The sequence below is a fragment of the Periophthalmus magnuspinnatus genome, chromosome 19 (assembly GCF_009829125.3).
Source record: "Periophthalmus magnuspinnatus isolate fPerMag1 chromosome 19, fPerMag1.2.pri, whole genome shotgun sequence".
In the NCBI taxonomy this organism is placed as follows: domain Eukaryota; kingdom Metazoa; phylum Chordata; class Actinopteri; order Gobiiformes; family Gobiidae; genus Periophthalmus; species Periophthalmus magnuspinnatus.
Genome location: NC_047144.1, coordinates 3,309,589 through 3,379,365, shown reverse-complemented (window position 1 = coordinate 3,379,365; position 69,777 = coordinate 3,309,589). Strand labels below are relative to the sequence as shown.

The 69,777-nt window shown below is 43.6% G+C and overlaps 5 protein-coding genes across 15 annotated transcripts in view; 3 read left to right on the top strand and 2 right to left on the bottom strand.

Moving 5' to 3' along the window:
* syt15 (synaptotagmin XV) overlaps positions 1 to 7,799 on the bottom strand; it is an 8,059-nt gene extending 260 nt beyond the window's left edge. Inside the window, exons 1-8 of the mRNA XM_055229815.1 lie at positions 7,751 to 7,799; positions 5,692 to 5,884; positions 4,757 to 4,839; positions 4,640 to 4,705; positions 3,801 to 4,120; positions 2,724 to 2,891; positions 2,477 to 2,588; positions 1,431 to 1,607 (exon numbers count right to left, since the gene is read on the bottom strand). Coding sequence (XP_055085790.1) covers positions 1,431 to 1,607; positions 2,477 to 2,588; positions 2,724 to 2,891; positions 3,801 to 4,120; positions 4,640 to 4,705; positions 4,757 to 4,839; positions 5,692 to 5,884; positions 7,751 to 7,757 — 1,126 coding nt within the window. The 5' untranslated portion in view covers positions 7,758 to 7,799. The remainder of the gene's footprint in view (positions 1 to 1,430; positions 1,608 to 2,476; positions 2,589 to 2,723; positions 2,892 to 3,800; positions 4,121 to 4,639; positions 4,706 to 4,756; positions 4,840 to 5,691; positions 5,885 to 7,750) is intronic.
* A 9,303-nt stretch (positions 7,800 to 17,102) lies between these two features.
* Positions 17,103 to 24,187, top strand: lrrc71 (leucine rich repeat containing 71). Its single transcript, XM_055229814.1, has 17 exons — positions 17,103 to 17,184; positions 17,441 to 17,479; positions 17,937 to 18,059; positions 18,365 to 18,463; positions 18,554 to 18,629; positions 18,695 to 18,781; positions 19,086 to 19,154; positions 19,239 to 19,398; positions 19,963 to 20,046; positions 20,168 to 20,242; positions 21,088 to 21,180; positions 21,715 to 21,799; positions 22,656 to 22,723; positions 22,806 to 22,832; positions 22,913 to 23,018; positions 23,404 to 23,492; positions 24,071 to 24,187. Exons 1-17 carry the CDS (start codon positions 17,118 to 17,120, stop codon positions 24,185 to 24,187), a joined length of 1,464 nt encoding a protein of 487 aa, XP_055085789.1. The 5' UTR covers positions 17,103 to 17,117.
* A 4,101-nt stretch (positions 24,188 to 28,288) lies between these two features.
* zgc:112285 (uncharacterized protein LOC561476 homolog) lies at positions 28,289 to 37,536 on the top strand. The gene is made up of 6 exons (XM_033984381.2): positions 28,289 to 28,424; positions 31,390 to 31,499; positions 32,535 to 32,629; positions 33,936 to 34,216; positions 36,215 to 36,378; positions 37,324 to 37,536. The coding sequence occupies exons 1-6, from the start codon at positions 28,292 to 28,294 to the stop codon at positions 37,501 to 37,503; spliced, it is 963 nt and encodes a 320-aa protein (XP_033840272.1). The 5' UTR covers positions 28,289 to 28,291; the 3' UTR covers positions 37,504 to 37,536.
* A 683-nt stretch (positions 37,537 to 38,219) lies between these two features.
* On the bottom strand, positions 38,220 to 42,853 carry timm23a (translocase of inner mitochondrial membrane 23 homolog a (yeast)). The gene is made up of 7 exons (XM_033984393.2): positions 42,412 to 42,853; positions 41,572 to 41,630; positions 41,263 to 41,356; positions 40,579 to 40,663; positions 40,439 to 40,497; positions 40,250 to 40,360; positions 38,220 to 39,356 (listed from the first exon to the last, which is right to left on the bottom strand). Exons 1-7 carry the CDS (start codon positions 42,515 to 42,517, stop codon positions 39,238 to 39,240), a joined length of 633 nt encoding a protein of 210 aa, XP_033840284.1. The 5' UTR covers positions 42,518 to 42,853; the 3' UTR covers positions 38,220 to 39,237.
* A 15,010-nt stretch (positions 42,854 to 57,863) lies between these two features.
* Positions 57,864 to 69,777, top strand: part of qki2 (QKI, KH domain containing, RNA binding 2) — a 43,821-nt gene continuing 31,907 nt past the window's right edge. For 10 of the 11 annotated variants that reach the window (XM_055229748.1, XM_055229752.1, XM_055229749.1 and 7 more), the window contains exons 1-2: positions 57,870 to 58,284; positions 66,002 to 66,147. In XM_055229748.1, coding sequence (XP_055085723.1) covers positions 58,143 to 58,284; positions 66,002 to 66,147 — 288 coding nt within the window. In that variant the 5' untranslated portion in view covers positions 57,870 to 58,142. Of the gene's footprint in view, positions 58,285 to 66,001; positions 66,148 to 69,777 lie in introns of all 11 variants that reach the window. The other variant, XM_055229751.1, reaches the window with a different exon arrangement.

Below are 69,777 nucleotides of genomic sequence, written 5' to 3'. Positions count from 1 at the left end.
GAGAAGAAGAAGAGACCGGCGTGTAAAGGAGGAGAAGAAGAAGAGACCGGCGTGTAAAGGAGGAGGAGAAGAAGAAGAGACCGGCGTGTAAAGGAGGAGAAGAAGAAGAGACCGGCGTGTAAAGGAGGAGAAGAAGAAGAGACCGGCGTGTAAAGGAGGAGAAGAAGAAGAGACCGGCGTGTAAAGGAGGAGGAGAAGAAGAAGAGACCGGCGTGTAAAGGAGGAGAAGAAGAAGAGACCGGCGTGTAAAGGAGGAGAAGAAGAAGAGACCGGCGTGTAAAGGAGGAGAAGAAGAAGAGACCGGCGTGTAAAGGAGGAGGAGAAGAAGAAGAGACCGGCGTGTAAAGGAGGAGAAGAAGAAGAGACCGGCGTGTAAAGGAGGAGGAGAAGAAGAAGAGACCGGCGTGTAAAGGAGGAGAAGAAGAAGAGACCGGCGTGTAAAGGAGGAGAAGAAGAAGAGACCGGCGTGTAAAGGAGGAGAAGAAGAAGAGACCGGCGTGTAAAGGAGGAGGAGAAGAAGAAGAGACCGGCGTGTAAAGGAGGAGAAGAAGAAGAGACCGGCGTGTAAAGGAGGAGGAGAAGAAGAAGAGACCGGCGTGTAAAGGAGGAGAAGAAGAAGAGACCGGCGTGTAAAGGAGGAGGAGAAGAAGAAGAGACCGGCGTGTAAAGGAGGAGGAGAAGAAGAAGAGACCGGCGTGTAAAGGAGGAGGAGAAGAAGAAGAGACCGGCGTGTAAAGGAGGAGAAGAAGAAGAGACCAGCGTGTAAAGGAGGAGGAGAAGAAGAAGAGACCGGCGTGTAAAGGAGGAGGAGAAGAAGAAGAGACTGGCGTGTAAAGTAGCAGCAGCAGTAGCAGTTTTAGCAGTAGTAGTAGCAGTAGTAGTAGTAGTAGTAGCAGTAGCAGTAGCAGTAGTAGTAGTAGTAGCAGTAGCAGCAGTAGTAGCAGTAGCAGCAGTAGTAGCAGTAGCAGTAGCAGTAGTAGCAGTAGTAGTAGCAGCAGTAGCAGTAGCAGTAGTAGCAGTAGCAGTAGCAGTAGCAGTAGCAGTAGCAGTAGTAGTAGCAGTAGTAGCAGTAGCAGCAGTAGTAGCAGTAGCAGTAGCAGTAGTAGTAGTAGCAGCAGTAGCAGTAGCAGTAGTAGCAGTAGTAGTAGCAGCAGTAGCAGTAGCAGTAGTAGCAGTAGCAGTAGCAGTAGCAGTAGCAGTAGCAGTAGTAGTAGCAGTAGTAGCAGTAGTAGTAGTAGCAGTAGTAGTAGCAGTAGTAGTAGCAGTAGTAGCAGTAGTAGTAGTTGCAGTAGTAGTAGCAGCAGTAGTAGCAGTAGTAGTAGCAGTAGTAGTAGCAGTAGCAGTAGCAGTAGTAGTAGTAGCAGCAGTAGTAATAGTAGCAGTAGTAGCAGTAGCAGTAGTAGTAGCAGTAGTAGTAGCAGTAGTAGTACCTGTGGCCTTGTCTTTATGCAGTACTTGTACTCTCACACAGCTCTGCTCCAGTTGACTCTGCTTCAGTTTAAACGAGTGTTTCAGGTTCAGACTCAGATCGTCCTCGGACTCAAGGACTGGACCCAGTTTAGACCGAACCTGAGACTGGACCTGGACCGAGACCTGGACCACAAACCCTAAAGACCACAGAGGTTTAACGTCCTCAACCAGAGACACGAGGACGAGGAGTAAAAGTACAGGGTCTGAAAACTATTGAGCATGAAAATGTACTTAAAAAAACATGTACTCTGATGAACACGCAGTACTGAGGTTTATGAGAGAGATAGAGGGAGGAGGAGAGAGAGAGAGAGAGAGGGAAGAGAGAGAGGGGGGGAGGAAGGGGGGGACAGAGGGAGAGGGACAGAGAACAAGGAAAGGGGAGAGGAAGAGAGATGGAGTGAGAACAGGGAAGGGGGAGAGGGAAGGGGAGTGAAAGAGAGAGAGAGAGAGAGAGAGGGTGAATGGAGAGAGAACAGGGAAGGAGAGAGAGAAAGGGAGAGGAAGAGAGATGGAGAGAGAACAGGGAAGGGGGAGAGAGGGAAGGGGAGTGAAAGAGAGAGAGAGAGGGTGAATGGAGAGAGAACAGGGGAGGAGAGAAAGAGAGAGGGAGAGGAAGAGAGATGGAGAGAGAACAGGGAAGGGGGAGAGGGAGAGAGGGAAGGGGAGCGAAAGAGAGAGAGAGGGCAAAGGGAGAGAGAACAGGGAAGGGGGAGAGATAGGGAGAGAGAAAGAAAGAGAGAGAGAGGGGGAGAGACCAAGGAAGGGAGAGAGAGGAGAGCGAGTAGAGAAGGAGAGAGTGGGCAGGGGAGAGAAAGGGAGAGAGAGCGAGGAAGGAAGGAGGGAGGGACATTCACTACCGCACTTTATACTGAGGAGAGAGGAGAGGAGGCAGAGAAGAGAGAGGGAGAGGGAAAGGAAGGGGATGGGATGGAGCAGAGAGAGGGAGATAAGTGAAAGCAGGGCGGAGAGAGAGAAAAGAGAGGGGGGAGAGAGAGGGAGGAATCACCTGAGTTTTTGCTGCTGTCCCGGTGCAGTCCTCTGACTCTGGCCACGCCCACTGTGAGTCTGTGAGGAGAGTAACCGAGAGAGACGAGCACCTCCCCCAGAGGAGGACCCTGCTGTGGTTTAAACAAATGTACGTCATTATTACAAACTTTATTTTATTTATTTTTAAGTTATTTTAGATGAACATTGTGATTTAAAACGTCCAAACACATAACACACTTAAGTGGGGTAAAGGTCAAGGGTCAAACCTGTTGGTGCTGTTGTGTCTGTAGCGCCCTCCACAGGACTCTCCCGGTGTGACACAGGTCTCCTCTTAAAGGGACCTCCACCTGCCCCACCCTCCTGTGTCTGGAGTCTGCCCCCACACTCTGCACCACCAGACTCAGGACGGACCAGGACACGGTCTGAGGAGAGACCTGGAGAGACCAGAGCCGGGACTAGAACAGGACTAGAACAGGACTAGGACTAGAACAGGACTAGAACAGGACAAGAACAGGACCAAGACCAGGACTAGAACAGGACTAGACCAGAACCAGGACCAGGACACGGTCTGAGGAGAGACCTGGAGAGACCAGAGCCGGGACTAGAACAGGACTAGAACAGGACTAGAACAGGACTAGGACTAGAACAGGACTAGACCAGAACCAGGACCAGGACACGGTCTGAGGAGAGACCTGGAGAGACCAGAGCCGGGACTAGAACAGGACTAGGACTAGAACAGGACTAGAACAGGACCAAGACCAGGACCAGGACTAGAACAGGACCAAGACCAGGACTAGAACAGGACTAGAACAGGACTAGGACTAGAACAGGACCAGGACTAGAACAGGACCAAGACCAGGACTAGAACAGGACTAGAACAGGACTAGGACTAGAACAGGACTAGAACAGGACTAGGACTAGAACAGGACTAGAACAGGACCAAGACCAGGACCAGGACTAGAACAGGACTAGAACAGGACCAAGACCAGGACCAGGACTAGAACAGGACTAGAACAGGACCAGGACTAGAACAGGACTAGGACTAGAACAGGACCAAGACCAGGACTAGAACAGGACCAGGACCAAGATCAGGACTAGAACAGGACTAGGACTAGACCAGAACCAGGACCAGGACACGGTCTGAGGAGAGACCTGGAGAGACCAGAGCCGGGACTAGAACAGGACCAAGACCAGGACCAGGACCAGGACCAGGACCAGGACTAGGACTAGGACTGAACCAGGACTACACCAGGACCAGAACCAGAACCAGGACTAGACCAGGACTGAAACAGGACTAAACCAGGACTAAACTAGGTCTAAACCTGGTCTAAACCTCTTCATACCTGGAAGACAGTGCAGTGGTTGAACTCGGGGTGGGGGCCTGTGTTTCGGGCTTTGGCCTGTTGGGGGCGGCGGTCGTCGGGGAGTAGGCGGAGCTCGATGAGAGTCGAGTTTGAGTGAAAACAGAGAGGAAGATTTGACAAGCGCAAAAGAGAAACGACGAGCTGCTCTGAGTGATGTCTGTATTCTACTGAGAAGCACAGGAGAGGAGCGAGAGAGGGAGGAGAGGAGGAGAGAGGAGAGGAGGAGAGAGGAGAGGATGGAGGGAGTGAGGGGGAGGAGGAGTACAGGGAGGAACGGAGGGAGCCAACAGGATACCAGCCTAAAAGAGAGAAAAAGAGAGAGGGAATAATAATAATTTTCTTCATTCATCATTTCAACATTAAATGGAGGTAAGTTACTATTGCAGCCACAGCCGCCCTGGGACAGACTGGCAGACGTGAGGCTGCCAATCTGCGCCATCGGCCTCACTCATAAGAAAACTGTCTCGTCTCAACTACAGATGTTAGGCAGGATCCAGATCAGGAGGACATGAAAACTCTGAAACAAAAAGGTGCCTGACTGACGAGAGATTGGACCAGGGACCCTCTTGGTGTGAGGTGAGAGAGCTAACCACTCTGCCACTACACTCCAGCGTGTACAGAACATGGCCGCCAGTTTGAGTGAATGGGCCGAGCTCAGTGGTGCGGGTTTGGCCTTTAGCGGCGAGGTACGTCCTGTGTCTGTACCGTGAGTTTAGATTTTTAATTTTTTTTTTGGCTGTAGTACCACTGGACGGCCACTAGTCCAACTCACAGGTTTAACACAGAAATAACAAGACATTTGAATAGAACAGACTCACTGCTGACGCACAAGGACCCGCGGTGGTTCTGGGTCTCCTTCTTTTGGTTCACAGCCGGTCCTGGTCCTGGATCTGGTCCTGGTCCTGGTCCTGGTTCCAGTCCTGGTCCTGGTTCTGGTCCTGGTTCTTCTTTGGGCTGGAGATCTTCAGGTTTGTGGGAAAGGAACCGAGGAGGAATCTCAAATGGAATTTCATCAGGACTGAAGCAGAAACAGAGTCAGAAAAACATCATTCAAACAACAACATTTAATATTTAAATTTGAGAGTGTAAATTTATCTCTAAAATTAAAATACCTTTAAAAAATATGTGAAAATCTATTGTTCTTTGTTTGTTATTCCAATAAAAGACAACTGACATCAATTGTTTCTATATAAGTTTTTACTATATTAAACCACATGTGTCAAACTCGAGGCCTGCGGACCAAATGCGGCCCTCCACATCATTTTATGTGGCCCTTGACAGAGTAAATTAAAAGGTATGATGGTCTTAAAATGTCATTTTTTTGTCAGTTACACACCCATATTTTTACGTCAAGGAAAATGCATATGCAATATTTGTAACTTGAATGAGTAATAAAAACAGAAACAGTTAATTAACAAGTTTAAAAAGTAGTTACATTTATTTTACCCTGGCCCTTTGACGGCAGCCATTTTACTGATGTGACCCTCGGTGAAAATGTGTTTGACGCCCGTGTATTAAACCCATAGACTGTATATATAAATGGACATGGCTAACCCGCTAGCCGCCGTGTTCCAAACAGGAAGTGATCATGGATGCGCTTCCGGCTCCTTCGACTCACCATCCAATTCACTTTCTATTGAAAAACTCTCTGTAACTGCTGCAGTGGGACTCGTCATTTTGGTCTTAAAATGTTTGTATTAAAACCTTTACATGATCTTGGTGTTTTTATTTCACTATTGTCGCCGTAAATCAAGATATGAACATTAAGATCTGACAAATTATTCTCTCCCTGAACTTGATTGACGGTCAGAAATCCTAATATTATATCCCATTAAACAAGCTAGCATTAAATAAATAAAACCTCACTGACATGGTGACTGCTCCCTGTGACACCAGCACCAGGGGAGCGGTGCATGCTGGGACAGGGGGCGTGGTACTGATCAGCTCCTGGTATCGGCTCCGGTCTCGGCTCCTCTTCCTCAGGCAGTAAAAGGTTAAACCAAAGAGGAGCGAGAGGAGGAGGAAGGAGAGGGAGAGCAAGACGGGCAGCAGCCAATCAGGAGCTGAGAAAGGACAGGTTTAGATTTGAATACAGTCACATTATATTTAAATGATGATGTAATGTACGACGGCTCATGGACACACGGAGTCGACGCGTCCAGAGTTACGTCAAATCGAACGTCTCCTCACATACGATTTAATTAAAGTACATGTTTATTTCAACACTTTTATCTTGCCCGCTCAAAGTCACAGGTAAAAGACGAGGTTTAGCGTCGCTAGATGTTCACCAGGACCACACAAGCTCAGAAATCAGACTGAAAGTGCGTTAGCCGTTAGCTCAAACGTCCCCTTTTTATGCTAATTATGATCTAAAATAAGATATCAAGGTTTACGGTTTACACGATCAACAACGGCTTTAAACGAGGCTCTGATCTGAATGCGGTCGACGGGTTGGTAAAGGCCGACACTCTCTGGATTACTCATAATTTCAGTTTTGTTTTTGTTTTGTTTTTTGAGCTAATGCTAACAGCTATAGGAAAAGTAAAAGTACATGGGACTAGCTCCGGTGTTCCAAAATCTTCCCGGACTGGCTGAGTTGCTAAGTGGATGATAACGTTAGCATCAAACGCTGCGTCTACTCATTATATGTTTAAGGCAGGCCTGTCTAAACTATGGCCCGGGGACCAAATGTGGCCCTCAGACCAATTTTCCTTGGCCCATGTTACCTTAAACAGTACTTTTTACAGTACATTTCTGAAAATCTACTTTAACAAGCCCGTATCAGATATTTAATGTGTCCCACTGAGGATGTGAGCGTGAGAAAAGGTCGAACGGTTCAGTCTAACATGGAATAATAACAGATTTTCACTGTTCTATGGGGTTACTCAATAGAAAAGTTACACAGTGCACCTTTAACTCCCGTCTTCATTCAGTTTTTAGTCTTGGTTTAAAAACACTGTGCACTGCAATGTAACTTTCCTGATGGACGTCGGCCACAGGCTTGTCTCCGTGGAGATGCTATTCCTCTTTTTAGAACGTCCCCCAGCATGGCATTAAACTTATCTAGCAAAATGACAGTTTTTTATTTTATTTTATTTATTTTTTTTATGACAAACAGACAAACAAACTTAATTTTCAGTCTCGCCTCTGACCTGTAACTGCCTGGCGATGTCACCTTAACCTCCTGAGACCCGAGCTTTAATCAAATAAAATAATAAAAAAAATAAGTAAATAAAATAAAAATAAAAATACAACAAAAAATAATAAAAACAAATAAAAATAAAATAATTAAATAAAAATAAAATAATTAAATAAAAATAATTAAATAAAAAAATAAAATAAAAAATAAACAAAATAAATAAATCTTCTAAACTCTTAGAAATAGTCAAAATTGAACATGTTCTTGTTGCTGTTCTTCTAAAACTTTGCACTGTGGCCTAAACAATCCAAAATGTGTTGTCCACAGATGAGGACACCAGGTCTCAGGAGGTTAATGCCGTACCGTGGAACATTCAAGAGAAAGAAATAACATCTCCATGGAGACAAGAGCTGTGAGACGTTCAGAGGGAGAGTAAACCCAGACAGGCACGTTCTTGAGGAGGAAAACTACATTAGAAAGTCTTCAAAACCTCGGACTTTAGTCTAGTTTCAGACGCTCTGAGCTCGATTAGGGATGTATCGAAAGTATCGAAAATCAAATACTAATCGATACTAAAACTATACTGTAAAAAGTCCTAAAACGTCACATTCACAGGACAGAAATGAGAAAGTATAACACATATAAGACACGTGTGAATAGAAAACTAAGTACTACCATTTAATGTGGAAAATCACGGCCTATTTTTAAGTTTCTGCACGTATATTATTTGAAAACGAAACGATCTTGAAGTTTTGTCGTCTAAAATATAAAAGATGTCATGATTTCGTACCTGTCATTGTGCAGCTCTGGCCCTGGTCTGAACTGCAGTACTGCGTCCTGTGGTACTTCACTGAGGCAGGTGTGATTTTCTCATGACGTCACGTTTTTATCACTGACCCCAAACTCAAGGTGAACCTGACCTTTTGACCCATTTAAAAAGGGCCCACGTTACGCTGTTTTCTAATGTTCTAATGTTGTTTCCTCATCACAAACAGACCTGGAGTTGTGTTTTGTTTCATTTTTGGCTGAGTTCTTCTCTCGAGCTGAAAACACACTGTTCCACCTTGTGATGTCATCATTTCAGGAAGTGTTTTTTTCTAAACTCCACACACCTTCACTTGAATCATTTGGATCATTTCAGCCCTGGAGTTGCCAATCTACTACTGAACAAAAGGTAAAACGTAGCTGCAAACTTGAAAACTACCAGTTCATGACATCACGAGGTGGAACGGAGCATTTTGAGCTTTGGAGATGTTACAGACTAATAATAAAGTGGAACTCAAACGTGTGTGAATGAAACAAAACACAACTCCAGGTCTGTTTTTGATCAGGTAACAAGATTATAACATGGCTTAAGCTCATAAGAGTCAGTTTTTTGTAATAAAGGACCTTTAAATGTGTTTTTTGGACTCGAAACAACACATATCTGGTTAACCTCGTGCCCTTAAACGCTTAATATCTGATTTTTTGAAAAGTCTGTCAGAGAAATGTATTGACAATTTACTTCTAGGCTTCAGAGTGGGAGTGACTGTTGTGCACCAGATGGCGGCTTGCGCGTATAAAAGCGACAGAGAAGCAGCAAACCTCGCCAACATCAACAATAGAAACGCCAGACACTTATTTATCTCAGGTAAAAGGCGTTGTGTCTGTGTAATCCCTCGGTCGTGCAGGTCTGATCCAGAGCGAAAGACGAAGTTTAAATCTGTCAAATGGACAAATCGTTGCAGGGGTGAAGACGTTTGGCTGCTCATCTGAGACGCTTCTTCAGCTCTGGTCAGATTCACTGCTGGACACTGTCTTATATCTGTGTGAAGGGAGGAGCTAACGACACTGAAACTATAAACGGCTGTTGTCTCCAGTTTCATCTTAAACGACCCTATTCAACCTTTAATTGCCCTCCTATCGTTCTCTTTTGTTTCTTTTTGTTTGCTTTGGGAATCATAGATCTCATTTCCTCTGGCTCAGATCTGAACTTCACTCTCTTCACAGGAGGATTGTGTCTTTGAGATGCAGATGAACAGCAGACTGGGGTCAAACTCAAGGCCCGTGGGCCAAATGCGGCCCGCCACGTCATTTTATGTGGCCCGCGACAAAGGAAATTAAAAGGTATGACTGTCTTAAAATGTCAGTTTATCCTTAAATACACAGTGAAACAGCCATTTTTTCATGTCTATGCAAATCCATATGCAATATTTGTAACTTGAATAAGCGATAAATATAGAAACGGTTAATTAACAAGATTAAAAAAGTAGTTGCATTTATTTTACATTAAATTTGGTTACATTTAGTGACATTTATCTTACAGTTGGTTACATCTGGCCCTTTGAGAACAACCATTTTGTTGATTTGGCCCTTGAGTTTGACGTCCCTGTCTTACGGAGGATCTGTTCAGTTTATCCAGTGTACCATTTGTTGATCTAAGGATTTAAACTTTGTCTTTTGCTATAAAAAAAAACAAAAAACGTTATATATTTAGTTCTGAATGATGCAGAGTTTTGGAGATTTTTTTCTGCATTCGAGAGTCACGTGATACACAAGAGCGGCCGTGCTTGGACCGTCCCAAGTTACAGCAGGACGTGTAGATGAGGAAGGGACTGGACACAGCAGAGGGCGCTAGGACTGTGTCGGCTGGAGCGCAGAGTTTTGAATCGAGCTAAAAACAATAGCTAAAACAACAAATCTTCCTATAACGAGGGGTAGTTCAGCACTTAAATGATGAGTCCTGTTGTCTGTGGACTTTAGAAACCCGGAGGAGCGCTTCCGGATTACCACCTGATGATGTCATGAGGTGGAACAGAGTGTCCAGGGGGAGGCACCGTTACTACATTAGCACAGTTTGAGACTCGTCCTATATATATATGTGCGTGTGTGTGTACAGACCTGTAAAAATAACCAGCTTTCTCAGCTCTACTCTCAAAAGTTAAGTCTGAGTCACAGATTGGACAAAGGCTAATGGGATGAAGCTAATCCTCTGAGCTAATGCTAACAGCTAATGCTAAATCTCCACGACAACAACATCCTGCTACCGGTACCTGATTTGGCAGATTTTTTTCACCTTTTTACGCCAGATATTTTTACAAGAAATCTGCACAAATATGAGGCTGGAGTTGTAAACTTTGGAACGGAAGAATTTGATGGTTTAATAGTTTGAAAAATGTGAAAAATTTGTAGCTCAATTTCCAATCCAAGGTCAAAACAGGACTCGGCAACGCGACCAAACGGGGTAAGTACAGTTTGTATCCTGAAAATTCCACTTGCTGTCACTTAATCACATTGTTTGCTAAAGTTATAAGTTAAAATCGTTAAGCAGTCGTCTGATTTAGTAGCATTATTCTTATTATCATCGCTACAGGGTCATTTTGGGACTTTTACACATGAATGAACTGGTAATCCAATTTACAGCCACATTAACTAAGTGACGACTTAAAATTAAGGAATTAGGTGTTTTGATTTAACACTTGGCGGCAATGTTTTTGTGTAAAAGAAAGATGGAAATTGAAGATTAAAGTTAAAAAGCAGTGTTTTGGTGAATTAATCTTGTGTAATCTGATAAAGTTAATCTGGAGGGAAAGGAAAATGGAAGGAAAATGTCACGTCAGGTTCATGGCATTTAGTAACTTGTCGATTTCATATAATATCTTTGTATAGGAAGTTCAACCCTATTTTTAATTAGCCAGAATGTTACTGTTTATGGTTAGATGTTGATAAGGATTTGAAATTTAGTTTAAACTATAGATTCTTTTCATGGAGTCACCAGGCGAGTTCTGGTTCTCCAAAAAAAGTCAAAAGCAAAATCTAAAATGACTAGACTGTATATATAAATGGACATAGCTAACCTGCTAGCCACCATTTTCCAAATAAGAAGTGAGCATGGGCGCAGTTCTGGCTCCATCAACTCTGGCTCCAATTCACTTTCTATTGAAAAATTGTCTCTCTGCAACTGCTGCAATGAGCCTCGTCATTTTGGTCTTAAAACGTTCGTATTAACCGGCTCTACATGAAGATATGAACATTAAAAACAGACAAGTCCAAGCGCCTTCTTTGCCCGAGGTTGCTCCCATTAGCGTTAGCAACAGGTTTGATTGACAGCGTTGCTAAGCACTCGCTCCCTGCTAAAACAAGCGGTGCTGGTGAGAAGGGGTTATTATACTCGCAGTCGAAACTCTGCTCCAGATTGGCCCCTATAACCGCTCTGGCCTCGATGAGCTTCATTTGACTGGGACCGTACGCTCTGGGTGACGTCACACTCACTTAGTCCACTTCTTTATACAGTCTATGGTCAGACAGATGGAGGATCACAAAAATCGTGCCTATGAGCCCTTCCACTTTGAACGCACCAGCTAGCTTGTTAACAATGTCCATTTATATTTACAGTCTATGGTTTAACACATTCCTAGCATCCCAGATACACAGCGGCCTCGTTTTGACTCTGAGCTGCTTTTACAACGTCTCTGTGCTGGATCAAAACTCATTTTACTTAATTGGATGAAAACAATTAGCTACAGCCCTTTAAATGTAATTTTCTCTTCTTTTTTTCTACCAGATTCTGAACATGTCCCATCCTCTCCGTCCTTCCTCCGAGCATTACGCCGTCTGCTGCTCGGTCCCTGACTCCGGATCCTTCTGCAGCCAAGATGGCCGACACCTCTCTTCTTCTTCTTCCTCCTCCTCCGACGACAACAATCCGGTATTTTCCATCTCGAAAAACTCTGCGGACGTCCTCACCTCCTCTCCGCATCAGCGTGAGTCCACCGTCGCCAAACTGGAACTACGACACAGTTCAAGCACTTCAGAGCAAAACTGTGAACTCAACGCGTCGCAGAATAATTTGCTATTGACGAAACAGAATCTGGACTTGCACAATCCGTCTTCCCAAGCCTTGAGCGAGCGTTGGATTAGCAATATGCAGCGGTGGAGCAGTTGTAGCCCGCAGAGTCGCAGCAGCACGCCGGACACGGTCATTTTCAAAGGATCGCAGCCTTCAAACCTAACGCAAGAGAAGCTACCTGATTCGTCAAAGCTAGCATCCCCTCCCGCCAGAACGCCGTCACCGCTAACACCTGCACAGCTAACACCTGCACAAAATGCTAATGAACAATTTGCGTCATCGGAAAATCAAGAGGATTCATCGTCAAATCCGTATTCGCCACAGTTTTCGGCGCTACGAGCTAAACACATTTCACCGCTTCCTCCAAAAGAGCTGCTTTGTTTCACTTTCCCATCTCCGGTTTCCAGTTCAGTCAGTTTAGAAAAATTCGCAGCGGAGGACCCTCTTTACGCCATTAAAAAATACGAAATGGACGCCAGCTTAGACGAACTACTGACGGACATTTCAGCGCAAAATTTTGAGCTGCAATTTGAAAACCGGGACGTTATTTTGCCCGATTTCGCAAATTCTACACCAACTTGGGAACGGTCTCTTGCCACATCTTTTAGCGATCCTTATTTAGGCATTTGCTGTCGTTGCAATAAACATTTTTGCAAAAATAACATTGATTTCCGTAGTTTGGGAACTAGTCAAATTTATGAAGCAGGTACGATGACTTCCAACGTTGAGCTTGTCGAAATCGGCGTCCAAACTTTTTCGCCGATCGCTTCGTGGTGGAATTTGAAACGAAATTATTCAAATGTTGGTTCTCAATCCATTTTGGGATCGCCCCCCGGGTCAAGGTTAAATTTGCGATCCCCGGTTGGTTCGCATTCTAATTTAGTATCTCCGTCTTCTAGTATGTTTGTGATCCATAGCGACGAAGACGAAAGCAAGATCGAGAAGGAGGATTTATCTTTGGAAAGTTCGTCAAATGATGGAATTGTCCGCCGTAGATCCTGTTTGAAAATTTACGATGAAAATAGAGAACTGGGGAGAAGGAGCAGCATGAAACAGGTCCAGTGGGATGAAGACGGTATGACTTGGGATGTCCACGGAGCTGCGATCGATCCGGAGGAGCTAAACATGGCGATCCAAAAACATCTGGAGCTAAAATGCAACATCGAGGAAGAGGAGAAAGACGCCCAAACGCCAAAACGTAAATCTTCAAAGAAAAAAAGAGCGCCCAAACCTCCGGTCACCTTAAAACCGCCGGTGATTTTAATAGAAGGGAGGAGGAAAGAGGAGTGGAGGGAGGAAGAGAGTAGCGAGAGAAGAGGGGAGCAGATAGAGGAGACAGAGGAGGAGGAGATGAGGAGAGGGTCTCGATCTCCGGCGATAGTCCAGAGGAAGAAAAGCATGATACGGCCCTTTAAGAAGCCAGCGTGCTGCGGAGGATCCGGCAAACACAACAACTGATGCTAAAGGCTAACGCATGCTAACGACACGCTAACGAGACGCTAGGGGTGCGCGATAAAGTGGATTTTAACGAAGATTCGGCCATGTCTAAAGGTCAGAGAGGTCTACAGCCAATCCTCTGTCAGTGGAAAAGACTTTGGAGGAAGAAATGTGACTTTTAAAAGGGAATTATTAAAATGTTTGAGAATTCCTACTGAAGCCATTTTTATTTCTTTTTTCATAATTATTTTTTTGTCATAACCAACACACTATGAACTATGGACGTTTGGACTATTGTAAAGTTTGTAAATGCAAATATTTGGTTTTGTAATGATAAAAAAAAAGTACATTGCTGAAGAAATATGCTAATTGATACTTCGCAGATGGCATTATCAACGTTCCCTGGGGGTGTGATGCTAACTGTAGGCACTGCTCTGTCTGAAGGTTTGTTACTCAAGTTAGATATTAACAAAAAACACAAAGAACTGACTTAGCTGGAACAACAATAAGCTGATTTGTGCTGTTAAACGAGTCGCTCACACGTGAAATTACAGTCACGAGCTAGCTAGCGTTAGCCAACAGTTTTTTTTTTCAGTTAGCCGCTCTCACCTTTTTGTTGAAAATCAAACTCCTGAACAGGACCATTGATCACACGCTATTGAAAATGTGCCGTTTAAATCCATTTTGTATTTTTTTTTGTCTTTAAACTTTTTTGACAGTGTTTGCTAACGTGTGCATCGTGTCACCGTGGTAACCGCTGAACGTTACGACTTAGGCGTTCATATAGAACACCCCCAGCATGATGTCACTGCAAAGTATCAATAATATGGTTATAACTGATGGACAACAATTGTTGGTTTTCAGACGGTTGAATGTGATGACGTCAAACTCACAGGGACGTTTTTTTTCCTTTTGATTGTATTGGACTTTGCCATGAAATATCCAAAAGAGAAATTCATAAATGTTGAAAACCTGATCATTTCTATTTTGTAACACTGAATTACAACTGAAATCTGCACGATATTTGAACAATACTCATTTTACCTTCCCCCATCTGTATTAAATATGATTGACCTTTGACCTGAAACCCAGCAGTCACATGTAGCCTGGATTTATGCTGAATTTGTCTAGTGTATTTACAGTAATCCTTCAGCTAGGTACTCCTCACTAGGCTCAGATCTTAAGAGAGAGAGACGTTTTTTGTCCTCCTTCAGGTTAATCACTATCACGCTTGGTTCAGTCTCATTTTAGACCTGGTTTTAGTCCTAATGTCGGCCTGATAAAGTCCGGGTTTAGATCTGAACAGGGAAACACGACTTTGTACTTGGACTGAATGGTTTTGGAAGCACTGGCCTAAACTGAAAGAGTTTAACAAGTCAGCAATGTCCTGGAAGTGTCACTGTTGTTTTATTTTTAAGTGATATTCAGTGTGTTCTTGACTGTTTTATATCGTCCATGTGTGTTTTCTGCGGTTAAACTCCTGAGCCTTAAGCAGTGTACACGACTTTACTCTGCAGCTTTACTTACCACTTTTGACTGAAGCCTCAGACCCGTTTGATGTCCTCTCAAATATTGCATTAAATGAGAGTATTTTACTTTCAAACAAGCACTCCTCCTTTCACGTTAGAAGCGACTAGTCCGAGAGTGCGCGCCGAGGGGGAGGGGCCCCGGTGCAGCTGAGGTTGTCACACGGACTGTATATAGAAACGCGGCGCCATTCTGGTATTTTTATTTCGCTACCGTGTCCGTAAATCAACATATGAACATTAATAACTGAACAATCCGGCGCCTTCTTTCCCTGAGGTCGGTCGCTCCAGCTAGCGTTAGCAACAGGTTTGACTGACAGCGTTGCTAAGGGAAGAGGCCCTCGCTCCAGATTGGCTCTTTGGTTGCTATGATACAGTGTCGGAATTGCAAATATGGAACTTGGCTCTAAATTTGGCCCCTGTAACTGCTAGCCTCGATGAGCTTCTTTTCTTTGGAGTCGAACGCTCAGTCCACGTCTTTATACAGTCTGTGGTAGTTTCAAAGATGTTTACAGAGAGGACAGACATCGAACTATTGAACTATCCCGAATGGATTTTGTTGCATCGTGGCTGAAATAAAGAAGAACAACATGTCAAGTTTTAATCTGCATTTTTAACTTGAATTTAAGGCAGGTACATGATGCACTTAACTGTTAGCATCGTTTTAACAGCCTGTACAACCAGACAAGTTCGCCCTCTACTGGTGAACTCCATAATAACTGTATTACAACAGAATAAAAAGATAAGCACATTCACTGTATCACTTATTAATAACAGGAAATAAATTATACACATATTAGACTCAAATAATATATAATCCCAGTATACCACAGACTTATTTTTGCTCTTTGGAGAGGCGTGAGGACGTCTGTGTGCTGAGGGAGGCTAAAGATCTCCCTTGACTGTACTTTTCGAGCTTTATTTTCACTTAAGACACAGCTACTCATCCAAAAGTGAATCACACTAGCCATTGAGTTTTATCTCATATAAGAGGAGAGTCCGCAAATATAGCTCAAGTGTTTCTAGTTTTTTCTCAGAGTTAGTTCAAAGTCCACATTTTTTATTAAGTATAAATTATCTGCATCAAAATCTGGGTTTTACATCATAATTTAGAGCTCTCTCACCCAGTATATGTGTGACCAGTGGACTTCTGTGTTGTGTTGTTTTGTGCAGTTTGTGATGTAATTAACACAGCAGGAACTTTTGAAGGCACTCTCCTTTAATCTGATTCACAAAAGTAAAAAAAAAACAAAAAACATGTGCCACTATTTATCAGTCAGATAATGGACAGAATGTAATTAGAATCTCACCGCAATTGTTCACATGGAAAAATGAAAACAATGGAGCAAAATCAGAGCTCACTATTAACTTTAACACAAGTAAAATATAATTACAGACTGACCTCTTCCCAAAACTGGATTTACAAAGGGAAAAGGCAGCGGTCAAACCCTGAATTTATACCAGGGGCAAAGGTCACACGAAGAAGAAACAAAAATACAGAAGAAGTGGCTGGAGGACCAAGGCTGCGCAGTAAATCAAACGTATGAGCACAACTGTAATAAGCAAAAGCACAATTTTGTGTAATTATACATTTTATTATGTATATATATATATATATATATATATATATATATATATATATATATATATATATATATATATATATATATATATATATAATGGTTGTATAAAGACTGGGTTTAAAACATGATTCAAACATACATGACTGATTTGAACATGCCTGATGTATGTGATAAAATTATTTGGCTATTAATTTACCAAAATCATATTCAAATACAATTTTAGTGAGTAGACCTGCTGCTGTAAGCTGTCACGGACGAAAACAAAAATCTAAATTTACCAGTAAAAAAACAAATATATATAATAAAACAAATAATTAATTATAATAATAATAATAATAATAATAATAATAATAATAATAATAATAATAATAATAATAATATAAATAATAATAATAATAAAAAAAATAATCTAGTAACTAACTCTTAAAATATCCTAATTAATGTGTAGTGTAGTGTGTGTGTGGGGGTGTATGTGTGTGTGGGGGGGGGGGGGGTGAACAATGGGGAAAAACAGACAATAAATATTTTAAAGATACAAAAATAAATAAATAAATAAATAAATAAATAAAAAGAGAGAGAGTACATAATAGTTAGGGCCCTAAACTGAAGTCGCTCACTCTGCCACTGCTCGACTCCCGTTACTCATCACAACAAACACTTCCGGGTTCGGCGCGTGCCGTTGCCATGGGGATACGCACAGACGCAGCGGTCTCAGATCTAGCGTCACGTGCGCTAAACTGTGGGACAAATAATGTAAAAGTTGTCTCAAATCTAAAGATAAGTATGATGAAGAAAAAAGGGAAAGAGAATAAAGCGCATGCTGCAGAAGAGGACGTCTCAAAACAAACAGGTACAAAAAGAAACACGTATTTGAACGTCAAACTTTAGAAGTAACATTAGGCTAGCACTTTATTAGCTAATCGTGCTATATTTACAGAGGAAGATGGAAACAGAATAGAGGATTTTTCAGATATTGTTGACTTTTATGTGTTTTATTCTTAGCTTTAGGCTATTTTTGTCACTTGTCAGGTCATTATATTGTCCTTTTTTCCCTAGTGTTTGTGCTTTTAATATAATCTACAATGCTTTTCTTTCTTTTCTGCCAGGACAATTACCCCCTGAACCAGTAACCTGCCTGACCTTTGGTAAGTCAGAGGATCCTACTGTTTCCTGTTTTGTCTGTGGAGCAGGTGCAGTTTTATGTGTTCAGTTCAAACTAAACCTGTCATGATAACACATTTTGAAGATATACTGCGATAAACGAAAAAACTGACACCACTTCATGCCACTGACACAATAACAATAATGCAAGATAATCCAGTAAACAATTTTTAAACAGACAGTCATTAAAAGGCCTGAGCTGCAACAAATAGATAACAGATATATGTACCAATAATTAGCCATAAAAGTTATTTATTCACCCCTCTACAGCTCAAATCTTACATTATTGCATAAAAATGGCAAAAAATCTAAAAGAAAACTGTACACATGATAAATATTGAGCCCTAAAATATATTGTTCCATCTGTCATATATTGAATGATAAGTAGATATTGTAATTATCGTGACAGGCCTAGTTAAAACTCAAGCTTGTATGTTACAGATGACTATCAGTGCACAGGCAACGTCCAGGAGGACTTCCCCAAACTCTGCGCTCTCCTGGATATAAAGAACATCCCACCTGTCCATTGTAAAAGCACAGAAACTGAAGAGGAAGAGCTGCCAGGTGAGACCCCAAACCTGCTTAAACTTGGTCAGACATTACACATAATTGTCGACGATGGAGAGTTGTGAGAGAGCCGTGTGCTACTGTCTGAGGTCTACAGTAATTTGTGATTTTCTGAGTATACCTAGAAGCTTTAAAGCAATTCTGGAGGTAAATATTGACTCAGATCTTAAGGCTCTGTCTGTCACTGCATGGTACATTTAATGAAGTTCAGGCTGTTCAATCAGAACTGGTCAAAATAACATCCATAGACTTTTTATTCAGTCTGTGGTCTGGTCTAACAGAAAACAATTGTCCGCTCACAGAGGAAAATGAGACTCGAATAACCCAATGGTGGAAGCTGTATCTCTGTGTTGATTTGGAGGACAAAACAACGCTCAGCTGCAAGGGACTTAGGATAACTGGTAAGAAACGTAAAAGGAATGTTACAGATTCATTTATTTTACAACAAAAACAGCTAATGTTTGTGTGTATTATGTTTGTGATACACACAGGATGGAAAATAGATGAGCACATTTGGAAAGTTCTGACCAAGATGCTTCAACATTTGAGCCGACTTCAGAGCGTCTAGTGAGTGAGAGGCGGTTTATTATTGAACTCTACATTAACTTTGTGTTTTGATCTTTTTTGTGAATCTTGTTTTGTAGTTTTTGGAAAGCCGGACTGACCGATGAAATGATAACGTCACTTTCAAATACACTCTCAGTGGGGAGCAGTCTGAGGTAAGACGTCTTATACTTTTCACACAAAATAACTACTTTTTCATGAAGAAAACTCGGGTCAAAGGCAAAAAAACAATATTGTAAACTTAGATTATTCTACAGTATGGGGTTCTGAAACTCATGATAATATTTTGTATGTTTACTTTTGTTGTTAAAGTGTATTCCTGCCTTCATAAACATTACCAATAGTTACTGTGTATAGTCAGTTAAATCAGAACGAATTTCATTTATCCATCCGTTCTTCTGCTTCCTACAATAAAAGCATCACATTACTCACCCATCTTTACTCTTACTCTTGTGCTAGAGTTGTTTATTTGGACGGAAACCCTCTCCCAAATCACAGCTACCACCTGCTCCTCTCTGAAGACAGTCTGTAAGTGACTGTTCAAATGTTTTTACTCACTTTAAACACTTTAAAATACAACACATTTCTCTAATTAATGCGTATTGTTTTCAGCATCAATCGCCTGTTCCTGAGAAATAACCAGATCGGGGATGAAGGCGCTCGTCTGATTGGCTCCGCGTTATCCACAACCAAAACTGCAAACAAAAACCTCCTTTTTCTAAACCTCGCCTTCAACTGTATTGGGAATGCAGGTGCTGCGTATCTGGCTCAGGTAAAGTCTTAAATGCAAGAATAAAGAAAGAGTTGTCAAAATTATTACCACAAAACAGTCGGGTGCTTTTAGTTTGTTTGTTTGTTTGAACTTCAGAAATCAAGTCACAAATCTACAGAGTAATTCTTCTGCTCTAAAAACACGGAGCTAAGCCATCGCGATATATTTTCTGTACCTGTATGACAGTTCTAATTTGTAACACAACATTGAAAAAAGGACAAACGGTTCAGTGAGATTGGATAAATAATTATAGATTTTTTTTTCAATGGGCAATGTCAAAACAGTTGGATTGCTGTAAATGTACATAAACATATTTTTATACAAGTAAACAGGGAATTTAACAAAGCTAAAAGTGATTAAAGCGTTAACAAAAAAACAAAAAAAAACTCACTTAACGTCATCACATTTATTGAGTTTTGGAGAAAAATCAAATCAATATTTTTAGATGTGTCAAACGTTCAGACATCGTGTTCTTATTAGTTTTCCCCTAATGTAAATGCTACTGCTAATGCTTTACATGTGCCATTATACAGTATGTTGTAATGTGACGTCGTTTCTGTCCAGGGCCTGCGTCTGAACCGAGCCCTGATCTACCTCTCACTGGCCAACAATCAGATCGGAGACTCAGGGGCCGCTCGTATTTCCAAGGTACTGTTTACATCAGAGCTTTTCACTTGTACAAATGCTTTGATAGTTATACTGTTTTAGACCACATTCATTATAACAGTGTAAGTTTATAAGGTGAAAGGAGGTGAACACTTTTTTTCAGATTCTGGGGGAGTTTCCTCTGACTCATGAAGAGGTCGTGGAGAGAAGGAAGCTGCTCATAGAAAAGCAGGGGCTGGTAAGTGTGCTAATGTCTGTATTTGTGTTTTACATACATTATAAGACGGGTGATTCGGGCTTAAAGTGACATTGTAATCATTATAATATATATCAGAAATGGGTGACGTGTTCTTAATTCTAAGGCCCTCCTGACACAAGATAAATCACTAGAAATATAATGAGTGTATTCTTCTTCTGGGTTCACTTTTGACCAGTAGGCTCTGTCCACAGCGGCACGCTAGCTAGCTCACTGTGTCTCAACCAGCTAACTGTCACTTTTGTTAAGATCAGAAAATATAAAATACAAAAAAAATAAATAAATAAACATAAAATACAAAATAAAAATATACAAAAACAACCTTTTAAAATTCATATTTTAAACGTTTGTGGCGTTATTATAATATTTATTATGTCTCAAAATTAGCATCAGCGTTAGCATTGAGTGTCTGGTGAAGTATTCACAAACAGCTCTCTTTCTAAACACAGAAGTGTCTGGTGAAGTTTTCATTTCATTTGCATATTTTTAACATGTTGTGACATTGATCCACAGCTTCCTGTCCACTGCCTGATCTTTAAATATTTACTAATTTTAGTGTGACTCAGCAAAAACGTAGTAGTAGTAGCGCTAACAGTGAGGTTGACGGGTGCTGTTGTGCACAGAGCCTAGTGCTTAAAATACTCATGACCCATACATAGAATCACTGTTTCCAAAAAACCTTTACCAGGACAGTCTTTTAATCATGAAAAATAGTTATTTGATATAACTCCTCAGCCTTTTCAGCAGGTCTCAAACAGTAGTAAAAATACCTGTACATACATTTATACAAATGATACCAGCGTGTTATTGGTGTTGAACTGTGGCAGAATTTTTGGTCAGATGTCGATGGAGAAGGACCGACACTTTCAGAGGCCAACACACCGGTCAAACCAGACCCTAAAGGCAACGCCAAGAAGAAGGTAACTGTCATAGTAACGGCCATAGTAACCACCATAGTAACAGCCATAGTAACAGTCATAGTAACAGTAACAGTCATAGTAACAGTAACGGTCATAGTAACAGCCATAGTAACAGTAACGGTCATAGTAACAGTCATAGTAACAGTAACAGTCATAGTAACAGTAACAGTCATAGTAACGGTAATAGTAACGGTAACGGTCATAGTAACAGCCATAGTAACAGTCATAGTAACAGTAACAGTCATAGTAACAGTAACGGTCATAGTAACAGTCATAGTAACAGTAACGGTCATAGTAATAGTCATAGTAACAGTAACGGTCATAGTAATAGTCATAGTAACAGTAACGGTCATAGTAACAGCCATAGTAACAGTAACGGTCATAGTAACAGTCATAGTAACAGTAACGGTCATAGTAACGGTAACGGTCATAGTAACAGCCATAGTAACAGCCATAGTAACAGTCATAGTAACAGTCACAGGAAACACAAACTTCACCTTTATTTCTTATCAAGTTGACATTTTTCTTTTACAGGAAGTTGCTAAAAAAGAGGAGAAACCAGAAAAAGCACCTGCCAGCAAAGAAACCCTGAAGAAAGGAGCACAAAAGCCACCAAAAAGTAACTGAATTTAAAGGTACACTATGTAACATTTCTGGTGGAGGGTCCACCAACAGCTTGTCTCCATGGCGTTGTGATTTTTTGGCGTAAAATGTTCCACAGTAGGGCATTTAACTTCTCTTCTATCCATTGAGACAAGCAGATGACGCCACTAGGGCAAGTTACACGTGAGGTCTGTGGAGTGGCGACCTTGTTCACAGTATGAATAAAGGCGTTTTAAGTAATATTTGCCTGGGATCCAGAAAACTGTACACACATCTTCAATACTTTACAAAGACGTGAGTCTGGCTCTGCGTTTTCAGATGTACATGATTGACAGGTGTATTAGCCAATCAGGGACAAGCATGGTCCATACATATCGGGGGAAAAAAAGGAAAAAACTACCACTGAGGACTGAAAAACATGACGGATTTCTGCAGAGTTAATGAGTGAAGCACTAAACTGTGTTCATCTGAGGTGAGAGAAATTAGATTTGATTTGTAAATCACAGGTGACCAATGAGCGTTTTTGTTTCACGTGTGTCACTGATCTGATTGGACGATCACGTTTTCCCGGGTTTGAGGCGTAACCGGGGGCGTGGGGACCAGACTGATATCAGTCTGTTTAAATAATAAAGAGATCTCATTGTGGAATTGCCAGACAAGAGTAATATATCACCTCTATTTGAATAAATGCAAGAAACATCACTTTAATTCCACACTGCTGAACACTCCAGACAAAGCATGAACATCTCCATAGCAACATAGGTGCTGGGCCCCCACCAGAAAAGTTACATAGTGCACCGTTAAAGTAAAATGTGCACAAAAACACAATTGTAGATTCTAGTATTTTTTAAATCTTGCTTAAATCTCTGTAGCTCCCGATAAGGCACCGCCAGCCAAAGGAGGAAAAGCAGCGGGCAAGAAGAAACCTGCTCCTGTCGAGGTTTGATCAGCTCTGCCTCTGTCCATCTGAATACGTCATTATAACTGGACATATTGTGTTGATTGCATCTTCATTTCTACAGGAGAAGTCGACTAATGCCTTGGTCGAGGTTTGTGTGTTACAAAAATCAACCTTTGAACACATTTTTCAAGTCTAATATAAAGTGACACAGCTGTTCTTATTTGAAAGCCTGAAGTGGAGATAGTGAACCCCCTGCTGGACCCTTTGGCACATCGCAAGGACGGACACGTGTTTCTGCCCGGAAACTCCACTCTGGTCTACCTCAGTTTAGCAGGTCAGAAATAAAGACGCACTATGTAACTTTTCTGGTGTAGAGCCTGCTAAGTGCTCGTCTCCATGGAGATGTTATTGTTTTACCTGGTATGTTTTCACTGTATTTTTGAGCAAAACAAACAAACAAACAAACAAAAAACATCTGCTGAATAAATGCAAGATATCTAAATTTAACGATATTCCGTGGAACCTTCCAGGCAACGCAGTAACATCTCCATGGAGACGAGATGGAAAAACTACAGAGTGCACTTTAAAATAACAGATAAGTTGTTACTGAGATTTGAGGTTGAATGATCCTTTATGTTGTTAATATAAAGCAAATGGAGTTTATGATTTTGTTTGCAGTGATTTACAAGCCATTATAAACTGTTTTTGTTTGTTTCTAGGCAACGCAATAACGGAGGAATCGCTGCCTCTGTTCCTGACGTCTCTGGAGCAGCAGACGGAGGGAGGACTGCTGCGTTTGTGTTTAAATGTACGTTCTGTTATTATTACCTTTTGCATCCATAGACTGTATAAAGTAGCTGCAGTCAAATGAAGCTCATCGAGGCTAGCAGTTATAGCGGCTAATCTGGAGCCAAGTCCCATGTTAAAAATTCCAATCGGGAATATCATGGCAACCAAAGAGCCGATCCAGAGCGAGGCTGTTGAAAGTAACGCCCCTTTCCGCCTGAACCGCCCGTTTAGCAGGGGATGGGCGCTTAGCAACACTGTCAATCAACCCTGATGCTAACGCTAGTGGGAGCGACCTCGGGGAAAGAAGGCGCCTGATTTGTCTGTTCATGTCTTGATTTACGGACGCAATAGCCAAATAAAAATTCACGGATCATTTAGAGCAGGTTAATACGAACAGAGAGGGGCGACAGTTTTTCGACAGAAAGTGAATTGGAGCCAGAGCCGATGGAGAAACGTGTCCATGATCACTTCCTGTTTGTAACGTGACGGCTAGCAGGTTAGCTATGTCCATTTATATATACAGTCTATGGTTACATCTTTAAAAAAATACACTTAATATCACAAACCAAAGTGAAAATAATCGTCCTGCTTCTTTAGAGAAACAACTTTTCTCCCGACTGTGAACTTTTCAACAAAATAAACCACCTCCTGCAGCTCAGAGACCCAAAAAACAGACCTGCAACTGAACCAGGCCAAGACGAGGGGCACAAATAATGAAACGACGTAAGCAGGCGCGTATTAAATGTTATTTATTTACACTTGTTCTGATGCTGTATTATGATTTTTAATGCTCTGATAATGTGTTTTACCATCTAATATCTGTTAAGTATCACCCATAGACTCTATATACGATCAATGGTATCACCAGGCTCTTTCAAAAATAAAAACAAATTCACTGCACAATCAGACGGCCGATGTCCAAAACGTTTCACTTTGAGATTACGTTTTGTCAGATCGTCTCTTTCTTTTTAGAAGTTTGTGAGATGTGATGGTTGTGGTACCGGCCCCGCTCTGGGACAACCGGCCCCCATCAGCTCCCCAGAATCTCAGAGTCTCACGTTTGGTTGGAGCTTATTTTTGCAGCTAAAGGCCTTAAGTGATTAATTGTAAAACTGCAAATTTGATCATAAAATCTGTTATTTAAAGGTCCCGTGTTGCGCACAATTGACTCCTGTGAACTTTTAGTCATGTTATAATGTTATTACTTTCTCAAAAACAGACATTGTTTTTTGTTTCATTCACACATGTTTGAGTTACACTTTATTTTTAGTCTGTTACATCTCCAAAGCTCAAAATGCTCTGTTCCACCTTGTGATGTCATGAAGTGGTAGTTTTCACGTTAACAACTACCTTTATCTTTTGTTTAGTAGAGATTTCAGGGTTAAAAATCATCCAAATGATTCCAGTGAACGTGTGAAGGAGTTTAAAAACACAGTGCAGTACTTCCTGTATCACCACATGACATCACAAGGTGGAACAGAGCGTTTTTTTTCTGTTTGAGAGAAGAACTTAGCCTCAATATGCAGGATTTATGTGTTATGAAACAAAACATAACTCAAATAGGCATGTTTTTGATGAGGAAACAATAGTAGAAAATAGTGTAATATGGGTCTTTAAAGTGTAAATATTAAATGCTAAAGATCCATAAGCGTGTGCTGCCATCTGCTGGTGAAAATTCTCAGGCATTTACTCTAAATTTGCCTGTAGGCGCTTGGTTCCAGCATCTATAATGGAACACAGTAATTCTCAGTTCTGGATGATGCAATCTGAAAGTCCATTATGTTTTTCTTTTTTACTGTGACTCACTGGGGAACTGAAACTGGGGTGGGTTCGTTTAGTAACTCTTTGTTTAGCCTCTGTGACTTTTATAATAATGATAATATTATTGCTTCTGTTTGTATTTTCTCATAAAAAACACTTAAGACTTTTTTTTAAACATCCTTAAGTCTCTTACTGTTGTTAAGGCACGAACTGAAGCTTTTGTAAATGACTTTTGTCTGTGTAACGGGACTGAACAAACACACCTTTAGCACTGAATAATGTTTATAATAAAACTTGACTCCTTGTTTTTGCTGCGAAGTGTTGAAAACTGAAAACAAACAACTTTTTTTTTAGCCTGTTATTTTCAGCTTCTTTTAATCTAATGTAAATATTGAGATGATACATTTTGAAAAGCCTTTTGTCGTTACATAAACTGTCTGCTCGTCACAGTGGTTTCTGATGTTTTCGTAGATTTAACCCCGTGCTGGTCTCCGCTCTCGTCACAGTGAGACTCGACTCAATGAACTGTGGCCCATTCAACCTGCTCAGACTCTGGGGCCTTCCACTGAAACTCAAACAGCACAATATACAATAAACAACAGTAAATCAGGGGGGGCTTCACGTACATCTATGGTGGAATGTTCAGCAGTTACACAACGCACACATTTGTAAACACGACCAAAAAAGGTTTTAAGATCGTCTGAAAACTCAAGAACAAACACAAAATGGACTTAAACGGCACATTTTCAGGAGCGTTTCACAGCGTTTAAAGAGTTTTTCAACAAAAAACGTGAGAGTGACCAACTGGAAAACTGTTGGCTAATGCTAGCTAGCGGGACTTGTTTAACAGCACAAACCAGCTCACCTGTCGTAGTTCAGGTAAGTCAGTTCTTTCTGGTCAGATTGTGTTAAAACAAACCTCAGATTAAAGTCTAACACAGCTTCAGACAGAGCAGTGCCTCCAGTTAGCTTCACCCCACCGGAAATGCTGATGACACCTGCTGCAAAATGTCATTAACTTTGCCTGGAATGTTCCGCAGTATGAACTTAAGTGTATGGGTATGCAAGGGGCAGGGTGCAAATCATAATGTCATGGAGACGGGCGGCAAGTTCACAGCAAAACCCTCCACCAGAAAAGCAACGCAGTGCGGCTTTAACATGAGAAGCATTTGATAAACCCTTTAGATTGCACTGGTATTTATGTATTAAATAATTTAAGTTAACATAGACTAGTGTTTAACTGCAAAGACATGTCATTATCGTGGCATAAAGCAGTTGAAATGAGGCTCAAAACAGTATTTTACTTCTACGGGGTATTAAAGAGGAGGTATTTTACTTCTATGTGGTATTAAAGAGGAGGTATTTACTTCTGTGGGGTATTAAAGAGGAGGTATTTACTTCTACAGGGTATTAAAGAGGAGGTATTTACTTCTACAGGGTATTAAAGAGGAGGTATTTACTTCTACGGGGTATTAAAGAGGAGGTATTTACTTCTGTGGGGTATTAAAGAGGAGGTATTTACTTCTGTGGGGTATTAAAGAGGAGGTATTTACTTCTGTGGGGTATTAAAGAGGAGGTATTTTACTTCTGTGGGGTATTAAAGAGGAGGTATTTTACTTCTGTGGGGTATTAAAGAGGAGGTATTTTACTTCTGTGGGGTATTAAAGAGGAGGTATTTACTTCTGTGGGGTATTAAAGAGGAGGTATTTACTTCTACGGGGTATTAAAGAGGAGGTATTTACTTCTACGGGGTATTAAAGAGGAGGTATTTACTTCTATGGGGTATTAAAGAGGAGGTATTTACTTCTACGGGGTATTAAAGAGGAGGTATTTACTTCTATGGGGTATTAAAGAGGAGGTATTTACTTCTATGGGGTATTAAAGAGGAGGTATTTACTTCTATGGGGTATTAAAGAGGAGGTATTTACTTCTATGGGGTATTAAGAGGAGGTATTTACTTCCATGGGGTATTAAAGAGGAGGTATTTACTTCTATGGGGTATTAAAGAGGAGGTATTTACTTCTATGGGTATTAAAGAGGAGGTATTTACTTCTATGGGGTATTACAGAGGAGGTATTTACTTCTACGGGGTATTAAAGAGGGGGTATTTACTTCTACGGGGTATTAAAGAGGAGGTATTTACTTCTATGTGGTATTAAAGAGGAGGTATTTACTTCTATGGGGTATTACAGAGGAGGTATTTACTTCTACGGGGTATTAAAGAGGGGGTATTTACTTCTACGGGGTATTAAAGAGGAGGTATTTACTTCTATGGGTATTAAAGAGGAGGTATTTTACTTCTATGGGTAGTGCCTGCTAACACAACATATTTAGATCACCATGTTTCCTTTTATTGTTTATGCTATATTCTCTAAAAACAAAATATTAATCTATCTCTGTGCTAAGCCCCTCCCCCTTCAGAGCTCGATCACAACACAATCAGCTGCATCACACTAATGAAACTCCTGCACATCACATCAGGTTTGTGAAGTCGTAGTGCACAGTTTTGTATCATGTTTTTGTATATTTATAAAAAAAAAAAAAAAAAACGGCCATGTGGGAGCCTTAGACCCATAAATAAAATTGTATTATTTTAGCAAATTTTAAAAACATGTCACACTGAAGACCTACTGGATAGTGTCTTGCCCAAGGACACAACAATCCTATGTATTAAAAATTGCTGGTTAGTGGGCGAACGCTGTACCACTAAGCCACTGCTATCTCACTTTAAACAACGCGCTGATTAAATTTCTGTCCAACCAAAATCCTTTATCTAAAAGTAGGCGGGCCCAGTGTCGCGCTCGAGTCACTCTGATTGGCTGTTGTGTTTCCCTGACATCCCCGGGGTCACTTAAAGGTCAAAAGTTCAGGTTTAAATGTTGTTTTTGTTTACCTGCCCCTGCCCCTTTGTCTCTTCTGTGTGCTAAAACTGCTGATACTCTACCCACAATGCACCTCTGCCCCTCCGAACCCTCCAGCGCTGCCTTTGTGCTTCGGAGCCTCAGTATTTAAACCCGCGGCTTCAGAGCGAACAGTTGATTCCATGACGATACGACCATGGCGATAGAACCTCCGCCTCCGCTGCTCCGTCTGCTGCCGCTTCTGCTGCCGCTGCTCTTGAGCAAGGCACCTGCGCAGGCCTACACGCTCACGCCGGGCAGGCAACCGCAGCACAAAATCTTACACCTGGGTAAGACAGAATACAGATTTATTAGCGGCACTATGGTACTTTTCTGGTGGAAGGTCAGTCGAATTCTTGTCTCTGTTGTTTTGCCTGGAATGTTTTACAGTATGGCATTAAATTTATCTATCTCCATGGAGACGAGCAGGTGAGGCAAAGTAAAAATAAAGTTAATATTGATAACTGCTCAGAAAATCCATCCCACGTTTTGCTAAAGTGAAGCTAAATATGAAGATAAATACGTGAAATATTTCAGTCTTAGGAAAAAATTAACTTTAAAAAATTAGGGCTTTTTAAAATGTAAAAATGTAATGAACTAAAGTTTAAATGTTAAGTTAAAGTAAAAAAATGGTAAATTATAAACACTAAAGAGATGTTCCTTATTATAGCCTCATTTTGAACATTATGTGGTTTCTATTTGAACATTAAAGGCGGATAACAGGAGTTTGTTCTATAAGAAAAGAGGTAAATGTCACAGAATCTGTAGGTTTAATGTAGACGACAGAACTCTACACACACACACACACACACACACACACACACACAGCTCCACACACACACAGGTCCACACACACACAGCTCCTCACACACACGGCTCCACACACACACAGCTCCGCGCACACAGCTCCACACACACACAGCTCCGCACACACACAGGTCCACACACACACAGCTCCTCACACACACAGGTCCACACACACACAGCTCCTCACACACACGGCTCCACACACACACAGCTCCGCGCACACAGCTCCACACACACACAGCTCCGCACACACAGCTCCACACACACACAGCTCCGTACACACAGCTCCACACACACACAGTTCCACACACACACAGCTCCACACACACACAGTTCCACACACACACAGCTCCACACACACACAGTTCCGCACACACAGCTCTGACTCTGATGTCCGGGAATCAATCTCACGACCCTGAGACTGACCCTGAGTCTGACTTCTGCTGTTGTTTATCTTCACTCATCAAGCGGCTCTCAAACTCTTGTATCAGACTGTTTCTCCTCTTGTATCAGACTGTTTCTCCTCTTGTTTTAGACTGTTTCTCCTCTTGTATTAGACTGTTTCTCCTCTTGTATTAGACTGTTTCTCCTCTTGTATTAGACTGTTTCTCCTCTTGTATTAGACTGTTTCTCCTCTTGTTTTAGACTGTTTCTCCTCTTGTATTAGACTGTTTCTCCTCTTGTATTAGACTGTTTCTCCTCTTGTTTTAGACTGTTTCTCCTCTTGTATTAGACTGTTTCTCCTCTTGTATCAGACTGTTTCTCCTCTTGTTTTAGACTGTTTCTCCTCTTGTATTAGACTGTTTCTCCTCTTGTATTAGACTGTTTCTCCTCTTGTTTTAGACTGTTTCTCCTCTTGTATTAGACTGTTTCTCCTCTTGTATCAGACTGTTTCTCCTCTTGTATCAGACTGTTTCTCCTCTTGTATCAGACTGTTTCTCCTCTTGTTTTAGACTGTTTCTCCTCTTGTATTAGACTGTTTCTCCTCTTGTATCAGACTGTTTCTCCTCTTGTATCAGACTGTTTCTCCTCTTGTATCAGACTGTTTCTCCTCTTGTTTTAGACTGTTTCTCCTCTTGTATTAGACTGTTTCTCCTCTTGTTTTAGACTGTTTCTCCTCTTGTATTAGACTGTTTCTCCTCTTGTATCAGACTGTTTCTCCTCTTGTATCAGACTGTTTCTCCTCTTGTATCAGACTGTTTCTCCTCTTGTTTTAGACTGTTTCTCCTCTTGTATTAGACTGTTTCTCCTCTTGTATCAGACTGTTTCTCCTCTTGTATCAGACTGTTTCTCCTCTTGTATCAGACTGTTTCTCCTCTTGTTTTAGACTGTTTCTCCTCTTGTATTAGACTGTTTCTCCTCTTGTATTAGACTGTTTCTCCTCTTGTTTTAGACTGTTTCTCCTCTTGTATTAGACTGTTTCTCCTCTTGTATCAGACTGTTTCTCCTCTTGTATCAGACTGTTTCTCCTCTTGTATCAGACTGTTTCTCCTCTTGTTTTAGACTGTTTCTCCTCTTGTATTAGACTGTTTCTCCTCTTGTATCAGACTGTTTCTCCTCTTGTATCAGACTGTTTCTCCTCTTGTATCAGACTGTTTCTCCTCTTGTATCAGACTGTTTCTCCTCTTGTATCAGACTGTTTCTCCTCTTGTTTTAGACTGTTTCTCCTCTTGTACTAGACTGTTTCTCCTCTTGTTTTAGACTGTTTCTCCTCTTGTATCAGACTGTTTCTCTTCTTGTATCAGACTGTTTCTCCTCTTGTTTTAGACTGTTTCTCCTCTTGTATCAGACTGTTTCTCCTCTTGTTTTAGACTGTTTCTCCTCTTGTTTTAGACTGTTTCTCCTCTTGTTTTAGACTGTTTCTCCTCTTGTATTAGACTGTTTCTCCTCTTGTTTTAGACTGTTTCTCCTCTTGTATTAGACTGTTTCTCCTCTTGTATCAGACTGTTTCTCCTCTTGTTTTAGACTGTTTCTCCTCTTGTATTAGACTGTTTCTCCTCTTGTATTAGACTGTTTCTCCTCTTGTTTTAGACTGTTTCTCCTCCTCTTGTATTAGACTGTTTCTCCTCTTGTATCAGACTGTTTCTCCTCTTGTATCAGACTGTTTCTCCTCTTGTTTTAGACTGTTTCTCCTCTTGTATTAGACTGTTTCTCCTCTTGTATCAGACTGTTTCTCCTCTTGTATCAGACTGTTTCTCCTCTTGTATCAGACTGTTTCTCCTCTTGTATCAGACTGTTTCTCCTCTTGTATCAGACTGTTTCTCCTCTTGTATTAGACTGTTTCTCCTCTTGTTTTAGACTGTTTCTCCTCTTGTTTTAGACTTTTTCTCCTCTTGTACTAGACTGTTTCTCCTCTTGTTTTAGACTGTTTCTCCTCTTGTATCAGACTGTTTCTCCTCTTGTTTTAGACTGTTTCTCCTCTTGTATTAGACTGTTTTTCCTCCTCAGACTGGCCGACAGACTGTGGGATGCCTCACTTCAAACCAAACATGGTTGAAAGAATCGTGTCCGGAAACGAAGCCCGACCGCACTCCTGGCCCTGGCAAGTATCTCTGCAGGTAAATATACTACAAAAAACTACTACTACTGCATTATAAGTACACAAAGCGCAGAGGTAAAAGTACTCTGATGTACGTCCACACTCCTGGTCCTGGCAATTGTCTCTGCAGGTAAACATACTACAAAGTACACACACTGGCCCTGGCATACTACTACTACTACTACTACTACTACTACTACTACTACTACTACTACTACTACTACTACTACTACTACTACTACTACTACTACTACTACTACTACTACTACTACTACTACTACTACTACTACTACACAAAGTACACACATTGGCCCTGGCATACTACATCTACTACTACTACAACTACAAATACACAAAGTACACACATTGGCCCTTGCATACTACATCTACTACTACTACAACTACAAATACACAAAGTAAAAAAAATATACTACAAAAACTACTACTACTGCATTATAAGTACACAAAGCGCAGAGGTAAAAGTACTCTGAGGTACGTCCACACTCCTGGTCCTGGCAATTGTCTCTGCAGGTAAACATACTACAAAGTACACACACTGGCCCTGGCATACTACTACTACTACTACTACTACTACTACTACTACTACTACTACTACTACTACTACTACTACTACTACTACTACTACTACTACTACTACTACTACTACTACTACTACTACTACTACTACACAAAGTACACACATTGGCCCTGGCATACTACATCTACTACTACTACAACTACAAATACACAAAGTACACACATTGGCCCTTGCATACTACATCTACTACTACTACAACTACAAATACACAAAGTAAAAAAAATATACTACAAAAACTACTACTACTGCATTATAAGTACACAAAGCGCAGAGGTAAAAGTACTCTGAGGTACGTCCACACTCCTGGTCCTGGCAAGCGTCTCTACAGGTAATTCTACACCTACTATTACACACAGTTGTAAGTACTCTGAGGGACATCACCACTGCAATACTACATTCACAAATACTACACAGTACACACATAAGTACTGCAGAGTTAAAGTGTTTGTGTTCCAGGTGCGTCCTCGTGGTTCTAAACACTACATTCATGTCTGCGGAGGAACTTTGATCCATAAGAACTGGGTCCTGACGGCGGCGCACTGTTTCCAGAAGTACGTACCATCGATCTACTGCTACTGTAAATGAATCTGTACTAGGTTATCGATACTTTTTAGCTGATGGCACCAACATTCCCCAAGAGTGTAATGCTAACTGAATGCACTGCTCTGTCTGAAATGCTGTTACTCCAGTTAGACTTTAATCTGAACAATCTAACCAGAAAGAACTCGACTAAACTGGAGCTAGAACAGATGATCTGATTTGTGCTGTAAAAAAAAGTCCCTCTAAAATAACATTACAGTCACATGCTAGCTAGCGTTAGCCAACAGGTTTTCAGTTAGTCGCTCTCACCTTTTTGTTGAAAATCAAACTCCTAAACAGGACCATGAACGCTCGGATTGATCACAGGTTCCTGAAAATGAATTTAAATCATGTTTGTGGAGCCGATCCCAAACAAATAATGAGACAGTTCAACATTTATGGATCAGATGTTTGGGGGATTTCTTCTATATCAATCAATCAATCAACATTTATTTATAGAGCACTTTACAACACTCAAGGTGACCAAAGTGCTTTCCAGTAAAATCAAATTAAAACAAGTTAAAATCATACTAAAACAGTAAAAATAGGAGAATAAAATAGAATAAAATACATTAATACAACAAAATATAAATAATGATAATGTGTCACAACATTACTAAGTGTTGAAGGCCAGTTTGAATAAATATGTTTTAAGCCTGGATTTGAAAAGACCGAAGTCAGTGATGGTGCATATCAGGAGGCAGTTTGTTCCAGAGTTTGGGCCCAACAACAGAGAAGATCACCCCAGTGTTTGGATTTAGTTTTTGGAACTTCCAGAAGGAGTTGATTTGATGACCTCAAGGCCCGGTTTGGATTTCGGACCATCAACAGTTCAGCCAAGTAGGGCGGGGCGAGGCCATTAAGAACTTTAAAAACAAAAAGTTAAACTTTAAAATCAACTCTAAAAGTAACAGGAAGCCAGTGGAGTGAATAAAGGACTGGGGTGATGTGTTGGCGTCTGGATGTGTTGGTTAAAAATCGTGCTGCAGCATTTTGCACAAGTTGGAGGCGACTCAGGGACGACTGAGAGACACCAACATAAAGTGAATTACAATAATATATTCTAGAGCTGATTAAAGCATGAATCGTTTTCTCAAGGTCATTGCGGTTTAAAAATGGCTTTTTTAGGCAAAGCAATAACTTCTAATCTTCGTGGGTGCATATAGTGTACCTTGTAATGTCAGTTTAGTTTCTTTTTGGCGTGTATTATGTAAGTCCAGTGCATTAATATTAGACTTTAATCGTATAAATGTCCTTGTCCCTCGTGTGTCTCTGCAGGGGTAAGGCCGAGGAGGCGGGCAGCTGGAGGATCGTTCTGGGCAAACACAAACTGAAGCGTTCTGAAACGGCCGAGAGGATTTTCCCGGTCAAACGGATTTACCGCCACGAAAACTTCCGGTACCCGACGCACAGCGAACTGGACTACGACATCGCCCTGGTCAAAGCCGGAACAGACATCCACCCCTCACACTTCATCCGCTACGCCTGCCTGCCGCGCAAACAGATCAGCCTGCAGCCAGGGCACTACTGCTGGGTCACCGGGTGGGGCGACACCAGGGGTAAGGGCCGGAGAACCAGGGGGGAGACAGGGGAGACACCAGGGGTAAGGGCCGGAGAACCAGGGGGGAGACAGGGGAGACACCAGGGGGGAGACAGGGGAGACACAAGGGGTAAGGACCAGAGAACCAGGGGGGAGATAGGGGAGACACCAGGGGTAAGGGCCGGAGAACCAGGGGGGAGACAGGGGAGACACCAGGGGTAAGGACCGGAGAACCAGCAGGGGAGACAGGGGAGACATCAGGGGTAAGGGCCGGAGAACCAGGGGGGAAACAGGGGAGACACCAGGGGTAAGGGCCGGAGAACCTGGGGGAAGACAGGGGAGACACCAGGGGTAAGGACCGGAGAACCAGGGGGGAGACAGGGGAGACACCAGGGGTAAGGACCAGAGAACCAGGGGGGAGACAGGGGAGACACCAGGGGTAAGGGCCGGAGAACCAGGGGGAGACAGGGGGAGAAGAGGGGTAAGGACCGGAGAACCAGCAGGGGAGACAGGGGAGACACCAGGGGTAAGGACCAGAGAACCAGCAGGGGAGACAGGGGAGACACCAGGGGTAAGGACCAGAGAACCAGGGGGGAGACAGGGGAGACACCAGGGGTAAGGACCGGAGAACCAGGGGGAGACAGGGGAGACACCAGGGGTAAGGACCGGCAAACCAGGGGGGAGACAGGGGGAGAAGAGGGATAAGGACCGGAGAACCAGGGGGGAGACAGGGGAGACACCAGGGGTAAGGGCCGGAGAACCAGGGGGGAGACACCAGGGGTAAGGACCGGAGAACCAGGGGGGAGACAGGGGAGACACCAGGGGTAAGGACCAGAGAACCAGGGGGGAGACAGGGGAGACACCAGGGGTAAGGACCAGAGAACCAGGGGGGAGACAGGGGAGACACCAGGGGTAAGGACGGGAGAACCAGGGGGGAGACAGGGGAGACACCAGGGGTAAGGACCAGAGAACCAGGGGGGAGACAGGGGAGACACCAGGGTTAAGGGCCGGAGAACCAGGGGGGAGACAGGGGAGACACCAGGGGTAAGGGCCGCAGAACCAGGGGGAGACAGGGGAGAAGAGGGGTAAGGACCGGAGAACCAGGGGGGAGACAGGGGAGACACCAGGGGTAAGGACCAGAGAACCAGGGGGGAGACAGGGGAGACACCAGGGGTAAGGACCAGAGAACCAGGGGGGAGACAGGGGAGACACCAGGGGTAAGGACGGGAGAACCAGGGGGGAGACAGGGGAGACACCAGGGGTAAGGACCAGAGAACCAGGGGGGAGACACCAGGGGTAAGGACCAGAGAACCAGGGGGGAGACAGGGGAGGAACCAGGGGGGAGACAGGGGAGACACCAGGGGTAAGGACCGGAGAACCAGGGGGGAGACAGGGGAGACACCAGGGGTAAGGGCCGGAGAACCAGGGGGAGACAGGGGGAGAAGAGGGGTAAGGACCAGAGAACCAGGGGGGAGACAGGGGAGGAACCAGGGGGGAGACAGGGGAGACACCAGGGGTAAGGACCAGAGAACCAGGGGGGAGACAGGGGAGACACCAGGGGTAAGGACCGGAGAACCAGTAGGGGAGACAGGGGAGACACCAGGGGTAAGGGCCGGAGAACCAGGGGGGAGACAGGGGAGACACCAGGGGTAAGGACCAGAGAACCAGGGGGGAGACAAGGGAGACACCAGGGGTAAGGGCCGGAGAACCAGGGGGGAGACAGGGGCGATACCAGGGGTAAGGACCGGAGAACCAGGGGGGAGACAGGGGAGACACCAGGGGTAAGGACCGGAGAACCAGGGGGGAGACGAAGGGGTAGAGAAGGGGGAGAGGAGGGGTAAGGACCAGAAACCAAGGGGCAGAAGAGGTAAGGAGGGGGGAGAGAGGGAGAGATATAAACCTGTAGCCAGGTTACGAGGGGTAAGGACCAGGGGGTACGTGTGGGCAAGAAGTAGGGGTCATAACCCAGGACTAATCCAGCTCTAAACCCGGTCTGACCCGTGTCCTCTCTCCTCAGGGGGTAAGGAGAACGTGTCTCTGGCGGAGGCGTTGAATCAGGCTCGTCTGCCCATCATCGACTTTAAAACCTGTCGACAGAAGAAGTTTTGGGGCGACCGGGTCAGAGACTCTATGATCTGTGCAGGGTTCAGAGACACAGAGGATCCTCCTGCTGCCTGTCAGGTATAATACTCCCTCTGTCCTCCTCCCTCTTCCTCTCCTCCTTCTCCCTCCTCCTCCTCTCCTCCCTGAGACTCTGTTACCCCTTTTTCACCAGGCTAATGCTAATGCTTATGTCTTTAGTCTATGGGTTAGTGCCCCTGCCCTCATCTCTGTCCCCTCTTCAGGGTGACTCTGGTGGATCCCTCCTTTCTCTCCTCACCCTCATCTCTCTCCTCTTCTCCCCTCTTCAGGGTGACTCTGGTGGATCCCTCCTTTCTCTCCTCACCCTCATCTCTCTCCTCTTCTCCCCCTCTTCAGGGTGACTCTGGTGGGCCTCTCCTCTCTCTCCTCTCCTCCCCCTCTTCAGGGTGACTCTGGTGGACCTCTCCTCACCCTCACCTCTCTCCTCTTCTCCCCCTCTTCAGGGTGACTCTGGTGGGCCTCTCCTCTCTCTCTCTCTCCTCACCCTCACCTCTCTCCTCTTCTCCCCTCTTCAGGGTGACTCTGGTGGGCCCCTCCTCTCTCTCCTCTTCTCCCCCTCTTCAGGGTGACTCTGGTGGGCCTCTCCTCTCTCTCCTCACCCTCATCTCTCTCCTCTTCTCCCCCTCTTCAGGGTGACTCTGGTGGGCCTCTCCTCTCTCTCCTCTCCTCCCCCTCTTCAGGGTGACTCTGGTGGACCTCTCCTCACCCTCACCTCTCTCCTCTTCTCCCCCTCTTCAGGGTGACTCTGGTGGGCCTCTCCTCTCTCTCTCCTCACCCTCACCTCTCTCCTCTTCTCCCCTCTTCAGGGTGACTCTGGTGGGCCCCTCCTCTCTCTCCTCTTCTCCCCCTCTTCAAGGTGACTCTGGTGGGCCTCTCCTCTCTCTCCTCACCCTCATCTCTCTCCTCTCCCTCTTCAGGGTGACTCTGGTGGGCCTCTCCTCTCTCTCCTCACCCTCATCTCTCTCCTCTCCTCCCCCTCTTCAGGGTGACTCTGGTGGGCCTCTCCTCTGTCAGTTGGACCGGGACCGTTGGGAGGTCCATGGTGTGGTGAGCTTTGGTCCCATCGGCTGCACCGTCGAGAACAAACCCAGTGTCTTCACCAGAACCGCCGCCTACATCCCCTGGATCGAAGCGACACGCATCAGGGACTTTTTCCTCCACTGAAGCAGGACTGGACCTGGACTGGACCTGGACTGGACCAGGACTGCACTAGGACTAAAGTAGGTCTAAAGGAGGACTGAATAGAGTCTAAAGCAGGACTAAACCAGGACTACATCAGGACTGCACTAGGAGTGAACCGGGACTAAACCAGGACTAAATCAGGTTTAGTACAGGACTAAACAAGGTCCAAACCAGGACCAAACCAAACCAGGATTTAAAGAAGACTTAACTAGAAATTAAACTGGTATAAACCCAGAACAGGTCTCAACTGCGACTGAACCAGAACTCAACCAGGACTGAACAAGGTCTAAACAAGGACTGATTCGGGTTTATAACAATCTAAACTAGGTTAATTCAACCAGAAAGAAGTCAAAGGTGAACCACAGACCATTTCCTCAGGTTCTACAAATGGTCTAAAACCAGACTAATCCAGGACTCGGTCTAAACCAGTTTCTGGAAAATACTGTAGTCTCTGGATAGGGTTTTGTTCTGTTTTAGTTACTTTTCCATCAATGAAAAACATTACACCTGGATTTAAATCCATGTCCAACTTTTGTCATTACAAGAAAAATAAACATTTATAAAAAGTAAATGTCTAATGTTGTCACGATGCAAAAATTTAAACTCGATAACAATTATTATAGACAATAGAATGTGATTTTCAACATTAAATTGAAGCACTTTTTCTATTCCCATGGTTTAAATATCAATTAGTGTCTGATTTCTGATACTTTTATTAACCTTCATTTCTCATTTTCATTATTAACACACTGTAACTCCAGTTTTGAATAATTATTTAATCTTATATATACCAAAGTCCATATAACATGACTTCACATTCACAGATCCTCTTTATCGTTCCTCTGTTTTGAGACCACTGCACGAGCGGCCATCTTTTTTTCAGTCCAGTTCGTTTGGCCCTCGGTAAAGAAGGGGTGGGCGTCATGGCAACGAAATTCACAATTATTTTAGATTCTAGGTCACGATTTAAATTTCCCAAGTAGCTTCATATTGGCCTCTGAGGGTTCACGCTTCACTGGTTAAACCCGTGACTTTAAGTGAGCTAAAGGACGAGGGGGAACCATTAGAACATGGTTTAAAGCTCTTAAAGGGGAGTATTTTACATCTGTGGGGTTTTAACTGCCAACACAAAACATTTAGATCACCGTGTTTCCTTTTATTGTTTTGAAAATGCTATATTCTTATCGTATTTTTGTGCATTTATGGAGAATTGTCGTGTGGGAGCATGGGTGACGTAGGCTTTTGGGGGCGGAGCTTTGTACTGAATCTTGCAGCTAACCATACGGAGGGTTTGAATAGGGCCCGGGAGAGATCGCCAGATTACTCAAACATGCGTGGATGACGTCTAAAACCTCTTCAGGCATGTTTTTGATGAGGGAACCACTTTTAACATGGTAGAAAGCTCCAAAAAGCCCATTTGGCATAAATACACCCTCTTTAAACAATAATATTAGGACAGACAGCCTCACTTCTGTCAGTCTGTCCCTGGGCAACTGTGGCTACAATAGTATGTTACCAGCTCGGAATGTGTAGAGAGTGAATAATGCGCAAACTACACCAGACTAATGCATTGCTATTATTATTATTTTGCAATGTTGGTTTCCTTTAAACTGAAAATAACTAAAAATAAGCATCGAATCTTCTGTTTTGTTTTCGTTGTTGGGCCCGCCCCTTTAAGCAGGTGTAAATCTCCATGTTTTAAACGTCAGTGCTTGTTCAGTAGAGCCGTGACGGGGAGGAGGAGCCGGTGATGTGGTCCCAGTTGTTATAAAGAGCGTAGGCCCCAGACAGAGCCAAGCCCACCAGACCGCCGCGCGCCGCCCCTTTAAGACCACCTGAGGAGAGGGACATGAACAGGAGGTGAGAGGTCAGAGGAGGAGGCAGCTGACCAAACAGGACACAAACAAAATACAGGAGAAATACAGGGAAAAAATATGACAATGTGGCAGGAACATGCTACGGATGGCTGTCTGTAAGCAGGAATCTGGAGGAGGCAACACGCAAACTCCCAAAAACGAGCTGAGACTTGAGAAAACTTTTTTTTCCCCCCAGTTAACATTTAAATCCCTACCATTTTATTTATTTGTTCCACCACAAATAGTTTGAAAACGTCTTACAATTTGTATAATTTGTAATCACAACCTTACAACATTCAATCTCTCTGGGCTGTACTAGTTTAAAGATGCATCATGTAACTTTGTGCTTCCCTGAAATGTTCCAAAATATGGCATTAAACTTATCCACCTCTATGGAGACAAGCTACCGGGTCAAGTAACAGGTCAGATCTGTGGAGAGATGATCCCTGCGCTCAGTAAGAATTGCATTTTTGAGCAATAAAAACACCTGTCGTTTTATAAACTCTGGACATAATGCTAAACTGTGGAACTTTCCAGGCAAAGCAATAGCATCTAAAGGGTGAGAGAGCAGGTGGTTCATCGGAAATGTTACGTGGTGTGACTTTAAAATTTAACTCAGATATACAATTTAGTTTTTACCTCACAAACTAGAGCTTATATTGATACTCATGATCTCATTAACATTCTCTGAGGGTGTGATGCTAACTGTAGGCTCTGCTCCGTCTGAAGCTCTGTCACTCAAGTTAGGCTTTAATCTGAGCTTTATTTTAACACAAACTGCCCAAACAAAAAGAACTGACTTAGTTGGAACATTCCACATTACATTCCACTGTCCTTCTAAAGCATAAAAGCCCAAACGTGGCGAGACTCACTGGCCGATTTGAACAGGACTCCGGTCATCGTTCCAGCTGCTATCGTGTTGATGTCGTCTTCTGCTCCTCTGGCTTTTTCTATGGCCACTCCGAACACACTGTACAACAGCGCTGTCAACACAATCAGGCGTTACTCTGGGGGACTCGTTTAGATTGAATCACATTCACATTCACTCTCATGACACAGACCTACGGAGCCTAAAGAGTTAGCCCACGACGCGCCCTGCCTCGTCACCATGTTCAGGATCCTACAGACACACAGTCAACTTCAGTGCTGATCATTGTAATGGAATAAGTCTGATTTTAAACAGAATACACCTGAGACTTACTGCACGTTTCTGGGTTTGGACCAGGCCATGTCTCTGGTCTCCGTTAGGCCGAGTCTGAGGCCGTTTAACGCCCCAAGAGCAGCTCCTGTTTAAAAGAAAGGAGAAAAATGATTTAGTCAAACACTGTTCCAGTCACTTTTGAACTTTAAGCTCCATCTGTTCCTCTTCATTTTGACACAATGAGACACTGACATGTACAATGTTATTGTGAGGTTAAAGCTCAAAATGTTTAGACTGATTTACCAAATTAGTTACAAAAACATTGGACATGATTCCCAAAATATTTAGGTGATAATTTGGTGTTATTGGTTCAAGACAATTATCCAGTCAAAAACTAAAATGTACCTCACTCATTTCCTAAACCTCAGCACCTGCAGTCAATCATTAATCAGCGCTAATGCAGCCTCTGCAGCTCAGTGAGTGAATTCTGGAGGTTCTGAGCATCACATGAGGCCTGTCCATATATTGAGAATGAGACACACTTTGTTTCCTGCAGGTTAAGGCTCTGGCCGCCCAGGTTCAGTTGTGCTCTCTGACAGCGCAGGCTACATACAGTTCCTTTCAAATTCTGTCACGCACATGTTTGTGATATACATTTTTCATAAATGACTGATCAGTTACAGATTTAGAGAGAATTTAAGAATTGTCATTAATCTTTTGCCACATCACGCTGCTCTCACTCACCCGTCATACAAGAGCCTCCAATGGTGAAGAAGGCCAGTTCAAACCTTCCTCTGGTTTTATTTGCTCCGGTCGGTAAAATGAACTCATCTGTGTCCTGAAAAAAAACACAATAAATCTTTATTAAAACACAAAACACTATAATTCTGTTATTTATAAAGGCTCAGATTGTTATTGCTCCTGTTTATGTTTACACAACTTAGCTCAGTGGGTTTATAAAGAACCATGTTTACAAAATTCTTTAACTATTTACTTTGCAAATACATTTTAAATCTCTGACAATATTTACACTTAAACAAAGTCAGTTCTCACCTGGACCAGGTACCGAGGGTCGATATTGAGGTAAGGAGACAGAGGACTCATCCCCGTCACTGGGAATAAAAATTAGTATCAGTACAACAAAAGGTTCTGTGGGCTTCATATTTTAATTATTCACAAAAAATAAGATCTATCCTTCATTCTTGCATTAGATAAGACTTTGTAGAGAAATTTAACTGAGAAAGTACTTCCTAATTACGGATGGGTGATACAGAAATGAATCACAATATTTTTTACTATCTCCAAAAAAACATTTATTATCTATACTTCAAACTTCCTTGTTGTGAATATACCACAAAATTAACCAGAAATAACACGTTATACTTTTGTCTGGGAGATTACACAAGTCATTTCTCATACTTTTTCAAGTCATTTTCTTAAATATAGACAGTAAACTCCATATTTTAATTTTGCAACAATTGATGATCCACTTTTCAGTAAATCTCCCACTGAACCCTGGGTCTAAGTCATTTAAGTTTGATCAGTTGAATTTTAATCGTGGTTTTACTTAATGTTTGTCATGTTATTGGCTTTTTATGAAACTAAAATAAATATAAACAAATGTACAGACACGTTTATCGCAGTGGGAGATTTAAAGTCCTTGTTTGGGGGTTGTTTACTTCAGTTTAGTAATGATTTAGTTCAAGTTCTGGCCATTTTATTTAGTACTTTTTTTTTCTTGGTTGCCCCTCGTGATACTAAAGGAGATTACTCGACTATTAAACATCAATTTAGCCAAAAAATATATAAAATAAATAAAATAGTCACAGCTTACATGACGTTAGAGTGTCATTAGCATCGAGGCTAATGTGATGTAACATGAGTGACACTTACACGGGACTCCAGACATCTCCGTGTTTGAATACTCCGGGGATCCTCCACTGAACAACCCCCCCAGGCCGCCCTTAAAGCCCCCAGAGCCCGCAGAGCTGTTATCCATCACCGGGAGACGCCAAAACACCAAAAAAATTACAAAAAAATCAGGCCAAATGCGAGCGAGGCGCCGGTGTGGAGCTAATGCTAATGTTAGCCGCTAGCTCCTGATGTCGAAATGTTGAGAATTCAGTCGGATTTTCACAAAGACACTACTTCAAACGTGCTGTAGATTGACGTTTGGGTTTGTCAAAGGCGGTAAGGTTAAAATCCAAGTAAAATCCCGGGTGTAAAGTGTGTAAATGTTCCGTTATAGAGCTTTAGGGCTCATGTTTGTGGTGACCTCTGCAGCAGCACGCGTGCCCGTTCCCTCTGCTGTGACGTCAGACGCACGCCTCTGCGCGGCCCAGAAGCGCAGAGCAATGACTTTTAAATTAAGAAAATGTTATTATTTATTTTTATACTAATCGAATATACTATGCACCTAACGTGCTTATAAAACAATAAAATAAATAAATTAATAGACACAAAAATATTTAAGTGTTTACAAAAAGATTCAATACAAAATAAATTAATTTTAAAAAATGGACACCTGGCCGTAGTATTTGAAGGAGTGTGACTTAGACAGGAGAGCTAAATGTATGTGTATAGAAAAAAATAATAGCTCACTGAAAAATTAATCTCTATTCTAATTACCTCTATTCTGTAATTTCTCCATGGTGGGACAAAAAATGAATAAATAAAATGCCTCGGTCTAATAAGGAAGTAGGCTTCTTAAGGTGAGACACAGCCAACATGATTTATTCAACAGTTTGGTGTATTAAATTATAAATATTGGAAATGTGGAAATCAAAAATCTGAAAGTATTTTTACTGAACGATAAACTCCTTTTCCCTGTAGTGTCCACTAGAGGTCAGCAAATCACATCAATCACACCGAAGGGCCAGACACGAGGCCTGTTTCAGACCTGGTTTAGACCTGGTTTAGACCTGGTTTAGACCTCATTTAGACCTCATTTAGACCTCATTTAGACCTGGTTGAGACCTGCTTCACTCCTCTTTCAGACCTCATTTAGACCTGGTTGAGACCTGTTTTAGACCTGGTTTAGACCTGGTTTAAACCTGGTTTAGACCTGGTTTAGACCTCATTTAGACCTGGTTCAGACCTCATTTAGACCTGGTTGAGACCTGGTTCACTCCTCTTTTAGACCTCGTTTAGACCTCAGTTGTGATTTCTCCCCTCAGAATGATTTAACCTGTTTAACATTTCTAATATAAGACCTTATTTAAGAACTTATTTTATTTGTTTATTTTATGTTTCGGTGACAATTTTACTGAAAAATATCAGAAATACCTATTTTACTTTTGAAGATACATATATATATATATATATATATATATATATATATATATATATATATATATATATATATATATATACCCCCCTCTCCCTCTCCTCCCCTCTCCCTCTCTCCCTATCCTCTCTCTTCCCTCCCTTTGCTCTCCCTCCTCCCCTCTCTCTCTCTATCTTTCACTTTCCCTCCCTCGTCCCCCTCTGCCTCCCCTCTCTTTATCTCACTCCCCCTCTCCCTTTGTCTCCCCCTCTCTGTCCCTCACACACCCGTTCTCTTTCTCTCTCTCTCCTTCCCCTCTCTCTCTCCCCCTTCTCTTTATCCCTTCTCCCCCTCTGTCCCTCCCCCTCTCTGTCCCTCCCTCTCTTTCCCTTCTGTCCCTCCACCCCTTTGTCCCTCCTCTCTCCCCCTCTCTTCTCCCCCTCTGTCCTTCTCACCCTCTCTCTCTCCCTCCTCCCCTCTGCCCCTCTCTCTCTCTCTCCCTCCTCCCCTCTGTCCCTCCCTCTCACTCTCTCTCTCTCTCTCTCTCCCCTCCCCTCTGTTCCTCCCTCTCTCTCCCTCCTCCCCTCTGTTCCTCTCTCTCTCCCTCCTCCCCTCTGTCCCTCTCTCTCCCTCTCTCTCCCTCCTCCCCTCTGCCCCCCCTCTCTCTCTCTCCCTCTCTCTCCCTCCTCCCCTCTGTCCCTCCCTCTCTCTCTCTCTCCCTCCTCCCCTCTGTCCCTCCCCCTCTCTCTTTCTCTCTGTTGAAGGAATGCTCTGTTCATTTGTTTATATTGGAGCATTGTTCACACAGAGACAGAGAGGGACAGTCTGCATCAGCTGGACACTGTCCACACAAAGACCCATTCAAATCCGGCTCTGAACCGGGTCTAAACCAGGACTAAACCAGGACTAAACCAGGACTGAACCAGGACTGAACCAGGACTGAACCAGGACTGAACCAGGACTGAACCAGGACTGAACCAGGACTGAACCAGGACTAAACCAGGACTAAAGCAGGTCTAAACCAGGACTAAGCCAGGACTAAACCAGGACTGAACCAGGACTGAACCAGGACTAAACCAGGACTAAACCAGGACTAAACCAGGACTAAGCTTGACATTTTAAGGTATAAAAATAACGTAAAGCCTTGACCCCTCTCCCCTCTCTCCTCTGTCCTCTCTCCACTCTCCTCTTTTCTCTCTCCTCTCTTCTCCCTCCTCTCTCTCCTCTCTCCTCTGTTTTCTCTCTCCTCACTCCATCCCCCTTTCCCCTCTCTCCTCTTTCCTCTCTCCTCTCTTCTCCCTCCTCTCTCCTCTTTCCTCTCTCCACTCTCCTCTCTCCTCTCTCCACTCTCCTCTCTCCTCTCTCCACTCTCCTCTCTCCTCTCTCCTCTTTCCTCTCTCCTCTCTCCACTCTCCTCTTTCCTCTCTCCTCTCTCTTCTCTCCTCTTTCCACTCTCCTCTCTCCAATCTCCTCTCTCCTCTCCTCTGTCCTCTCTCCTCTCTTCTCCTCTCTCCTCTCCCCTCTCTCCTCTCTCCTCCCTCCTCTCCCCTCTCTCCACTCTCCTCTGTCCTCTCTTCTCTCTCCTCTCTCCTCCCTCCTCTCCCCTCTCTCCTCTCTCCTCTCTCCTCTCTCCTCTTCCCTCTCTCCTCTCTCCTCTGTCCTCTCCCCTCTCCCCTCTCTCCTCTCTTCTCTTCTCCTCGTTCATGCTGCCTCTGTGTCTTTGGGCAAGACACTTCCCGTCCCTCTGGTCTGGTGGAGTAAATCTTCCTTTAGTCTCAGTTTATCGTCTCAGTTCTTTCAGAGTGAGGCCCTGATCGTCGCCGTATAAATCCAACCTCAGAAATCAACCTTAAACATTGACTTAAGGTTCTAGTGGCCCCTGGTATTTGGGGCCCGATGGAACCGTCACAGTGGTCCAAAGACATGTGTGGAGTGAATGGACTAAAAACACCATTATTAAAGAGGGGGTATTTACTTCTGTGGGGTAATAAAGAGGAAGTATTTGCTTCTGTGGGGTATTAAAGAGGAGGTATTTACTTCTGTGGGGTATTAAAGAGGAGGTATTTACTTCTCTGGGGTATTAAAGAGGAGGTATTTACTTCTGTGGGGTAATAAAGAGGAAGTATTTGCTTCTGTGGGGTATTAAAGAGGAGGTATTTACTTCTGTGGGGTATTAAAGAGGAGGTATTTACTTCTGTGGGGTATTAAAGAGGAGGTATTTACTTCTGTGGGGTATTAAAGAGGAGGTATTTACTTCTCTGGGGTATTAAAGAGGAGGTATTTACTTCTCTGGGGTAATAAAGAGGAAGTATTTGCTTCTGTGGGGTATTAAAGAGGAGGTATTTACTTCTGTGGGGTATTAAAGAGGAGGTATTTACTTCTGTGGGGTATTAAAGAGGAGGTATTTACTTCTGCGGGGTATTAAAGAGGAGGTATTTACTTCTGCGGGGTATTAAAGAGGAGGTATTTACTTCTGCGGGGTATTAAAGAGGAGGTATTTACTTCTGTGGGGTATTAAAGAGGAGGTATTTACTTCTGTGGGGTATTAAAGAGGAGGTATTTACTTCTGCGGGGTATTAAAGAGGAGGTATTTACTTCTGCGGGGTATTAAAGAGGAGGTATTTACTTCTGCGGGGTATTAAAGAGGAGGTATTAACTTCTGCGGGGTATTAAAGAGGAGGTATTTACTTCTGCGGGGTATTAAAGAGGAGGTATTTACTTCTGCGGGGTATTAAAGAGGAAGTATTTACTTCTGTGGGGTATTAAAGAGGAGGTATTTACTTCTGTGGGGTATTAAAGAGGAGCACATCACATATTTAGATCTCCACGTTTCCTTTAATTGTTTTGAAAATGCAAAATTGGTCCAAAAACAATATATTAACATGGTTTTTTTTTAAGTTTCACCTTCGTGTTTGCTCTCTGTGCTAAGCCCCTCCCCCTTCAGAGCACTATCACAACACGATCAGCTGCATCCCACTAATGAAACTCCTGCACATCGACTCAGGTTTGTGAAGTTGTATTACATTGTTTTATATCATGTTTTTGTATATTTATAGCATGGGTGATGTAGGTCTGTGGGCGGAGCCTCGTACAGGATCGTACTGCCAACCATGCACTTTTCTACTTTTTCATTTGTGAAGTTGTATTTTTATTTCCTGGAACTATAAAGGATAAATCTTGGATGAGTTTGGACTGATTGAGTTATAAACTGTAAATATGACGTCACTTTTACCCCCCTCTTCTCCTCTTTCCCTCTTTCATTCTGATTCTCTCTCCCTCCTCCCTCTTCTCTCTCATTATCCCTCTTTTTCACACAGTTTCCGCTTTTTTTCTCTTTTGTCTCACCCCCTGTTTCTTCCGCTCTTTCTGGCTTTCCGCCTCCCCTCCCCTCCTTCCTCTCCTCTCTCTATCCTCTCTCTATCCTCTCTCCCCATCCCTGCCTCCTCTCTTCCTCCTCCTTTTCTCTCCCCGTTCCTCTCCCTCTCTCTCTATCTCCTCCCCTTTCCTTATTTTTGCTCTACTTTCTTCCCCTCCTCTTCAATTCTCTATCCTGTCTCCCTCCCCTATCTTTCCTCTCCCCCTCTCCTCCTTCCTCCAATTTCTCCTCACTCTCTTGGCTCTCCTTTTCGCTCCTTTCTCTCCATCCCTCTCTTTCCTTTCCCCCTCCTCCCCCTCCTCACCCCTCCTTCTTCTCTTTCCCCTCTCCCTCCCCCCTACTCCTCCCCCTGTCCTCCCCCCTTTCCCTCTTCCCCCTCTCAATCCCTCTCTTCCCCCTCTCCCTCCCTCTCCCTCCCTCTGTTCTCTCTCTTCCCCCTCTCCCTCCCCCTCTCTTTCCTCTCCCTCCCTCTCTTCCCCCACCTCCTCCCCCTCTTCCTCCCTCCCTCTCCCTCCCTCTCTTTCCTCTCCTTCCCACTCTTCCCCCTCTTCCCCCTCCTCCTCCCCTCTCTTCCCCCTCTCCCTCCCCCTCTCTTTCCTCTCCCTCCCTCTCTTCCCCCACCTCCTCCCCCTCTTCCTCCCTCCCTCTCCCTCCCTCTCTTTCCTCTCCTTCCCACTCTTCCCCCTCTTCCCCCTCCTCCTCCCCTCTCCCTCCCTCTCCTCCCCCTCTCTTTCCTCTCCCTCCCTCTCTCTCTTACCCCGCCTCCTCCCCCTCTCCCTTCCTCTCTTCCTCCTCTCCCTCTCTCTCTTTTCTCTCTTCCCCCTCCTCCTCCCCCTCTCCCTCCCTCTCTCCCTCCCTCTCCCTCCCTCTCTTCCCCCTCCTCCTCCCTCTTTCCCTCCCTCTCTTCCCCCTCTCCCTCTCTCTCTTTCCTCTCTTCTCCCTCCTCCTCCCCCTCTCCCTCCCTCTCCCTCCCTCTCTTTCCTCTCCTTTCTTGTGAGCACAAAAGCTTTTCTGGAGTCTGGAGCGTCTGGGAGCGTTGCCGGGGGAAACGGGGGGACACGACCGGCCCTTTAAATCACTCTTTAATATTGTCCCCACACTGAACCTCCATCGCACCGCCCCTTTAAATACATGAATGATACACTCTGACACACAGGGGGCGCCAGAGAGGAATCCAGGGCCCCACAGCACTCTGACCTTTACAGACGGGGTATTTACTCCACTGGGGCATTAAAGATGGGGTATTTACGCCACTGGGGCATTAAAGACGGGGTATTTACTCCACTGGGGCATTAAAGAGGAGGTGTTTACTTCTATGAGTCTGGGAGAGATCACTAGATTACTCAAACATGTACATTGATGAGTGTCTGTGTGGAGTTTGCATGTTCTGCCTGTGTTTCTGTGGAGTTTGCATGTTCTCTCCATGTCGGGGTGGAGTTTGCGTGTTCTCCCTGTGTCTGTGTGGAGCTTGTATGTTCTTCTTGTGTCTCTGTGGAGTTTGCATGTTCTCCCTGTGTCTCTGTGGAGTTTGCATGTTCTCCCTGTGTCTCTGTGGAGTTTGCATGTTCTCCCTGTGTCTCTGTGGAGTTTGCATGTTCTCCCTGTGTTTGTGTGGAGTTTGCATGTTCTCTCTGTGTCTCTGTGGAGTTTGCATGTTCTCTCTGTGTCTCTGTGGAGTTTGCATGTTCTCTCTGTGTTTGTGTGGAGTTTGCGTGTTCTCTCTGTGTCTCTGTGGAGTTTGCGTGTTCTCTCTGTGTCTCTGTGGAGTTTGCGTGTTCTCCCTGTGTCTCTGTGGAGTTTGCATGTTCTCTCTGTGTCTCTGTGGACTTTGCGTGTTCTCCCTGTGTCTCTGTGGACTTTGCGTGTTCTGCCTGTGTCTCTGTGGAGTTTGCATGTTCTCTCCGTGCCGGGGTGTGGTTCCTCTGGAGACTCCGGTTTCCTCCATCAACCCAAAACAAACACAACGGGTCAAATCCTCCAGCTCAGGTCCAGACCCAGATCTGGAGATGGTTTGACCCAGAGACACTGATGGGTCAAATGCAGAGACACATTTAACTTTCACATAAATATTTAAAACAAAACTGCGCAGGACTCAGTGTCTGACTCAAACTGTCGAAAATGAAACACTTTCAGACACAAAAACAAAACAAAACAAAATGGAGAATCGTGACTAAAACGTGAAATATTTACACCCGACTCTATAAAAGTGAGAAGAGTCTGAACCAGAGACTTTTGTTTTCACCAAAAACTCATTATATTTTACGACTTTGGAGCTTTTCAGATCCTCGTCTGTGATGACGTCATGACCCCAGAGACGTCCAACAGGTGAATGTTCAACCGGATCAACAGGAGACTGGACCCGAGACTTTGATACACTACAAATAAATATAAATAAATAAATAAGTAAATAAATACATAAAAATAAATAAAATAAAATAAAAGATAAATAAAATACAATACAATAAATAAGTAAATAAATAAATCTAAATAAATAACTAAAATAGAATACATAATAATTAAATAAACTAAACTAAACTAAATAAATAAGTAAATAAATACATAAAAATAAATAAAATAAAATAAAATAAAATAAAAGATAAATAAAATAAGTGATACATAAATAAAATACAATAAAATAAATAAACAAATACATAAAATAGAGTAAATGATAAATAAATAAAATTACAATAAAATAAATAAAAATAAATAAAATAAAATAAATGATAAATAAATAAATAAAGTAAATAAATAAGTAAGTACATTTAAAAATATATATATATATATATTTAAAAAATTATGAATAAATAAATAAACAGCAGTCATTTTAATCTGAGTGTTCTGTCTGTATTAAACTGGATGGGCCTGTAGAATGTGATGATGTCGTCTGAAACCCACAGACTGAGCAGCTCCTGCTTCGTTCCTTCGTTTTGTCTCTCGTTTCCTGTGGATGCTCTCGTTCCAGATGGTCCTGAGGTCCTGAGGTCCTGAGGTCCTGAGGTCCTGAGGTCCTGAGGTCCTGAGGTCCTGAGGTCCTGAGGTCCTGAGGTCCTGAGGTCCTGAGGTCCTGAGGTCAGATGTGGACTTCAGAGGTCGGCGTTGGCCCAGTTTGAAGTTTCGTAGAACACGATGCACTTCCTGTTTTGATTTGTGATAAATTCATATCATCTTCATCGAGATGTGACACGAGACTCAAGAATGAAACAAGTTTAAAAACAGGAAGTGGAGACAACGCCCAGAGCTCTGTGACCTCACGCACCCCTCTGCTCTATCTCTACCTCTATCTCTCCCTCTGCACGCTGTCTCTACCTCTATCTGTCCTCGCTCCCTCTATCGCTCTATCTAAACCTCTATCTCTCCTTTCTCTCCTCTCTCCCTCTATCTCTCCTCTCTCCCTCCGCACGCTGCTCTGCCTCTATCGCTCTATCTCCCTCTCTCCTTTCGCTTCTTCATCCCTCTGCATTCTGCTCTATCTCTCCTCTCTCCATATCTCCCTACCTCTGTCTCTTTTCTCTGTCTTCCTGTCTCTCTCTCTCCCTCTAACTCTCTTTGCTCTCTCCTTCTTTCTCTTTCTCTCATTCTCTATCCCTCCTCTCTCCCTCTAGCTCTATCTCTACCTCTATCTCTCTTCTCTCTATTCCTCTATCTCTCCAGCTCTCCCCTCTCTGCCTCTACCTCTCTATCTCACCTCTATCTTTATCTCTCCTTTCTCCCTCTACTTGTCTCTCCTTCTCTCTCCCTCAATCCCTGCTCTCTTTCTGTCTCTTCTCTCTCCCTCTCTCACCCTTTTCTTCACTTCCCTCTCCTATCTCCCTCTCCCTCCCTCCCTCTGTTCCAAAAAGTAAATTAAAGTAAATAAAAGTAAAGTGTAGTAGTAGATGTAGTAGTATCAGTACTTGTAGTAGTAGTTTAAGTTTACTATTTTAAAGTGATTTTAGTTCATAAGGTCTTGATTCTTCACCGAGTCCAGACCGAGTCCAGACCGGGTCCAGACCGAGTCCAGACCGGGCCCTAGATCCTGGACAAAGACGCAGGAAGAACCCCACTGCTGTATTCAGAGATCAGAGAGAGAGAGAAAAGAAAGACATGGAAAGAGAGGTGGAATAAGAGAGAGAGAGAGAGGGAGGGAGTAGTGGGGTCAGAGAGAGAAAGGAAAAGAGAGGGAGGGGGAACAAAGAAAGACAGAGATGAGAGAGAAAAGGGATAGAGAGATAGAGAGAATAGAGAGAGATAGGGAGAGATAAAGGAACAGAGGGAGTAGAGACAGAGGAGAGAAAGTGAAAGAGTGAAGAATGAGAGAGAGAGAGTGAGGGAGAGGGAGAGAGGGGGAGGGAGAGGGAGTAGTGGGGTGGGTCAGAGAGAGAAAGGAAAGGAGAGGGAGGGGGAACAAAGAAAGAGAGATGAGAGAAAAAAGGGATAGAGAGAAGACAGAGAGATAAAGGAAGAGAGGGAGTAGAGACAGAGGACAGAAAGTGAAAGAATGAAGAATGAGAGAGAGAGCGAGGGAGAGGGAAAGACAGGGAGAGACAAAGGAAAAAGGGAGTAAAGACAGAGGAGAGAAAGTGAAAGAATGAAAGAGAGTGAGGGACAGGAGAGAGAGGGGGAGCGAGAGGAGCGAGAGAGGGATGAGAGAGGGGGAGGGATAGAGGAGAGAGAGATAGTGTTCTATTGTTGGGACAGCGCTCGGCCCCTCGGCTGAATACTCCCCATACCACATCTGAGCTGAAACAACAACTGACACTCAGACCAGAGAGAGACCGGGTTTAGACCGGGTTTAGACCGGGTTTAGACCGGGTTTAGACCTGGTTTAGACTGGGGTTAGACTGGGTTTAGACCGGGTTTAGACCGGGTTTAGACCGGGTTTAGACCAAAGAGGGACCAGGTTTAGACCGGGTTTAGACCGGGTTTAGACCGGGTTTAGACCGAGTTTAGACCGGGTTTAGACCGGGTTTAGACCGGGTTTAGTCCGGGTTTAGACCGGGTTTAGACCGGGTTTAGACCGGGTTTAGACCGGGTTTAGACAGGCTTTAGACCGGGGTTAGACCGGGTTTAGACCGGGTTTAGACCAAGTTTAGACCAAGTTTAGACCGGGTTTAGACAGGCTTTAGACCGGGGTTAGACCTGGGTTAGACCGAGTTTAGACCGGGTTTAGACCGGGTTTAGACAGGCTTTAGACCGGGTTTAGACCGGGGTTAGACCGGGGTTAGACCGGGTTTAGACCTGGTTTAGACCGGGTTTAGTCCAGGGTTAGTCCAGGTTTATGAGTTGGGAAAAGGACCAAACAGATTCCGGATCTTTTCCATTAAACTCTATTAGAATTTCTCAGATAGTTTCCGGATCCACCAAAATATTTCCATAACCCGGAAAACTGAGGGATTAAACAAGGGATTAAATAAAGCCCTGGACCGGGATTTAAACCAGGGTCTAAAGCAGGTCTGACCACAGGACTAGACCAGGACTTAACCAGGACTAGACCAGGACTAAACCAGGACTGAACCGGGACTATAAAAGGACTGAACCAGGACTGTCATGACTCGTAAATGGGACTAAATTAAAACTAAATCATGATTAGGACCACCTCAGATGTAAACCAGGACTAGACCAGAGTGTAAAACAGGTTTAAACCAGAACTAGATCTAAACCAGATCTAAACCAGGTCTAAACCAGACCAGGACTAAAGGACTATCAAGACCACTAAAAACTAAACCAGGACTAGTACCTTCTCAGATCTAAACCAGAATAAAACCAAGATCATCTTAGCTCTAAACCACATCTAGACAGGACTAGACCAGGATCTTCTCTGGCCTAAATCAGGTCTAAATCAGGTCTAAATCAGGTCTAAATCAGGTCTAAGTCAGGTCTAAACCAGGTCTAAACCAGGTCTAAATCAGGTCTAAATCAGGTCTAAACCAGGTCTAAATCAGGTCTAAACCAGGTCTAAATCAGGTCTAAATCAGGTCTAAACCAGATCTAAATCAGGTCTAAATCAGGTCTAAATCCAAGGACTAGACCAGGACTAAATGACTATCAAGACCACCGGGCTAAAGACTAAACTAGAACTAAACCAGGACCTTCTCAGATCTAAACCAGGACTACACCAGGACCACCTCGGATCTCACCCAGGTCTATTTGAGGATCAGGGGCCCTCACATGTTTATTGTGTCAGAGGATCCACAGCTTCAGGTGGGACGCTACCTTTTTATGATATTTTTATGAGTTATGTGGTAAATATGACTAAAGAGTACTGAGGATTATGTACTTTAAGAGTCAAAAGTAAAAGTATTTCTCACAAGTATTGTTAAATGTAGTGATATTGATTAAAAAAAATGACACAACAGATACAAATTCTACTCAAGTATAGACATAGTTAACCTGTTAGCTGCCGCGTTCCAAACAGGAAGTAATCATAGACGCACTTCCCGCTCCATTGACTCTGGCTCCAATTCACTTTCTATTAAAAAACTGCGCTCCCCCTTTCTGTACAGTTTATACAGTCGGTGTTCACTACCTTCCGCTATTGACCGATGGCGGCGAAAACTGAGCTGATCGAAGCAAAGACGTCTCGAAAATAGGACAGGAAAATAAAGATTAGCCAAACGTGAATTACTCCAAATACATTTTCAGATGGAAAAATTAGAAGGAAATGACTGTAACATGGTTTTAAAGCTTTGGAAAAAAAAAAAAAACATTTTGCAGAAAAGGTTTAACACTTTAACCAAACTTTTACAATGAGGTAGTAGAAACAGGATGCTCTCATCAACAGTTTACCTTTTTACTCTGGTCAAGTTATTTCATAAGTAACTTTCATCCATCCATTTTCTTCCACTTATCCGGGGCCGGGTCGCGGGGGCAGAAGTCTAAGCAGCGACTCCCAGACTTCCCCCACCCCAGACACTTCCTAAAGCTCGGCCAAGTGTGTTTTTTTTAGCAATAAAAACACTTGGAAGTGATTAAACGCACTGTAGATCGGCTTTATTTCGTATTGTAGAACATCTCAGGCAAAGCTACGACATATGAGAGAAGCAGGTGGTGGAAAACTTTGATAAAAATTTGAGACAATACTGAAATATAAATATATAAATATAAAAAGACGGGATATTCATTTTTATTCGGGAGTTTTATTACTCAAATAATTGTAGTGTTAGTGATTTGCAACATCTAACCACTCAGATTGTGATTTTTATTTATTTATGATTGACATTGAACCCCTAGAAATCAGTATTTTATCTTTAACAGGTTAAATAGATTTTTTGTTGTTGTTTTTTTTTACCTCTTCAGACTCAGATCCAGACCCTGACCTGCAATATACTCAATTAAGAATATGACTCAAGTATAGAAGTACAAAGTAGTGGTCCAAGAAAATATTCAAGTAAAAGTATAAAAGTATTTAGGGAAACTAAGTAAGAGGAGTTCATGGACGTGGTGTCTGAAGGAAATTAGGTATTTTCAAGGATTTCTACTGAAAAACTATGACTAAACCAAGATCAGGAGGACCAGACCAGGACTAAACCAGGATTAAACCAAGGCTAAACCAGGACTAAACCAGGACTAAACCAAGACTAAACCAGGACTAAACCAAGAGGACTAAATCAGGACTAAACCAAGGCTAAACCAGGACTGAACCAAGGCTAAACCAGGACTAAACCAGGACTAAACCAAGACTAAACCAGGACTAAACCAAGGCTAAACCAAGACTAAACCAGGACTAAACCAAGGCTAAACCAAGACTAAACCAGGACTAAACCAGGACTAAACCAAGGCTAAACCAGGACTGAACCAAGGCTAAACCAGGACTAAACCAGGACTAAACCAAGACTAAACCAGGACTAAACCAAGGCTAAACCAAGACTAAACCAGGACTAAATCAGGACTAAACCAAGGCTAAACCAGGACTGAACCAAGGCTAAACCAGGACTAAACCAGGACTAAACCAGGACTAAACCAAGGCTAAACCAAGACTAAACCAGGACTAAACCAAGGCTAAACCAAGACTAAACCAAGACTAAACCAGGACTAAACCAGGACTAAACCAGGACTAAACCAGGACTAAACCAAGACTAAACCAAGACTAAACCAAGGCTAAACCAGGACTAAACCAGGACTAAACCAGGACTAAACCAGGACTAAACCAGGAGTAAACCAGGACTAAACCAAGGCTAAACCAGGACTAAACCAGGACTAAACCAGGACTAAACCAGGACTAAACCAGGACTAAACCAAGGACTAAACCAGGACTAAACCAAGACTAAACCAGGACTAAACCAGGACTAAACCAGGACTAAACCAGGTCTAAACCAAGATTAAATCAGGACTTAAGTGTTGCCCTGTTGAACTCTTTTGATCACAGACGCTGATGTGATCTGCAGGTGACAAATCTCGTTCTGGTGCAACTCATGAAAAACAAAAGATTGAAACTGTGAAGATTTAACAGCTGATAGTGAGAAAGAAGGAGAGAAAGAGGAGGGGAAGGAGGAAGAGAAAGAGGGAGAAAGAGGGAGGCAGAGACAGGGGGTGTCAGACGTCTCATCTGCAGAATCCCCCACACAGGACGTCCCACAGCCCGAGAGTCAGAGTGAAAATACAACAAGAAAAAATAAAAACACAAAATCAGGTCTATTGATGTTTTTGAGCTGATGTCATCAACATTCTCTGGACTGAGACCATCAAAGACCGAACTTTAGATGAAAAAGACAGAACCAGGGCCTGACGCTAGCAAACAGGGCTAAAACTAGACCAGGACTAAACCAGGACTAAACCAGAACTAAACCAAAACTAAACCAGAACTAAACCAGGACTAAACCAGGTCTAAACCGGGGCTAAACCAGGACTGAAACAGGACTAACCCAGCTCTAACCGAGGTCTAAACCAGATCAGTCAGGTCTAAACCAGGCCCAGTCATGTCTAAGGTCTAAACCAGGTCTAAACCAGGTCTAAACCAGGTCTAAACCAGGTCTAAACCAGGTCTAAACCAGGTCTAGCCCAGGTCTAACCCGACCCCACAGGACTGTGCCAGGCGCTGACAGGTGCGGCCTGTGTCTTTGTGAGTCAAATGTTTTAAAGGATCTGAGTTTGAGCCACAGACAAAAACAGACCAAGGACACAGAGGACAGAGAGTCAGAGCCAGGGCCAAACTCCAGACAGCAAAAATACTGCTACTGTGTGTCTACGACTACTACTCCTAATACTGCTCCTGCTACTACTACTACTACAGCTACTACAGCTAAGCTACTGCTACTGACTAAGGCTGTTCTTCTCAGGGTTTATTATGAGTAATAAATGGACCACTGGATCATTCTAACATGGTTAAAGTAGTAGTAGTAGTAGTAGTTGTTGTTGTTAATAAAGTACCAGGAGCAGAGGTGGCAGAGTAGCCTAAAATTGCACTCAAGTAAGAGTAACTTTACTTCAAAATAATATTACTGAAGTAGAAGTACAAAGTAGTGGTCCATGAAATTACTTATTGCTCAATATTTGTGAATATCTGTCTCTTAAGTCAGAGTAAGTAAATGAAAAACTGTCGGGATGTAACATTTGATTTAATTTGCAGTGAATGTGAAAAAACATGAAATAAAACACAAAAACAGATGTTTTCAACAAAAATAAGTGAAGGAGCTGCAAGAAACACAAATGTTCAAACTGTTTCATATTGTCATTAAACTTTGGTCACTTTAGATTCACAGTGCGAAGAGGAACCACAAGTTTTACTCAAGTCAGAGTACTTTTACTTCAGTAGAGTTATTACTTAAGTGGGAGTAAAAGTATGCTGCTAAAAAAGTACTCTAGTAAAAGTATCGTTTATTTCAAAAGTTATTCAAGTAAATGTAACTGAGTTCTACTCGACTCTGAGCAGTTTATTGAAGCATCAAAAGCCCCATCCCTCCCCCTCTCTCTTCCTCCCCCTCTCTCTTCCTCCCTCTCTCTCTTCCTCTCTCTCTCTCCCTCCCCCTCTCCCCTCCTACCTCTCTCTCTCCCTCTCTTTCTCCCCCTCTCTCTTTCACCCATCATCCCTCCCTCTCTCTTTCTCCCTCTCTCTCCTTCTCTCTCTCCTGCTCTCTGTTTCTCTTTCCCTCTCTCTTTAATCTCTCTCTCTCGCTCTCTCTCTTCCCCGTATCTCTTTCCTCCCTCTCCCTCCTTCCTCCCTCTCCCCCTCTCGCTCTCTCCCCCTCTCGCTCTCCCTCCCTCTCTCTCTTCCATCCACCCCCCCTCTCTCTCCCTCTCCCTCCCTCCCTCCCTCCCTCCCTCACTGTGTCCCTCTCTCTGTCTCTCGCTCTCTCTCTTCCCTGTGTCTCTTTCGTCACTCTCCCTTTCCCTCCCTCCTCCCTCCCTTTCCCTCCCTCCTCCCTCTCCCCCTCCCTCCCTCCCTCCCTCCCTCACTCTGTCCCTCTCTCTGTCTCTCGCTCTCTCTCTTCCCCGTGTCTCTTTCGTCCCTCTCCCTCCCTCCCCCTCCCTTTCCCTCTCCCTCCCTCTCTCCCTCACTCCCTCCTCCCTCCCCCTCCCTCCCCCCTCCCTTTCCCTCTCCCTCCCTCTCTCCCTCACTCCCTCTTCGTCCCTCTCCCTCCCTCCCCCCTCCCCCCTCCCTCCCCCTCCCTGCATCAGTCTGCCGTGCACGTCCCTGCTCGTGCCCGCGCTGCCTCCTCCTCCTGCGGTGCACGCGGGCGCGCTCTGGCCGTGTCCTCGTGCTGTCTCTGTACTGTAATCATATGATAGGAGCATTCCGACGCAGCGGCACACACGGGACTTCTCCGCGGTGATGGTCGACTTGTAAAGCCGCTAAAGTCGCGCTCAGACCCGGCCTGAACTTGCACCTCCGCCTCGCTCCGCTCCAAACCACTTTTACGCGGACTTTTGGGTGGGATTTGGACTTTTCGCAGACTGGGCGTTGGAGAGGAGCGCTCTTCGGGGACCGTGGCTCGCTCTGTCCCCTCTGCACGCCTCTGAAGTCAGCTTTTCTCGGTTATTCGCGTCAAAAGCCGAAGCAAACCCGCAATGGTCGGAGAAACCGAGGTGAAAGAGCGGCCCAAGTCCAACCCGGACTACCTGATGCAGCTGATGAACGACCGCAAAGTCATGAGCTCCCTGCCCAACTTCAGCGGCATCTTCACGCATCTGGAGCGGCTCCTGGATGAGGGTAAGGCGGGGACGGAGCAGGGGAGACCCGGGGGAGAACAAGAGAAACCCGGGGAGGGAGAGGGAAGACCCGGGGAGGACGAGGGGAGACATCCGGGGAGAAGGGTGGGGACCGGGGGAAGGCAGAGAGGGGAGACCCGGGAGAAGCAGAGGGGAGACCCGGGGGAGCTGGGTGGGACCCGGGGAGGGAGAGGGGAGCGGGACCCGGGGGAGCAGGGTGGGTCCCGGGATGTAGACAGAAGGGAGACCCGAAACTACCCGTGCGTAATGTGCGTAAAGACGAGCGAAAGAGCGAGTGAAGCGACACAAGAATTTGGTTTGGAAATGTGGATTTTGTTCATTGATCAGTGACACGTTCAGAAAAGTTTTATTCAAGTTTTGCTTCAGCGGTTTTAACATTTTTAAAACTTTACAAACCCGCGTTTATTTCTGTGTAACTGTGAGCGGATGGATGTGTCCAGAGCAGCGCGGGTGTCACTGCGGTCTGGGACTGGCCGAGACCTGGTTTAGTCCCGAGGTTGGTCCTGGTTTAGTTCTCATTTAATCCTGGCTCAGTCCTTGTTTAGTCCTTGTTTAGTCCTTGTTTAGTCCTTGTTCAGTCCTGGTTTAGTCCTTGTTCAGTCCTGGTTTACTCCTGGTTTAGTCCTGGTTTAGTCCTGGTTCAGTCCTGGTTTAGTCCTTGTTCAGTCCTTGTTCAGTCCTGGTTTAGACCTGGTTTAGTCCTGGTTTAGTCCTTGTTCAGTCCTGGTTCAGTCCTGGTTCAGTCCTGGTTTAGTCCTGGTTTAGTCCTGGTTTAGTCCTGGTTTAGTCCTGGTTTAATCCTGGCTCAGTCCTTGTTTAGTCCTTGTTTAGTCCTTGTTTAGTCCTTGTTTAGTCCTGGTTTAGTCCTTGTTCAGTCCTGGTTTACTCCTGGTTTACTCCTGGTTTAGTCCTGGTTTAGTCCTGGTTCAGTCCTGGTTTAGTCCTTGTTCAGTCCTGGTTTAGTCCTTGTTCAGTCCTGGTTTAGTCCTGGTTTAGTCCTGGTTTAGTCCTGGTTCAGTCCTGGTTCAGTCCTGGTTTAGTCCTGGTTTAGTCCTGGTTTAGTCCTGGTTCAGTCCTGGTTTAGTCCTGGTTTAGTCCTGGTTTAGTCCTGGTTTAGTCCTGGTTTAGTCCTGGTTCAGTCCTGGTTTAGTCCTGGTTCAGTCCTGGTTTAGTCCTGGTTTAGTCCTGGTTTAGTCCTGGTTCAGTCCTGGTTTAGTCCTGGTTTAGTCCTGGTTTAGTCCTGGTTTAGTCCTGGTTTAAGATGCATCTTGCTGAACACAGTTTGAGCAGAAATAAAACCCAGATTAGCACTTGTGGATCACCACCTGATGATGTCACAGAGTGGGACAGAGTGTTGTGAGCTGTGCGGAGGGTGACAGACTAAAACGCAGATGAAAAGTTTGTCCCTTGGAGGTCGCCGTACAGAGGAGCGGCACTGCACTGTTAGTTTTAGAGTGTGAATGAAGCTCAGCCCAGTGTGAATGAAACCAGGACTAAACCAGGACTGAACCAGGACTGAACCAGGACTGAACCAGGACTGAACCAGGACTGAACCAGGACTGAACCAGGACTGAACCAGGACTGAACCAGGACTGAACCAGGGACTGAATTGGGGCTGAATCAGGACTAAATTTGGACTAAACCAGGTCTAAACCAGGTCTAAACCAGGTCTAAACCAGGTCTAAACCAGGTCTAAACCAGGTCTAAACCAGGTCTAAACCAGGTCTAAACCAGGTCTAAACCAGGTCCAGGTCGTCCCAGTCCAGTCCTCTTCAGTCCGTGATAAGGTCCAAAGAGGCTCTTGAACCTTCATGTCTCTCTGGTCTAAATTTACTCCTCAGTGATAACATGGTGGCAGAGTGGTTAGCCCTGTCGCCTCACAACAACAGGGTCCCAGGTTCAATCCCTATTAAGTGCGGAGTCTCTCTGTGTTGTGGAGTTTGCATGTTCTCCCCGTGTTTGGGTGGGTTACTGGCCTAGACCTGGTCCACTGCTAATGAAAGGTGCAGGTGAGATGTTCCACAGTAGGGCATTAAACTAGTGTATTTATTTAAAGGCCCATATTATGCCGATTTCTGATCTATGTTCTAATGTTTCCTCATCACAAACAGACCTGGAGTTGTGCTTTGTTTCATTCACACATGTTTAACACATAAAACCCGCATATTTAAGCTGTGTTTTTCTCGCAAACTGAAAACACTCTGTTCCACCTTGTGATGTCATCATGTGGCGATACAGGAAGTGCTCCTCTGTGTTTTTAAACTCCACACACCTTCACTAGAATCATCTGGATCATTTCATTCAATCTGTACTGAACTAAAGACAAACCTCCATCACATTAGAACAAGGTTAAAGCCCCTCTACGGGACATTTCATCACATTAGAACCCATTAAAGCACATTAAAGCCCCACTGCGGAACATTCTGTCAGAAATCTGCCGAAATTCATTCAATCCCAACTGAACAGAAGTAGTAAAAGGCAGGTGTCAACTTGAAAAATAACGCTTCATGACATCACAAGGCGGCGGAGTCCTTCTTTTAAATGGAAAACACTCTGTTCCACCTTGTGATGTCATCATGTGGCGATACAGGAAGTGCTCCGCTGTGTTTTTAAACTCCACACACCTTCACTAGAATCATCTGGATCATTTCAGCTCTGGAGTTGCCAATCCACTACTGAACAAAAGGTCAAAGGAGCTGTCAACTTGAAAACTGCCACTTGATGACATCACAAGGTGGAACAGAGCGTTTTGAAGTTCGGAGATGTAGACGGACTAATATTAAAGTGTGACTCAAACATGTGTCTGTTTTTTGAGGACATAACCACATCATAACACGACTTAACGCTCACGAGAGTCAGTTTTGTGTGATACAGGAGCTTTAAAGGTGTAAAAAAAATCCATTCTCCACAGATCTGACCTGTAACGTGGCCTGGTTACGTCACCTGCCTCTCTCCATAGAGTTAGACACTGTTATGTACTGTACTGTATCTCTATGACGACAAGCAGGAGGCACTACAAAAGTTCCACATTCTATCTTTACCCCAGACACACTGACGTTGTTCTTTATTTAGTCTTTTAACTTGAAGGTTTGTTGGTCCATTTCCACTTTACACTGTTGTTGTGTCATTGAGCAAGACACTTTCTGTATAAACGTGTCTGTGTCTGATATCGGAACGATCCTTAAAATGTGCCGGATCAAATATCGGCTTCCAAATATCGATTCTTTGGCGTTATAATGTTGTAGTTTGGCCATAAAGTCTCAGAATGCTCAAACTTTTATTTTACGCAAAGTTGTTCTGTCGTTACGTAAGAGATGAATAACAGCGATATGACACGTTTGGATCAGTTTTGTCTTATTTTATTTTTGTTTAAAGTAAATAAATGCTGTTTTTAGTCTTTGCTCTGGTATCGGTTGAGTTTGGAGACGCCATTTCATTCTTTTTTTTTTTTTTTTTGTCTCTACGTTTTATACATAAAGTAAACATCAAATATGAAGCGAGATACATGGAAAATGAAAAGTAAAAAAGAACTCTACTAAATACTGGTTTATATTTTGTATTCTCATCCTCAAAGTATCCACTCTTTGCTTTGTCGAAAAAATATTTAGTAGAGTTTTTTTCCACTTTTTTCCGTTGTTACATAATTCCATATATTTTTCGGAGTATAAGTCCGTGCCCGAGTATAAGTCCGTGCCCGAGTATAAGTCCGTGCCCGAGTATAAGTCCGTGCCCGAGTATAAGTCCGCGCCCGAGTATAAGTCCGCGCCCGAGTATAAGTCGCAGCAGCCAGTCAAAAAAAGTCAAAAAAAGCCAGCCAGTCAAAAAAAGCATAATAATGGAAAAAACCAAACATATTTCACATATAAGTTCCACCTGAGTATAAGTCGCACCAGCCAAAAAATGCACAATAATGAAGAAAAAAAAACATATACTCAGATGCGACTTATATATATGAAATATAAGTCGCAGCCCTGGCCAAACTATGAAAAACATATAATCCAGAAAATACAGTGTCTTGCTTCATAAATGTGGTGTCTGTGTGTGAATAAAATGTAGAGTCATAAAAATTAAGGAAAAAAACACTGAGAGGGCATGTCCAAACTTGACTGCAGTACTGTTACTTCAATATAAATATTACTCAAACAGGAGTAAAAGCATGCTGCTGGAAAAGTACTCTGAAAAGTACATTTTCTTTAAAAAGTTACTCCACCCACTTCTGTGTAGGACGTTATAACAGAAGTGCAGACTTTGGGAGACTTTGGGTCCGTGCCCTCTGCTTCGAGTTTCACTTCTGTTTCTTTTTCCCGGACGATGCACAAAAAAATCTGGGCACGTCTCAGTCCTGAAGCAAAGAGGAAATCTGCGTTTGGTTAATATCTGTGTAATCACCCAACACAAACACGCTTTCTCTGCGAGGGTAAACAAACAAAAGTCAAATCTGTTTATTTTTTCACAGCGAGCTTCAGAAAGTGGTGCCGCTATTCAACCGCTAAGCTAGTTTCACATTTGGAACTCTGACCGGGCGTATCATAGCAACCAGAGAGCCAATCCGGAGCGAGGCTGTTGAAGCTAACGCCTCTTCCCGCCCTCATCATTGGTTTAGCAGGGAGCAGGAGCTTAGCAACGCTGTCAATCAAACCTGTTGCTAACGCTAGCGGAGAAAGCGCCTGATTTGTCTGTCGTTAATGTTCACATCTTAAGTTACGGACACTTATTTTAACATTTTAAGAACAAATAACGAGTCTGACGGCAGCGGTGACAGAGAGGGGCAACGGTTTTTCAATAGAACGAGAATTGGAGTCAGAGTCGATGGAACAGGAAGTGCGCACGTGCTCACTTCCTGTTCGGAATGTCGCGGCGGCTAGCAGGTTAGCCATGTCCCTTTACATAAACAGTCTGTGCCATGTCCTGTGTCTAAATAAAGGGTGGGAGGGGTGATACCTGGAGCCTATAGGTGTGGCACAGTCTAAACATGCCCTATAACCATAAGTTTCCCGGTTCAGTCCGCGTCCCCGTGCGTCAGGTCGTCGGTCTGTGGGTGTTTTGATAATAACAGTTTGTGCGTGAGCTCTCAGCCCTGTGTCATTATGAGCTAAACCTGAGTATACACGTCCGGACACCAGAGCGGCGTGTCTCAAACTGCGGCACCAGCGGCGGTACGCACGCTCCTTCGGGACGGACGCAAACTCGGTACTCCCTGAGGGCGTGATGCTAACGCGAGGCACTGCTCTGTCTGAAGCCACGTTAGGCTTTAATCTGAGTTTTATTCTAACGCAATCTGCTGTTTGAATCCATTTTGTGTCTTAAACGTACGTGGCAGCGTTTACTCAGGTGTGCATCGTGTCGCCATGGTAACTGCTGAACATTCCACCATAGACACGCATGCAGAACACCCCCAGCGTGATGGAAAATACAGTAAAGTATTAGTTGTTCTGTTTTAGATCAAGTTTAGCCCCAGTTTTGATCTGGAATAGTCCTGTTTTAGACCTGGTTTAGATCTGGTGGAACTCGGGAACTAGAGAATACTGCAGGTTAGAGAGAGAGAAGGATGGAGAGAAGGAAGAGGAGGGGAGGGAGACGAGCAGAGAGAGAGAGAAAGAGGGAGGGAGAAGGGGTGACCAAAGTGAGGGAGGGAAAGGGGAGAGGGAGAGAGAAAAGGGGGGATGTTCTAGTATGCTGTAAGTGAGGGAGAGGAGAAGATGGGAGATAAGAGGAGAAAAAAGGAGGAAAGAGACAGAGAGGAAGAGAGAGAGGTGAGGAGTATAGAGGAAGGGGAAAAGAGAGAGTGGGAGGCAAAAGAGAGGAGAGAAAGAGTTGGAGAGGTAGTTGAGAGAGGGAGGAAACAGAAAGGAGGAGAGAAAGAGGGAAGAGAAGGATAGACATGAAGAAGGAAGGAGAGAGAAGACAGATAGAGAGAGGAAAAACATAGAGAGAGAGAGATAATGAAAGATGGTCGTTTGTCGCTGAGGTCACTGTCTGTGTTTTTATAGAGCAGTGTGTCATCAGAGAGAGAGAGGGAGGGAGCGAGGGAGAGAGGAAGGTAAAGAGAGAGAGGGGGAGGGAGCGAGGGAGAGAGAAAGAGAGAGGGAGGGAGCGAGGGGGTGAGAGACAGAGAGAGAGGGAGGGAGCGAGAGAGGGAGCGAGAGAGGGAGCGAGAGAGAGAGGGAAGAGAGAGGGAGGAAGCGAACAAGAGAGAGAAAAGAAGAGAGAGAGTGAGAGAAAAAGGGAGAGAAAGAGAAAAAGGAAGAGAGAGAGAGGGAGGGAGCGAGGGAGAGAGAGGGAGCGAGGGAGAGAGAAAGGAAGAAAGAGGGTGAGAGAAAAAGGGAGAGAAAGACAGAGGGGGAGAGAAAGAGAAAAAGAAAGAGAGAGAGGGAGAAAGAGAGAGAGGGGGAGAGAAAGAGAGAGAAGGAGAGGGAGAGAGAGATTCACCAAACCATATAATTGAGATATTCTAATACTATACAATTTAATACAATTAAATTCCACCCTTTTATTTATTTTTTTTAGGTAAAACTGGAGCTGTCACGATACTAAAATTTCAAACTCGATTTCGATACTAAGGAATAGACTCGATACTCGATACCGATACCACAATGATGATAATGATAATTGTTTTTATTCCCTCGTGGCCTCATGTCTGTGTAATCCCTGAGTCGTCGCTTAAATCTGTTTTGTTTTTATTGTTTCTGTTGTAAATCTGCTGCTTCTGTCACGATCGCGTCTCATTGGTCAAAGACGACGTCACCGTTTAATATTAACCCAGGCCTGGAGTCTTCACATTCTACAGCTCTGTGTCAGATGCCCTCCCGTCCTCGTCGCCCGTAGAAACGATCCCGTCTGACGCACTTGTTTCTCGGTGTAATATCACAGTCTGAGCGGTGACTGTATTTAAGGCGGATCTTGAACCGGGTCCGAGATTCCGCCTTAAATTCAGTCGCAGTGAGTCATCGTCCCAAGAAACGACCTCTGCACAGCTGGACCTGTCAACTACAGCCGTCACCCGCGGATACACCAGGACAGTCCATGTTTAAACTTTTAACCCTGCTGTGATGAAATATGCCGCAGTGGAGCTTTAACCCTGCTATAAAGTGATGAAAAGTCCCAAAGTGCAGCTTTAACCCTGTTCTAATGTGATAAAATGTGCCGCAGTGCAGCTTTAACCCTGTTCTAGTGTGATAAAATGTCCCACAGTGCAGCTTTAACCCTGTTCTAGTGTGATAAAATGTTCCATAGTAGAGTTTTAACCCTCCTATAATGTGATGAAATGTCCCACAGTGCAGCTTTAACCCTGATCTAATGTGATAAAATGTGCCGCAGTGGAGCTTTAACCCTGTTCGAATGTGATGAAATGTCCCGCAGTGCAGCTTTAACCCTTTTCTAATGTCATGAAATGTGCCGCAGTGGAGCTTTAACCCTGATCTAATGCGACGGAATGTCCCTCAGGGGAGCTTTAACCCTGTAACTTCAGTAAACCTGCAGATTTAGCCTGTTTCCCCCTGCACAGCTGATAACACTCTGTTCCACCTTGTGATGTCATCAGGAGGTTGATTCTGAACTGCTCCTCTGGGTTTAAACTAGTTCAGAACAAATCATCATTAACACGTCCGAAAGTGTTTTTAAAAGTCTAAATAATGTACAGAAATAAGAGTTTTTCCTCGTGTGTTTCAGAAATAAGAGTTTTTCCTCGTGTGTTTCAGAGATCGGACGTGTTCGTAAAGACATGTACAACGACACGGTGAACGGAGGAATGTTCACCGGACGAGAGGAGGAGCTGCCCGAGGCCATCGGCCCCGTCGCACAACTGCAGGAGAAGCTCTACGTGCCAGTGAAGGAGTTCCCCGACGTGAGTACCTCAAATATATACAAGCATAAAGAGTACCCCGACCTGATAAGCTAAAATATATTCAAGCATAAAGAGTAAACTGATGTGAATACCTCAAATATATACAAACATGAAGAGTACCCTGACGTGAGTACCTCAAACATATACAAGAATAAAGAGTACCCCGACCTGTGTACCTCAAATCTATACAAGCATAAAGAGTACCCCGATGTGAGTACATAAAATATATACAAACATAAAGAGTGCCCCAATGTGACTACTTCAATTATATATAAGCACAGAGTACCCCGACGTGAGTAGCTCAAATATATACATATTTGTGTGACATCGACTGTGACATCACCCACAGCGTTCATCTCCCACATTAGCTCATCGAGGCTAATCCAGAACCAGGGACCGTGTTTGGAAATCCGAGCGTAAAACCAAAGAGCCAATCAGGAGCGAGACGGCTGAAGGTAACGCCCCTTCACACCGGCACCACTGGTTTGGCAGGGGGCGGGTGCTTAGCAACGAGGCTGTCAATCAAACCTGTTGCTAACGTTAGTGGGAGCGATCTCGGGGAAAGCAGACACCTGATTGGTCAGTTAGTAATGTTCATGTCTTGATTTAGGGACGAAACAGTGAAAAAAAATCCCAGAATCACATAATTAATAGGGAACATTTTATGGTCAGATTGACGAGTCTGACAGCAGCAGTTACAGGGAGAGGAGCGACGGAAGTGCGCCCATGATCAGCTCCTGTTTCAAACGCGGTGGCTAGCAGGTTAGCTACGTCCATTTATATAAACAGTCTGAGGTTCAGACAGACTTCAGCCTGTTCAGACGTTTGTCCGCACTCACTTTTTGCCGGAGCTGATACTCCCCAGACCCGAGCGCTGAGAGCGGGTGGGTCGGCTGTTTGATTATGGCTGATTTCTCCGATAGCGTTGAGCTGTTAGCCGCCGCGCAAATACGTCACGTTTACAACAGCCAATCAGAGCGGCACCAGATTTAACAGAGTATGTCTCCTTAAAACATTCTTCTTGTCCAAAGTCTCACACAGATGTATAGATTTTCAGTCAGAGCAGGTCCCGGGCCTTCTGCTCTTATTTAGTGATGTCATAGTTCAAAGGTCATCTATTACACAAAATTGATTCTTGTGATATTTAAAACATGTTATAACGTTGTTACCACCTCAAAAACAAACATGGAGTTGTTTTTTTGTTGCATTCACACGTTTGAGTAACTTTTTTATTATTATTAGTCTGTCTACAAGCTCAAAATGCTCTGTTCCACCTTGTGATGTCATGAAGTGCTAGCTCTCAAGCTAGCGGCGACCTTTCACCTTTAGTTCAGCAGAGTTTGGGCAGTTCCAGTTTAAAAACGCAGTGGAGCACTTCCTGTATCACCACATGATGACATCACCAGGTGGCAGGTTGCATTTAAGTGTGAATGAAGCCCCGGTCATGTTTGTGTTAGTCACACAGAGTTATGCCAGAAGGAGGAAGGGCATCTGTTGTAAAAATAAACTTCAGAAGTGACTTAACAATTGACTTTGGAGAAGCAGTTATATTAAGTACTTCATCACGAGTAACGACAGCAGCAGTCTTTGCGTTAATTATAACTTGCTGTTGTATTTTTGCCCTCTCTTGCACTTTCGGTTAGTGTCTCTTTAAGTAGTTGTAGTAGTATTTGCAGTAGTGGTGGCTGTACTTTCCCTGTATATTTGTAGACTCTTGCACTTTGATAATCGTAGGTGCAGTAGGGGCTGTAGTACTATTGCATTTTGGGGCATTATTTTCGTTGTTGTGTTAGTATTAGCTGTAGTTTTAGTACTTTTCCTGTTTGCTTCTGTCCACTCTTGCGGTCACTCATTGTCCTTCACAGTAATAATAGTTGTAGTATAAGTAGGATTAGTACTTTTCCTGTTCATTTGGTCACTCGGTGTACTAATAGTTGTACTGGTATTAGTGGTATTTGTACTATTAGTAGTATTAGTATTACATTTCCTGTGTATTTCTGCCCTCTGTTGTGGTCACTCAGTGTCCTTCACAGTATTAGTTGTAGCAGTGGTAGTATTTGTACTTCTCCTGCACATTTGGTAGTGTCCTTCACAGTTGTAGTAGTAGTTCTTGTTGCAGTGTTAGTAGTATTAGTACTTTTCCTGTGTATTTGGTCAGTCAATGTCCTTCACAGTATTAGTTGTAGCAGTAGTAGTATTAGTACTTCTCCTGCACATTTGGTAGTGTCCTTCACAGTTGTAGTAGTAGTTCTTGTTGCAGTGTTAGTAGTATTAGTACTTTTCCTGCTCATTTGGTCAGTGTCCTTCACAGTTGTAGTAGTAGCAGTATTAGTAGTATTAGTACTTTTCCTGTGTATTTGGTCAGTGTCCTTCACAGTTGTAGTAGTAGCAGTATTAGTAGTATTAGTACTTTTCCTGTGTATTTGGTCAGTGTCCTTCACAGTTGTAGTAGTAGCAGTATTAGTAGTATTAGTACTTTTCCTGTGTATTTGGTCAGTGTCCTTCACAGTTGTAGTAGTAGCAGTATTAGTAGTATTAGTACTTTTCCTGTGTATTTGGTCAGTGTCCTTCACAGTAAAAGCAGAAGTACAGAAGCGTGACTTGTGAATCACATGGTGTCGTCCGTGATTCGGCCAATCAGAGAGGACAATGACCGCTCTCATCAATCACATGACACACGCTAACACGAGCTAACACGCTAACACAGGCTAATGTGGCTAACTCATGACACAGGGCTACGCTGTGGTCCACATGTGGGTCAAAGGGACAGTGTGACAGGGCATCTGATGGAAATGTTCACTCTGAAGCAAAGACCAGTCAAGAAAGTGTGGAGGAAAAAAAAACAAAACATATTTTAAATTGATACAGGCCTAATTAAAGTGAAGAGTTCATTTCACACAGATTTTGATGTAGTAAAAATATAAACTTGATGAAAAACTGTTGATATTTATCTAAAACAGCAAAGGACTAAACCAAAACTAAACCAGGATTAAACCAGGATTAAACCAGGTCTAAACCAGGTCTAAACCAGGTCTAAACCAGGACTAAACCAGGACTAAACCAGGACTAAACCAGGACTAAACCAGGTCTAAACCAGGACCAAACCAGGACCAAACCAGGACCAAACCGGGACCAAACCGGGACTAAACCGGGACTAAACCAGGACTAAACCAGGATTAAACCAGGACCAAACCAGGACCAAACCAGGACCAAACCGGGACCAAACCGGGACCAAACCGGGACTAAACCGGGACTAAACCGGGACTAAACCAGGTCTAAACTAGGTCTAAACCAGGACTAAACCAGGACTAAACCAGGACTAAACCAGGACTGAACCAAGACTAAACCAGGACTAAACCAGGACTAAACCAGGACTAAACCAGGACTAAACCAGGACTAAACCAGGACTAAATGAGGACTAAATGAGGACTAAATGAGGACTATACCAGGACTAAACCAGGTCTAAACCAGGACTAAACCAGGACTAAACCAAGACTAAACCAGGACTAAACCAGGACTGAACCAAGACTAAACCAGGACTAAATTAGGACTAAACCAGGTCTATACCAGGACTAAACCAGGTCTAAACCAGGTCTAAACCAGGTCTAAACCAGGTCTAAACCAGGACTA

Bases quoted from the DNA above. Each gene is read 5' to 3' on its own strand.
- timm23a (XM_033984393.2), bottom strand. From the start codon at position 42,517: ATGGATAACAGCTCTGCGGGCTCTGGGGGCTTTAAGGGCGGCCTGGGG. The intron at 40,664-41,262 runs GTGAGTGAGAGC...TCTTTTAAACAG, and splicing joins TGGAGGCTCTTGTATGACGG to GAGCTGCTCTTGGGGCGTTA. The intron at 40,498-40,578 runs GTAAGTCTCAGG...GTGTGTCTGTAG, and splicing joins TCCAAACCCAGAAACGTGCA to GATCCTGAACATGGTGACGA.
- lrrc71 (XM_055229814.1), top strand. From the start codon at position 17,118: ATGATGAAGAAAAAAGGGAAAGAGAATAAAGCGCATGCTGCAGAAGAG. The intron at 20,047-20,167 runs GTACTGTTTACA...ACTTTTTTTCAG, and splicing joins GGGCCGCTCGTATTTCCAAG to ATTCTGGGGGAGTTTCCTCT. The intron at 21,800-22,655 runs GTAACTGAATTT...AAATCTCTGTAG, and splicing joins AGCACAAAAGCCACCAAAAA to CTCCCGATAAGGCACCGCCA.
- zgc:112285 (XM_033984381.2), top strand. From the start codon at position 28,292: ATGGCGATAGAACCTCCGCCTCCGCTGCTCCGTCTGCTGCCGCTTCTG. The intron at 32,630-33,935 runs GTACGTACCATC...GTGTCTCTGCAG, and splicing joins GCGGCGCACTGTTTCCAGAA to GGGTAAGGCCGAGGAGGCGG. The intron at 36,379-37,323 runs GTATAATACTCC...CCCCCTCTTCAG, and splicing joins ATCCTCCTGCTGCCTGTCAG to GGTGACTCTGGTGGGCCTCT.